Genomic DNA, 72089 nt, shown 5'->3' with positions numbered 1-72089 from the left:
GCATAGCTTCGCTGTGCAGGTTTCTTTCAGCCGATAATATTTCTTTGTCGCGGCTCGTGCCGCTTAAATTCTTCTTATCGGCTTAAGAAACCTGCACAGATTTAGGGTCCCTCCCTCCTCCCACAGGCGAAGCCTTCATTTCTCATTGAAGTGACGCGACGTCCGGCTCGAGCTAGCCGGGTAAGAAGGGAGGGAATAGGGAGGGGGAGGTGGGGTCGACAATGCGCATGCCTGCACAGAGCCGGGAATTTTAAATTTCCGATGATTTTGGCGGAAAATTCAAACCACACTCAACCTTCGGGAAATGGCCATATGACCAGGAGTGTGGTATGGGATTATCGCTATAGCTTCGCTGTGCAGGTTTCTTAAGCCGATAAGAAGAATTTAAGCGGCACGAGCCGCGACAATATTTCTTTGTCGCGGCTCGTGCCGCTTAAATTCTTCTAATCGGCTTAAGAAACCTGCACAGCGAAGCTATAGCGATAATCCCATACCACACTCCTGGTCATATGGCCATTTCCCGAAGGTTGAGTGTGGTTTGAATTTTCCGCCAAAATCATCGGAAATTTAAAATTCCCGGCTCTGTGCAGGCATGCGCATTGTCGACCCCACCTCCCCCTCCCTATTCCCTCCCTTCTTACCCGGCTAGCTCGAGCCGGACGTCGCGTCACTTCAATGAGAAATGAAGGCTTCGCCTGTGGGAGGAGGGAGGGACCCTAAATCTGTGCAGGTTTCTTAAGCCGATAAGAAGAATTTAAGCGGCACGAGCCGCGACAAAGAAATATTATCGGCTGAAAGAAACCTGCACAGCGAAGCTATGCATGAGACGAGGACAGGTGGGAGGAGAGGTGAAGCCTGAATCAAACCGTTATTACGTGTGTCTTTCCTATGGGAGACTTATTCATTTTATCACTCAGTAGAGGGGAGACAGAAACGTCAAGTACCCACGCCGAAGAATGTGACATGCACAACATTGCACTGTTCACACAATGCGTAAATTATACGAAATTTGTATCCTGTTCAACGGTTCCTGGCCCCTCCCCACTCCTCGGTCGCCCTTTGCCCCCTCCACTTTTTTGAGATGAGAGGGGTGGAGCCGTTTCCATGGCGACACATGGGACAGGGGCGACTGAGTGGTAGAGACACCGTGTCCCCAAGGGAGTCGTCGATGTCCAGTCCCTAGGTCCCGCACCCGCTCCACAGAGTGGGTGCGGAGAAACTCCAGCGACCGGCGTAGGGCCCCCGACCGAAGCCAGGGACGCAACAACCTGTGGAGTGCTGAGGGTATCGGCCCGGGCAGGTCACGCGGGAGAAGCAGTATGCTCCTGTCGACCTCCCGTACCAGCCGTCGGCGCCCCAAGCGGCTCAGTGGAAGGGCCGGGGTCGCGAAGTTGAGGCCCCCCCCCCCCCCGCCACCGAAGGAGGGAGGACGTGTGAGAGAAGCACGCTCTTTTGGCGCAGGGGAGCACCCGAAGGACGCTGACTGTGTCCCACTCAATCCCGAGCCAATAAAGTCTGTGTGGGAGCAAGGGCAGACCCGTCCCAGTCCACCCCGAACTCCACGTCCGCCAACACACTCAGAGCCATTGAGATGTCGGCCGATGCACCCTCCCCGGTGGGCAAATGCATCCACTAGCCGTCTAGGAACATGAGTGTGGAGACGCTTGCTTCCGTCCAACGTACGCCTACCACTCTCACTAGTTTCGTGAAGATCCTCGGGGTAAGCGAGAAACCGAAAGGGAGTATGCGAGGCCAAGTTCGTTTCCGAGCGACCTCGTCCGTGGGCGTTAGTCAAGAGGCTTCGTCCTGGGTGAAGACGTTCCCTGAGCGTCTCCCACGAAGACGGGCCTGGACCCTCGGTATGTATCCAACTCACCCCAAGTCTTCCCGCGGGAAGTTCTCGAAGCCCGTGGCGAGCGTCTTCATCCAATAGTGTGCTATGGCAATTTGTGACGTCTCGTCACCCACAAGCGGACTTCTATATGTTTAATACCTAGTGACATCATGTGATTGTACTGTGACGTCACCGGATTGATCATGGCGCCATAGGATCGTCTCGTGACGTCACAGGGACACAAATTGACGTCATAGGACTACATGGTGACGTCAATTTATCACAATGACGTCATCATACCGTGACATCACTGAGTCACAGTGAGCGTTGAAATAAATTTTGACATGGTAAAATTCTGGACCATCATGACTGTAGATTAAATTAAGTTGAATAGGAAAAGTCATGTTCATTTCGACCTAAGTCACAGTGAGCGTCGAAATTAATTTTAACATGGTAAAATTCTCGACCATCATGACTGTAGATTAAATTAAGTTGAATAGGAAAAGTCATGTTCATGTTGACCTGAGTCACAGTGGGCGTTGAATTAGTTTAACATGGTAAAATTCTTGACCATCATGACTACAGATTAGCTTAAGTTGAATAGGAAAAGTCATGGTCATTTCGACCTAAGTCACAGTGAGCGTCGAAATTAATTTTAACATGGTAAAATTCTCGACCATCATGACTGTAGATTAAATTAAGTTGAATAGGAAAAGTCATGTTCATGTTGACCTGAGTCACAGTGGGCGTTGAATTAGTTTAACATGGTAAAATTCTTGACCATCATGACTACAGATTAGCTTAAGTTGAATAGGAAAAGTCATGGTCATTTCGACCTAAGTCACAGTGAGCGTCGAAATTAATTTTAACATGGTAAAATTCTCGACCATCATGACTGTAGATTAAATTAAGTTGAATAGAAAAAGTCATGTTCATGTCGACCTGAGTCACAGTGGGCGTTGAATTAGTTTAACATGGTAAAATTCTTGACCATCATGACTACAGATTAGCTTAAGTTGAATAGGAAAAGTCATGGTCATTTCGACCTAAGTCACAGTGAGCGTCGAAATTAATTTTAACATGGTAAAATTCTCGACCATCATGACTGTAGATTAAATTAAGTTGAATAGGAAAAGTCATGTTCATGTCGACCTGAGTCACAGTGGGCGTTGAATTAGTTTAACATGGTAAAATTCTTGACCATCATGACTACAGATTAGCTTAAGTTGAATAGGAAAAGTCATGGTCATTTCGACCTAAGTCACAGTGAGCGTCGAAATTAATTTTAACATGGTAAAATTCTCGACCATCATGACTGTAGATTAAATTAAGTTGAATAGGAAAAGTCATGTTCATGTCGACCTGAGTCACAGTGGGCGTTGAATTAGTTTAACATGGTAAAATTCTTGACCATCATGACTACAGATTAGCTTAAGTTGAATAGGAAAAGTCATGGTCATTTCGACCTAAGTCACAGTGAGCGTCGAAATCAATTTTAACATGGTAAAATTCTCGACCATCATGACTGTAGATTAGCTCAAGTTGAATAGGAAAAGTCATGTCCATTTCCACCTGAGTCACGGTGAGCGTCGAAATTAATTTCAACATGGTAAAATTCTCGACCATCATGACTGTAGATTAGCTCAAGTTGAATAGGAAAAGTCATGGTCATTTCGACCTGAGTCACAGTGAGCGTTGAAATTAATTTCAACATGGTAAAGTTCTTGACCATCATGACTATAGATTAGCTTAAGTTGAATAGGAGAAGTCATGTCCATTTCGACCTGTTTTTTTTTTTTTTTTTTTTACTTATATCGATATCAATATCAATATATATATATATTCATTTATTTATTTATTTTTTATAAAAATAATATTGTACAATTCACATAGTGCATAAATTCTATGTAGAATATTGTATCTTGCTCAGCGGTTCCTGGGCCTTCCCCTACCCCTCGGTCGCCCTTTGCCCCCCCTTCTTTTGCGAAGAGGGGTGGAGCCGTTCCCATGGCGACACATGGGACAGGGGTGATCGAGTGGTAGAGATACCGTGTCCTGAAGGAAGTTGCTGATGCCCAGCCCCCGAGGTCCTGCACCCGTTCCACAGAGTGGGTGCGGAGAAACGCCAGCGATGCCGCGAGGCCTCTGATGTTGTGGGCGTGGGGGGCATGGCCCGGGTCGGCCTTCCGGTGCCCTGTTGGTGGTGTCAGCTAGCCAAGACAGGAAGTCCAGAACTGTGCTAGCGGAGATGGTCACTATCGCGTGTCTCCGAAGGAAGTCCTGGAATCTCCGGTTGGGAGGGTTGTTGGATCTGGATGACGGTCGGGACCGTAGCGAAGACGCGGTCTGTCGCTTCCTGGTCGAACAGACCACGGGAAAGGGGAGCTGCTCTCACCACGCCCCGGCGAGCTATCTCCGGGGCCGACCGCGCTGCAGACTGACGAGCTGCCAGACGAGCCGCGGTGAAGGCCCTCGCTGCTGGGGGTAGGGCTGATGACGCCATGTTGGCTGTACCCTCTGCCACGGTAGAGAGTGCCGCCAGGGTGTCTCTGCATACAGAAAACACGCGAATCAAATTAGTAGGGCGAGAAGGATCCCGATCCCCGGAGGGTGTAATAAAGTCACATCGCTCAATTGTAGAACGTATAACATATGCGAAGCCGAGGTCGTTTCCGAACGACCTCGTCCTCGGGCGCTAGTCAAGAGGCTCCGTCCTGGGTGAAGACGCTACCCGAGCGTCTCTCGCCAGGACAGGTCTGGACCCTCTATAGATTGAAATATCCCACTCACCTCAATTCTTCCCGCGGGAAGTCCTCAAAGCTCGTGGCGAGCGTCGTCAGCCAGTTCCTCATCATCGCCATTGCCGTGACGGTCGAGATGGTAGAGGCAAGGTCTTGTCTGGTCGAGGCCTCCGTCGTCAGCAACTTAGCCTCCGGTTCACTAAGTTGCTGGGGGAGGGCGGGGTCCCTGCCCGAGTGCCACAAGCAATCGCGCAGGCCCTCCGGCGCGAAGGGTGGTGGCAGGACGACGGGGAATGATGAAGGGATATGCCGTCGAGGAGGAACCGTCTTGGGTTGGTCTTGGGCCCGCTCGAGAGCAGGGATGTCTAAGGCTTTCTCCCCTTTCTCCTGCGGGAACCAGGCGTTTGGGGAGAGTGCTACCGCCGGTGAGTCCCCCGACCTGTCGACAAACATATGCCCATCAGGGTTTAAACGAGGGTTCTCCAGGAGAGCACCTAATGCGTCCAGAGTGTTAGAGGTGGAAATCCTGGAGGGCGTGGAGGCCGGGGCGGAGAGGGGTCGAATCTTATATAGAACCTTAGCCCCCTCCGCGTCGTTGGCCCACTTTAGGATAACGTCATCTCTCCTCCTCCAGCCCTCCAGTAGCGAGTAGTCGGGAGACCAGGCCACTAGCTTGTGATCTTCTCCAAACGAGTACTCCCAGGACCGGGGAAGGTCACACCATGAGAAGGGGTGAACTCAAGAGTCCGTCATGGTAGGAGGATAAGGTAAAGAAGAACTGGGGTGGTCCTCCACCCCGTCCAACCCGACGGACGTCTGATTGGGGGGTTCCTCCTGAGAGGGGCCTTCTAGTCCTATACCTGTCGCCGGCACGGAGGGGCGGAGGGAAGGACCAGGAGGGAGAGTGGGAGGGGGGGCTAGAGCCGTAGGTTCAATAGGAGGTTGCTCTGGAGAGGGGTGCGTTATGATTTGCGCGGTCTGAAAGGCCGGATAATGTGATAGGGCCGATTCAAGGACGGGGCCTATCAGGGACGGAAGGAGGGCAGCCACTTGGGCAGCCAGAGTTCCCTCTCCCCTCGTTTCGTCCCCCGGCTCCCTGCCCTTGTGGGATTTACGGCGAGGAAAAGGAGAGCGAGGAAGGGAGGGTGAGTTGGGGGGAGAGGCTGTGGAGGGTGGGGACAAGCTGAGCGTCCTGGACCTCGGTGAGGCAGACCTCTTTTTCGAGCGAGATTTCCTGCCGGGTTCACGTGAGTGAACTAGGGAGGAAGACGAGTTCGTGGGGGTGCTTGACAAAGCAAGCCGTAAGGGTTTTAAGGACCCTTGATGGTCGGATGTATGGGGCTGCCGAGAGGCCTGAGGACGCTCGGGGACACCATACTCCGTAACATCAGACTCGTCCCCTTGTACTCCGAGAGGCCCAGGTTGTCCACCAACGGAAGTCTCGGAGACATAGGGAGACGGATGGCGAGGGCGAACGAGGCCCAATTCCACGCCTAACGCCGGATCCGCCCACACCAGGGGGGGGGGGTCGTCAGCGGATTTCAATTTCCGAGCTCTGCGCCATGCCTCCCGAAGAAGTTCGAGGGCGGCTAGCTTGGAACGGGTTTTGGGAGGAGCAGCACGAATCTCCTCAACCCGCGCTTTGCACACAACGCAGGCTAGGGGGTTAAAGCCAGCTTGTGAGAAACAAGGGGCATGGCGGGAGCAGAGGTCGTGGTGGCCGTCTGACGAGATCCTGGCTGTGCAGCCGGATTCCACACACAAGCGTTTGGTCTGAAAATAGAATAATGATAATCATAGAAGGGGTGTCCCAAAGGTGTCTGGACACAACACCGAAGGGGAAAAACTGCAGGAGAACAGGTAGGGCTCCCTACGAGAACACACGAGCACGAGCAGGAACCAGACTTACCGGCATGAAAAGAAGGTGGGTTGTGGAGTGACCGACTCGTCTGGTTCCGCGATGCTAAGTAACGCGACGTCCGGCTCGAGCTAGCCGGGTAAGAAGGGAGGGAATAGGGAGGGGGAGGTGGGGTCGACAATGCGCATGCCTGCACAGAGCCGGGAATTTTAAATTTCCGATGATTTTGGCGGAAAATTCAAACCACACTCAACCTTCGGGAAATGGCCATATGACCAGGAGTGTGGTATGGGATTATCGCTATAGCTTCGCTGTGCAGGTTTCTTTCAGCCGATAATATACAGTTTAAAAATCGCTACTAACGTTACTATTGATTCGCGGTAGTTATATATATAGGGTTCAAAATACTCAGCATGATAGGAGCCATCCAATAATTTAGATAACAGATGCATCTGTGAGACGGGAAAACAATTTTATATTCACCGATTTTTCCTTGAAAATTGGGCCATGACCAAAAATTGTAGGCACCTACTGACAACAGATGTTTATGCTTACCTTGCTCCCAGCACTGTCAACACTTGTGCAAGAGTTTTCAGGTTAGGTTACATGAAATGGTACAATTCTCCACTGCAGCCGCCCCCCTAAATCTATATATATAAAATAGATAATTAATAAATAGATAAAAATCTCTACTGACGTAATATTAATTTCCGGTACTTATTTATAGGGTTCAAAATACTCAGAACGATAGGAGCTATCCAATGATATAAATAACAATTGCATCTGTGAGATCATTCTTTCCTCATGCCCACTCAGTGTAGACATCAGTGTGGACAATTAGCTCAGTTTTCAACACTGTAAAATGCTGATGATTCTGCTGATGAATTTGCTGATCTCAAACACTATTTTCAGAACGGTATCCCTTATTTGAACAATAGTGAAGTTTCTCTTATTCAAACGATAGTGCACCCTTCTTATTCCACGGTTCACTGTTTGCGTTTGTGTAGTGACGAAAATAGGGCAACCTGCTTCGTCCGCTTCCATCGGACTTCCAGCACGCTCAGGAGTTCGGCGTCCTTTTTGAGCGTCGTGCATCGAAAACATCCGGTGGCCTGGAATTTCTTGAGTGCCCTCTTCCTATCCCGCTTCATTTCCTTAACCGCCACCGAGTATCCTACTGTAAGTATGGAATCTGGTTCTAGTGTTGTTGTTCGAGATAGGTTGTGTGCCTTCGCCGAAGGAAAATATCCCTGCCTTAATCCGCTCCCTCCTGCACACGCGGATCCACACATTTGGTACATCAAGTGTAGGAATATAGAGTGTTCCCCTTCATCCCCGTGTGAAACGTACACTCAATGGGATGATAAGCAGTGGTCCGCGTATTTTCATGCTCACAAGAAAGTGCATACAAGGACCAATGTACACAAGCACGGAAAATGGCTTCCTCCGTCACCCCCCGAAACAAAGAGAAGGCATACTACGCATGCGGAGGAGACGAGCAGTTCTCTCCCTCCTCCAAAGCGTAGTAGACGGAAAGGTTGTACAACATCCACCTCGAGTCAATCTCAGGCCAAGTTGTCTCCTATTCCTTCACCCAGGGCGGTTAGCATAGACGGACATGCGCCTCCGGCCACTAACTATCGCACCTGTATGAGTTTTTTTTTTTTCCCGGATGCGGCTGTTTGCGGCTCGCCCTCGGCCCTTCCCGGAAACTCAACCCCCAAACGGACAAAGAACCCGAGTTCGAAGACAAAGAGCGCCTCAGCCTCTTCTTCTAATCGGGAGTCACGCAGTCCACCTTCAACCCATCGTAAGACGAGCCGGGTGATCAACGGAGACCTTTCCATGCTTAGAAACTATTGATAGAGAGGACCTAATAAAATGGGATAATAGAACTACAAGAGGACATGGAAAGAAAATCAAGGACAGTTATGGAAGAGATCTGAAAATAAACAGCTTTCCCCACAGAGTAATAGACATTTAGAACAAGTTAGATGAGACAGTGGTGTGTGCAAAAACAATACATGAATTTAAAAACAGTTTAGATAAAATGAGATATGAAGACGGGACACTACGAGCATAGCTCCCCTTCCCGTAAAATACAACTAGGTAAATACACACACGATGGCGCAGTTATAGCGTTCGCAGCCGCCACTACTGCGGTCCGGGTTCGAATCCCGCCCAGCGCTGAAATAAATCCAGTATCGATGCGCTGTGAGTTGTTACTCCAACTCTCGTGGGCGGGGAGTTAGGTGTGTGTGTGCGTGTAAGGTCACAGCATTACCCGCAGATCGGTCATATATGAGCTTTGAACTCTCTTCCAGGAGAGAAATAGTTATCGATCACGAGTCCAACACGTGATCCAAGACCATGATGAATCACACACACACACACGCACACACACACACACACACACACACACACACACACACACACACACACACACACACACACACACACACACACACACACACACACACATATATATATATATATATATATATATATATATAAATATATGTATATATATATATATATATATATAAATATATGTATATATATATATAAATCACAAAACACACGTGATAAACTATTTTTGCAGAAACCACCGGGAAATTGAAAAAACAGATACCGAACGTTTTCGTCTATTTAGACATTTTCAAAGGTACAAAAAAGCAATACAGAAAGAAACAATAAATACATAAGAAGACAAGGATACTCGGAGAGGTCCCATGTTACATTTTATCACACACAATTTTGTCAATAATAAAATTGTCCAATTTAAATAAACCCAAACTCAAGTTCATGTTATTTCCAAAATTCCTTTTTATAAAACAAGATTCAATAATATTTATTTCTATAATATTATTACAAGAAGTAATTATTTTAGAATTTCCCCAGTCAATATTATGACCATAATCCCTTTGGTGGACAAATAATCCACTGGACACTTGCCCCGTTCTAATACTATATTTATGTTGGCCTTTATCGGCTGAAAGAAACCTGCACAGCGAAGCTATAGCGATAATCCCATACCACACTCCTGGTCATATGGCCATTTCCCGAAGGTTGAGTGTGGTTTGAATTTTCCGCCAAAATCATCGGAAATTTAAAATTCCCGGCTCTGTGCAGGCATGCGCATTGTCGACCCCACCTCCCCCTCCCTATCCCCTCCCTTCTTACCCGGCTAGCTCGAGCCGGACGTCGCGTCACTTAGATCGCGGAAACGGGACCGAGTGGTTAACTCGCTGCCCACATGGGAGCAGGCGGTCCCGTTTCCTGCTGGTTAATCGTCTGTTAGTTTTATCGCTTTCCGCTTGGCTGCTGGTTTGTCTCATTCTTCGACTTTGATTTTATACGAGCACAATCCGTCCCCGTCTTCGAGCCGTCCCTGGTAAACAACCCGGGTCCTCTCGGAGGACAGGGGACGTGTCTTATGGTACGGAGTGTGGCGCCCCCCAGGGTCATCAGGCCTCTCGGCAGCGCCATACCTCTGACCATCATCGGTCCTCTATTGCCTCACGGTTTGTATCAGGCCCTAGGCGTAGACTTTGACCATATACGATCGCAATCCGTCCCCGTCTTCAGGCCGTCCGTGGTAAGAACCCGGGCCTCTCGGAAGACAGGGGGACGTGTCTTATGGTACGGAGGGTGGCGCCCCCCAGGGTCATCAGGCCTCTCGGCAGCGCCATACCTCCGACCATCATCGGTCCTCTATTGCCTCACGGTTTGTTTCAGGCCCTAGGCGTAGACTTTGACCATATACGATCGCAATACGTCCCCGTCTCCAGGCCGTCCGTGGTAAGAACCCGGGCCTCTTTGAAGACGGGGGGGACGTGTCTTATGGTACGGAGTGTGGCGCCCCCCAGGGTCATCAGGCCTCTCGGCAGCGCCATACCTCTGACCATCATCGGTCCTCTATTGCCTCACGGTTTGTATCAGGCCCTAGGCGTAGACTTTGACCATATACGATCGCAATACGTCCCCGTCTCCAGGCCGTCCGTGGTAAGAACCCGGGCCTCTTTGAAGACAGGGGGACGTGTCTTATGGTACGGAGTGTGGCGCCCCCCAGGGTCATCAGGCCTCTCGGCAGCCCCAAACCTCCGGTCATCAATGGTCCTCTAACAGCCTCATAGCTTGCTTCGTCAGGCCCTAGGCGTAGACTTTGACCTTATACGATCGTAATCCGTTCCCCATACGTCTTCGGGTCGTCCGCGGTAAGAACCCGGGCCTCTCGGAAGAGAGGGGGACGTGTCCTATGGTACGGAGGGGGTGCCCCCGAGGGTCATCAGGCCTCTCGGCAGCCCCATACATCCGACCAATAATGGTCCTCTAACGCCTTAATGGCTCCCTTTGTGAGGCCCTAGGCGTAGACTTTGACCTTTTCCACTCGTAATCCGTTCCCCATACGTCTTCGAGTCGTACGTGGTAAGAATCCGGGCCTCTCGGAGGACAAGGGGACGTGTCCTATGATACGGAGGGTGACGCCCCGAGGGTCATCAGGCCTCGGCAGCCCCATACCTTCGACCAATAATGGTCCTTTAACGCCTTATAACTTTCTTTGTCAGGCCCTAGGCGTAGACTTTGACCTTTTCCACTCGTACTCCGTTCCCCATACGTCCTCAAGTCGTCCGTGGTAAGAACCCGGGCCTCTTGGAGGACAAGGGGACGTGTCTTATGATACGGAGGGTGGCTCCCCGAGGATCATCAGGCCTCGGCAGCCCCATACCTCCGAGCTTCAATGGTCTTCTAACGCCTCACGGCACCACCCTCCTTCCAGGTTTCTTAAAAAAAAAAAAAAAAAAAAAAAAACACCACCCAGCCCTTCTCATGAGCCACAGCCAACCTCTTATCAACTTCACTTGGCTTGAGTTTAAAGATGACTTACCTGATGTTCCACCCCCAAGTAAAACACAAAAGAACTTTAGACTTAGGGAGTCTAGTGTTAGTTAAAATGAGTATAAATTAGTTCAAAGAAACTACAATCATTTAGTGTAATGAGAAGAGGAAAATCAGTTTTAAATAGTACAGTTTAAGTTGGCGCAAAGTGCTAGGTATTACATAAATAAAATGCCTTGACCTTGGAGAAAAAAAAAAAAACAGGTCGAAATAGACATGACTTCTCCTATTCAACTTAAGCTAATCTATGGTCATGATGGTCAAGAACTTTACCATGTTGAAATTAATTTCAACGCTCACTGTGACTCAGGTCGAAATGACCATGACTTTTCCTATTCAACTTGAGCTAATCTACAGTCATGATGGTCGAGAATTTTACCATGTTAAAATTAATTTCGACGCTCACCGTGACTCAGGTGGAAATGGACATGACTTTTCCTATTCAACTTGAGCTAATCTACAGTCATGATGGTCGAGAATTTTACCATGTTAAAATTGATTTCGACGCTCACTGTGACTTAGGTCGAAATGAACATGACTTTTCCTATTCAACTTAAGCTAATCTGTAGTCATGATGGTCAAGAATTTTACCATGTTAAACTAATTCAACGCCCACTGTGACTCAGGTCGACATGAACATGACTTTTCCTATTCAACTTAATTTAATCTACAGTCATGATGGTCGAGAATTTTACCATGTTAAAATTAATTTCGACGCTCACTGTGACTTAGGTCGAAATGACCATGACTTTTCCTATTCAACTTAAGCTAATCTGTAGTCATGATGGTCAAGAATTTTACCATGTTAAACTAATTCAACGCCCACTGTGACTCAGGTCAACATGAACATGACTTTTCCTATTCAACTTAATTTAATCTACAGTCATGATGGTCCAGAATTTTACCATGTCAAAATTTATTTCAACGCTCACTGTGACTCAGTGATGTCACGGTATGATAAGATGACGTCATTGTGATAAATTGACGTCACCATGTAGTCCTATGACGTCAATTTGTGTCCCTGTGACGTCACGAGACGATCCTATGGCGCCATGATCAATCCGGTGACGTCACAGTATAATCACATGATGTCACTAGGTATTAAACATATAGAAGTCCGCTTGTGGGTGATGAGACGTCACAAATTGCCATAGCACACTATTGGATGAAGACGCTCGCCACGGGCTTCGAGAACTTCCCGCGGGAAGACTTGGGGTGAGTTGGATACATACCGAGGGTCCAGGCCCGTCTTCGTGGGAGACGCTCAGGGAACGTCTTCACCCAGGACGAAGCCTCTTGACTAACGCCCACGGACGAGGTCGCTCGGAAACGAACTTGGCCTCGCATACTCCCTTTCGGTTTCTCGCTTACCCCGAGGATCTTCACGAAACTAGTGAGAGTGGTAGGCGTACGTTGGACGGAAGCAAGCGTCTCCACACTCATGTTCCTAGACGGCTAGTTGATGCATTTGCCCACCGGGGAGGGTGCATCGGCCGACATCTCAGTGGCTCTGAGTGTGTTGGCGGACGTGGAGTTCGGGGTGGACTGGGACGGGTCTGCCCTTGCTCCCACACAGAGACTTTATTGGCTCGGGATTGAGTGGGACACAGTCAGCGTCCTTCGGGTGCTCCCCTGCGCCAAAAGAGCGTGCTTCTCTCACACGTCCTCCCTCCTTCGGTGGCGGGGGGGGGGGGGGGGCGCCCCCCCCAACTTCGCGACCCCGGCCCTTCCACTGAGCCGCTTGGGGCGCCGACGGCTGGTACGGGAGGTCGACAGGAGCATACTGCTTCTCCCGCGTGACCTGCCCGGGCCGATACCCTCAGCACTCCACAGGTTGTTGCGTCCCTGGCTTCGGTCGGGGGCCCTACGCCGGTCGCTGGAGTTTCTCCGCACCCACTCTGTGGAGCGGGTGCGGGACCTAGGGACTGGACATCGACGACTCCCTTGGGGACACGGTGTCTCTACCACTCGGTCGCCCCTGTCCCATGTGTCGCCATGGAAACGGCTCCACCCCTCTCATCTCAAAAAAGTGGAGGGGGCAAAGGGCGACCGAGGAGTGGGGAGGGGCCAGGAACCGTTGAACAGGATACAAATTTCGTATAATTTACGCATTGTGTGAACAGTGCAATGTTGTGCATGTCACATTCTTCGGCGTGGGTACTTGACGTTTCTGTCTCCCCTCTACTGAGTGATAAAATGAATAAGTCTCCCATAGGAAAGACACACGTAATAACGGTTTGATTCAGGCTTCACCTCTCCTCCCACCTGTCCTCGTCTCATGCATAGCTTCGCTGTGCAGGTTTCTTTCAGCCGATAATATTTCTTTGTCGCGGCTCGTGCCGCTTAAATTCTTCTTATCGGCTTAAGAAACCTGCACAGATTTAGGGTCCCTCCCTCCTCCCACAGGCGAAGCCTTCATTTCTCATTGAAGTGACGCGACGTCCGGCTCGAGCTAGCCGGGTAAGAAGGGAGGGAATAGGGAGGGGGAGGTGGGGTCGACAATGCGCATGCCTGCACAGAGCCGGGAATTTTAAATTTCCGATGATTTTGGCGGAAAATTCAAACCACACTCAACCTTCGGGAAATGGCCATATGACCAGGAGTGTGGTATGGGATTATCGCTATAGCTTCGCTGTGCAGGTTTCTTAAGCCGATAAGAAGAATTTAAGCGGCACGAGCCGCGACAAAGAAATATTTTTTCTAAGCCTTTGCCTGTTTGGCCTATATAAATAAAATCACAGTTTTTACATGGTATATTATAAATACATCCTTCTTTACTTCTTGGAGAATTTTTAATTAACAGACTCTTAATGTTATTATTATTTTTGAATACTATCTGGATACCAAATTTTTAAAAAATGCTAGGAAGATGGATTAAATTTTCGTGGTACGGAATTGTTAACATATTTTTATAATTAAATGGTTTGACCTGCGAAGTATTAAGAAAATATTTCCTAGCTTTGATTATTGTTTTATCAATAAGATGTTTTGGATATTTTAAATTTTCTCCAACGTCATAGATGAATTGTATTTCTTGATCCAAGAACTCAGGGGAACAAATTTTATATGCTCTCAGGAACATTGAAGAAAAAACTGACAACTTGGATTTTTGACTGTGATACGAGTAAAAATGAATGTACGAGAGGACATTGGTCGGCTTCCTGTAAACGTCAAATTTACCGATGTGGAAGATACTTTAAATTTGTATTTATTGTTTCTTTCTGTATAGCTTTTTTGTACCTTTGAAAATGTCTAAATAGACGAAAACGTTCGGTATCTGTTTTTTCAATTTCCCGGTGGGTTCTGCAAAAAAAAAAAAAAAAAAAAAAATATATATATATATATATATATATATATACTGTATATATATATATATATATATATATATATATATATACATATGTGTGTGTGTGTGTAAACTTCAAAGAACAGTACAATACATTTGACACGTACAACAATGAGTCAAGGTGTGTTGGCGGCGTACAAGTGTGATTACACCTGGTCTTGCAACCGAGTATAAGCATCACTTCCCTAAAACGCGTACTACACCGACAGATGTTCCTAACAACAGGACGTGGCAAAGTCATTGTGTCCTTTGATGTTGGCGCACACATCATCTTCGCCCGTCGACTGCAATACAAGTGACTACAGTATACCGACTGCACACTTCATCCCGTCCACCCGCGCTCTCGGAAATGGAGGTCGCGACTCTCCGTATAGGAGGAAAAACTTGGCAACGGATATATGGAATATTACTGATACAATTTCTCATGGCACATCTAACTGCGGGTGAGTTACCAGACCATTCAATTTGTGTGTAATAATACAGATGACAGAGATTATTGGAAGACAAAAGGGAAATGCAGGAGACTATAGAATTAAAGAGCGGAGAAGAGAGAGGAAGAGATCGGGGGGAAAATAGAAGGAATTTTTTCATTTGTGACTACTTGTCCGCTTTAAAAAGGGGGAGAAGCTTTTTAGTATATAGGCAGATGGGTAGATAGATAGATTAGTATCATTAGTATTGATATTATTATTATTGTTATTATAATTATTATCGTTGCTATAATTATCATTATTGATATTATTATTAGTAGTATCATTATTGTTATTATCACTGCTGTTATTATTATTATTATTATTGTATTATTGTTGTTGTTGTTGCTGTTGTCGTTCCCTAGACTGTCTAGCCGAACAGTTCCGTGTCCCTGAGGAACGTCACGGCTGGAACGGGATATCCCCACAATTCATTTATAGAGTGTATATTGTGTTGTTGGAGTGCGTGATTGTGTACAATGTAGTCTTCCATGATATGTTGTATAGTATGGGGTGAAGTGGACAGTTGTCTGCAATGCTGTCATCCAGCCACTTCCAGTGTGGTAGAAGGGCTGGATGGTGGGCACATCGCAGTCTGGAAAAGAGAGTACTCAGAGGGATGGATATCAGGGGGTCTGGCATGCAGCAATGTATTGTCTTTCAGTCTGTTGATGGAGCAGTGAGTGATATGATTATGGATATACTTCTGGGGGTTGGTGTCTAGTGGTTGTGGAGGAAGAGAAGAGAGCATTTGTGTAAAGTAGATATTTGGGTGCTGTTTTGATGTTTCTTGGCGTGCGTGGGTGTTCTGCTGTGTAGTGTAGCGTGTGCGTTTTGTTTGTGGAGGCTGTGGCAAGTGTTTGTGTGCTTCCTCTCATGTCAAGGTGATCCTTGACATTGAGTAATTTCATTTCATGGTGTTGTATTTGTGCAGCCTGTAATTGTTTTTATGGTTTTGTTTTGTATACGGGGCTCGTACAATTTATCACTGAATGTACGCATTGTTTGTATACTGTTTTATTAGTTTGTTTTTTCCAAGTGTTGTTCCTGCAATTGATTTAAGCGCGAGCCTAGGTGTGCGTTAGTCTTTATGTTTGTAATGTGTTGTTTGAATGACATGGATGTATCGTATGTTACGCTAAGAATCTTAGGTGTATGTGTGTGTGTGTGTGGTATGAGAGTGTTGTCAATATAAAGGCGTGGTATGTATTTGTGTTCCGCTGTCCAACTGGTGAGAATTGGGTCTATTTTGAGTCTATTTGTATGGACCAGGTATTGAGTGTATCGAGGTATGGTTGTAGTATTTCTGTAGCTTTGTCCGCGTCACGGTGTGCGCACGTAATTGTTATGTTGTCTGAGTAAGAAGAGATTTGTGTTTCTAAGGTATTGGGTGTGGGTATATCGTGCATGTATAGATTAAAGGGTGCAGGGAATAGAACTGAACCCAGTGGTACTCCATTCTTAAAGTTTCCAGTGTGCGATGATTGGTTATTATATGACACATAGGAATTTCTACCTACCAGATAATTGGTCAGTCATCTTTTGATATTATTGCGCATATCTGTTATATATTTTCAGCGGCGGCGCCAAGGGGGGACTTGGGGGGGCTTTAGCTTCCCCAAAAAAGTGGTCAGCCCCCCCAGTAGCCCCCCCCCCAGCTGAAATGAGCAAATTGAAAATTTAAAACACATTGATTTAATTTTATTAAGTGGAATTTTTAATAGCCAGGGCTAAACATTTGTCGGCCATCAGCGCTAGCCCTACCATTAACCCCCTCCCCATCTGAAATGAGGACAATATATGTGTATTATTGCGGCGTTATGCAAGTTCAACCGCTTTCATTGTATATGACCCACGCCTCAAATCACCTGTAACCCGTTGTATAAATGTCACACATTACAGATCTGTAATGTGTGACATATATATGCATAGCCTATCTGAGATAGACTATGCAAAGAATCAGGGCGTGGCCAGGCGACAATAGTATTCCCAAAGTATATAGACCAGGGGTTCTCAAAGTGGACGATATCGACCCCGCAGGGGTCGATCGGAACATCCAAGGGGTCGATGAATAGCCAGGGAGTCGAAAGGGGGTCGATGAATAATCAGGGGGTCGGTGAATGTTTACTGCTGGAGTAGAAGAAACCATTTATAAATAATTTCAAACTACAAAATTACACTGTGTTAATGATTATGCTAATAGACAATTTTTAGTTAATACCAATCATTGCTTTCATACCGATAATATAAAAATACTTTATAATAGGTTAAAATACATTATTGTAGTGGAATTTATTCATACATACATACATACATACACATACATATATATATATATATATATATATATATATATATATATATATGTATATATATATATATATATATATATATAAATTCGACGCACCCAAGTTATATTACATTTGACCTCTGTCACACTCCAAACTTCATCATAGTTCTTAACTCTTCTTAAACTTTTCTTCGCATTCATTCTTATCCTCTACCCACGTTGATTTTTTCTCTGTCATATTTGAGATGGTGCCAATATGAATGGAAAACCAGATATAACTGATATTAAAAGGGTGATTAGATGCCAGGGCCCACAAAACTATATAAGAAGCTTTTGAATTTCCACATTGGCCCTGAATTTCCTTTGCATGTACTGCATGATGAATTGGTCACGGTAAAATTAAACACTTGGTTTCCTTCCTTGCCCAATTACACAATTTGATGATTGACAGACAATAATAACCCATTCATAGACATTTAATCCAGCTCAAGAAACCACAGCATGCAGAGCATGTAGGAGGGGTTTTGATTATAATCCTGCCCAAAGTACCGTGCAATTTTTTGCAACCTAAGTGGAATAGCAGCTCGGTGAAGTGATAATAATAGACCTCCAGCAGTGGGTTTGGAAACTCGATATACCTCACTCGAACAATAGATAAGTGAGGTTAGAAAATCAACTTTTTTACCGGGATCAAAACAGCATGGTATGCCTCCCATGTTCAGATGTTCGTGAATGATCATCATCTGAGTTTATTTTCTGAGACCACCCCTTCGTCAACATGTCGAGTCTCTCCTCAGCCCCCAACAAAAAATCCTAGCAGAGCTCCCGTCAGGGCGGTGCCCCTGGACCCCACCAAGGACCCTAGGCCGGCCCCTTTGACCCCATGCCGGACCTTGGACTACGCCTTTCGGATTGCCGCTAACGCGGAAATTATAGTACTATAAGCCACCCCAAAAATTTGCTCATGTATATTTTGTTTGTGAGATTGTGGCGGGGGATGACGTCGAAAGCTTTACTGATATCTAGTGTTATGACAAGTGTTCTGTGTGAGGTCTTATCTGAATATATGACACCAAAAATTCTTTGTGAGGTTAATCAGAGATGTTTGTAGAGTTTATTGTTTTAAAACCGTGTTGTTATTCAGCAAGGGGGTATGTTGGTGGTGGTGATGGTGTTGGTATCATGTCCCTATGGTAAAGTACGCCTTTCTCATGTACCTGTTAGGAAATCCTTACCATGCACCAAAAGGAAATGACAGAAATTTATGCCTTGTATTCTTTTCAAACCCAGAGGGAGGATGAAAAACAGGAATTATCAGCAGACTACCTCTACTTTAAATATATATAACAGAGCTTAAATCATTCAAATGTAATATAATAAGACCATGGTTATTATCATGATCATTAATGGATACAAAGTCATATGAATACCATTCAAATACCGTTACAAAGAAATTCGGCGGAGAGAGGCGAAGAACATACACAGGTGTCGTGTAATTATGAGAGAGTCCTAACGACTCCACTCGGCCGGATAGTGATAAAGAACATACACGGGTTTCGTGTAGTTACGAGAAAGTCCTGACGACTCTAGTCGGCCGGGAGTGGCGAAGAACATACACAGGTGTCAATTAGGATGGTCTTCAATCACCTCCTGTGATGGATGGAACCCTTCCAATGCAATATGTGTGGTTTTATGAAAAGATGGCAGAAACTGACTATGAGGCAACTCTTCTTGGACTGGTCGGTAGTCAGCCTGCTATTGTGGTGTTTCCGGATTTGGAAAAAGCATTCGAGCTAGCAAGTGCTTCAACAATTATTGCATCCTTGAGTGCTAAGGAGGTCCAAGGTGGACTTCTGACCTGGATTGCAGACCACCTCACGGACAGGATAGCGAGAGTGCGCTTCCAGGGACACCTATCCCCATGCCAAATGATGGAAAATGGGATCCCGCAGGTAAATGTTCTTAGTCCTAGCCTCTTCAACGTGCTCATGGGGAACCTGGTTCTCCTTGATCTAGGAGAGCATGCTCGCCTCCTCTGTTATGCGGACGATCTCGTGTTGGTGGTTAGCGGAGGTGGCTGTCTTCTTCGTAGGGCTCAGAGGGCACTCAATCGCCTCTCCCAGTAATGTGAACTGTTGGAACTGAAGATCTCGACGACCAAGATCAGAACAATGAGTTTGAGGACGGGGAAACAACGCCCTCATCATACTCTTCAGGGTGGCATCTTCCCCTGGGTGCCACCTATCAACAATTGGGCATTTGGATCGACGCCAGGCTCTCCTTCGCTCCAGAGACCGTGAAAACGAGATTCAGTCTCCTCAGAGACGTACTATGTTCAAGCGGTACGTTCGGTGGTGGACTATGCTGCTGTGGTTTTCATCTCCCTCCGGCTCAGCTCGTGGGACAAGCTTGAGGTTCTGCAAAACCAGGATCACTGCATTATCACTGCGGACCCTCCATGAACTAGAGTGGTGAATCTTACAAAGGAGGCAGGAGTTACCTCCATTCACCTAAGGGGCGGAGAGGCGTTCTTCCTCTCTTTTCGTCCGACTTTTGACCGCGCCAAGGGAGAGTGAAGTGAAAACCTCCATCCTGAGTGTCCAAGACATCGAAGGGGACCTCACTGGTCACTCCTGGGAGTCGTACGCGCTGAATGCGATCCGCGCCTTTGAACTCCGGGAATCAGTTCGTCGACGTGCTCTAGACAGACCTCATCCAGATTATACTCCACCTCCCCCGTAGCGATCGCTCTGGGTCAGCTTCCAACTTGTCCACCTCAACGGAAAGAAGGCTGACTGCAACCTGGTACGGTTACGACCCATGGTTCTTGAAGCCATAAGGTACATCACCCCCCTACACACACGCACACACCCCTGCGAGCTTGTCATACTACACGGACGGCTCTGTGTACCCCATCACGGGAACGTGTGGCGCGGCTTTCACTACCACCGATGGGGTGACCGCGCTATGGAGAATGAATGCCGGAAGCTCCACTCTTCAGACGGAGCTAGCTGTCATCTCTAAGGCCTTGACCACAACCTCTCTCTGCTGGGCAGGGGGCAGTCACGATCCACAAAGACTCAAGGGGAGCTATTGACATAATTCGGTCTGGGAAGAGAATGGATGACGTCTATCTAATAACATCAATACAACACTCGCTGCACCTTTTGGACCACCATGAAAGGTCAAAAGCATTTCACTGAATCACCAGTCACATCCGGATTCCAAGGAACACTATTGCGGATGATTTCTGCCAAGACAGCGATAAGGTTCACCAAATCACATTGCCCCTGGCACCAACCCAGCAGAAAAAAAAGTCCTGACAACTCTAGTCTGCCGGGGAGTGGCGAAGAACATACACACATACGAGCATATGTATATGTTGGGTATATGTAATACCCAACATATGCATTTATATCTATATATATATATATATATATATATATATATATATGTATATATATATATATGTGTGTGTGTGTGTGTGTGTGTGTATTTACCTAGTTGTATTTACCTAGTTGTATTTTACGGGAAGGGGAGCTATGCTCGTGAGGTCCCGTCTTCATATCTCATTTTATCTAAACTATTTTTAAATTCATGTATTGTTTTTGCACACACCACTTTCTCATCTAACTTGTTCCAACTGTCTATTGCTCTGTGAGGAAAGCTGTTCTTTTTCAAATCTCTTCTATAGTTGTCTTTTTTTATTTTCTTTCCGTGTCCTCTTGTATTTCTGTCATCCCATTTTATCAGATTCTCTCTATCAGTAATTTCTATGCCTTTCATGATTCTGTAAATAGCTATCAAATCTCCTCTCTCTCTTCTTTGCTCTAGTGTCTGTAGTTTAAGTTTTTGTAGTCTCTCTTCATATGATAGTTTTGAGAGTGTTGGTGCCAGTTTAGTAATTGCTCTTTGTATTCTTTCAAGTTTTTTTTATACATTTTTTTGTACTTGGTGACCATATCGTTGCTGCATATTCCAATCTTGGTCTTATCAGGGTGACTAGGATTTTCCTCACCATTTCTTCATCCAGGTATGTAAATGCCACTTTGATTGTTCTTATTAAATTATAAGTTTCTCCAAAAATCTTATTTATATGTTTCTCAGGTGACATATTATTCATAACAATGACTCCCAGGTCCCTCTCATTTTCTACTCTTTTTATTCCTTCTTCTCCCAAATTATATGATCCTGTTATTCTGTTTTTGCTTTTTCCAAATTCCATTATACTACACTTTTTTGTATTGAACTCCATCTCCCACTTCCTACTCCATTCTTGTACTTTATTTAGATCTCTCTGTAGTGATTCACAATCTTCTTCAGTTTTCACTCTTTTCAGTAATTTTGCATCATCTGCAAAGAAGCTCATATAGCTTTCAATTCCTTCATCCATATCATTAATATATATAGCAAACATTATTGGGGCCAGAACTGTTCCCTGCGGGACACCGCTTATTACTTCATTCCATTTTGAGTGCTGATCTCTTATCACTACTCGCATTTTTCTTTCTTGCAAAAAGTCTTCCATCCAATTTAGCAATTTACCTTGTATTCCTCCTTCATATTCTAATTTCTTAAGCAACTTCTTATGTGGTACTTTGTCAAAAGCTTTTTTTAGGTCTAGAAATGCACAATCAGCCCATCCATCTCTTTCTTGTATTATATCTATTAGCCTTGAATAGAAACATATTAAATTGGTGACGCATGATCGTCCTTGTCTGAATCCAAATTGCCTTGGATTTAGTACGTTGTTTTTTTCCAAGTATTTTACCCATCTACTTTTGATAATTCTTTCACATATTTTTGCTATTGTACTTGTTAGAGAGACTGGTCTATAGTTGGTAGGTTCTTCTTTATTTCCTCCTTTATATATAGGTACTATATTTGCTTTTTTCCAATCTTCTGGAACTTTTCCTTCTTTTAAGGAACTGCTTATTATGCTATGTATTTTGTCTGCCAGTTCATTCCTACATTCTTTCAGAATCCAGTTTGCTATTTCATCTGGCCCATGCGATTTTCTGACATCAAAATTACCCAAGTGTGTCAATATTTCATTCTTCGTTACTTCTATTTCTTCCATAGGGGGGACTTTTTCCTTCCACTCAATCTCTTCAGGTTGTATATTTTCCCTTGTAAACACTGATTTAAAATGTTTGTTCATAATTTCTGCCATTTCCATTTCCTCAGTGTATTCAACTCCCCCTTGTCTTAATTTCTCCAAGTCTTGTTTGTTTTTCAGTTTATTGTTTACAAATCTGTAGAATAGTTTTGGTTGATCTTTACACTTTTCTATAACATCTTTTTCATATTTTCTTTTTTCCTCTCTGCACTTTTGTACATATTCATTTCTATAACCAGTATATATTTTCCATTTTTCAGGTCTTCTGTCTTTTTTCCATCCGGTCCAGGCTTTGTCTCTTTTGTCTTTTAACTCCCTACAACTTTTGTTGTACCAGCATTTTACATATTCTTTTTCTTGTTTTTGCCTTGGGACATACTTTTCCACTCCTTCTTTGTAAATTTTTGTCAAAATATTCCATTTCTCTTCCACTGATGTTTCTTCTTTGTATATTTCTTCCCAGTTTTCTTGTTGGAAGAATTCTCTTATTTTATCAAAGTTTGTTTTTTCATACATCATTCTTCCTTTTCTATATTGTTCATTTCTTTTCATATATTTTTCTTCATTAAGTTCCAGTTCAATCAATATGTGGTCACTTTTACCTATTGGTGTTTTATATTCAATCTTGTCCACTATTCTAGGTTCAGATGTAATTATTAAGTCTAGCCTCGATGGTTCTTCTTCATTTCTATACCTAGTGTTCTCTTGTATCCATTGTGTCATTGAATGGTCAGTAATCATCTCAAGTAGAGCATTTCCCCATGAGTCATCACCACTCTTTACTGTCATTTCTTCCCAGCAGATTTCTTTGCAATTAAAGTCGCCCATCATAACTATTCTTCCTCCGTCTTCCATTATTTTAGTTAATGCTATCTTTGTGTCCTCTAACATACTTTTATGTTCATTCTCCTCCCATGAGGCTGTTTTCGGAGGCACATAGTTGATCACAAATTTTCTGCTCTTCTTATCTCGGTCTTCCACTTCTATCATAATCATCTCTACTGTATTCTTTCCATATATGACACCTTTCACGTTTATATCCTTCTTTGTCAGGAACATAACTCCACCCCCTTGTTTTTTCTCTCTGTTTCTAATCCAATAATTGTATGTATCATGTCCTACACTGTTGGGTGGTAGTGGGCCTTTTAATTTTGTTTCTACAATTCCCATTATGTCCGGTTCTTTTTCTTTCAAATAATCATTCAGTTCATTCAATCCTGTTATCAATCCATCTATATTTGTGTAAGACACTCTTAGTTTTCTGCCACTTCCATTGTGTTCTCTGTTTCCCTTATGTTTTTCTTTAGTATGTCGAACTGCTTTATTTTCATGTTCACTACTCTCCAATAGAATCTCTCTTTCTCTGACTCCGTTCTTTCCTCGTTTTTTGCCTTAGCTTCAATTCTTTTCTGCTTTTCTGCCTCTCTTTCCTCCTTATTCATTTCTCTTTTTATCCATACCTTTTTATATTGATCATTTGTTGCTAGTTTCCCTGTCTTGGATAGAATTTTCTCTGCCGTTGTTTGTGACCTGAATTTAATCTTAATTGGTCTGGTCTTATCTGTACTATATTTTCCGAGTCTGAATTTTTCCTCAATTTCCTTTATAATTTCTGGTTCATCTTCCTGGACTAATTTTAATAAACTGCTTACCCTTTCATTTTCCTCCTTGATTCTTGCGGTTCTATCTGGGTTATGTTTCTCTTCCATTCCTAATATAATTATACATTTCTTTTTGTCAGCTAATTCTCTTACTATATTCTCCTTCTGTCTCATCACTTTAATAACTGAGTCTTCATTATGTTCTTTCAATTGCTGTTTGACTATGTCAGTGAATGAAACCTTATTCCCTTCTTGAGTTATTCTCCAATTTTTAGCTTCTGTAGCTATTTTCTCACTGTTTTCATTACTATTCTTCTTCAATTTCTCATTCTCCTCCTTTACATTTCCTAACTGTCTTTTTAGGTCCTCTACTTCTTCAGTTAAGTTTCTGTTAGCCTTCTCTAGTTGTTCCAATCTTTCAATTCTTTGGAGAATGGAGCCTACATTACCTAACTTACGTTCCAAGTCCTCGATCACCTTATCAACTCTCTCCTCTAGTCTTATCAGTCTGGGGGGGGGTTGTGTCCCCCCCACCCTCTTTAAATCCCTGGAACATATTCTCGTCACTTTCTACTGTATTTCTCCTCTCTATACTTCTAATCTTTACATTTTTATTTGCCATTTCGTCATCCGGTGGTCGTTTCATGTTGACCTTCCGCCCGTCTGCCTGGGCCAAGTCCTCCACATCCTCATTACCTTCCATTTCCCCAGTAATCCCTCCCCCTCTCCTCTTTCCTTACTTTCCCACTACCTCACGAGCAATTCCCCCCCCCCTGCAAATACAAAAAGGCACTTCTCTTTGCGTTGGTATCCTCAATCTGCACTTTTCTTCAGAGCGTTCGTCAAGCCGTCCGTTCGTTGAAAGTGTGTGTGTGTGTGTGTGTGTGTGTGTGTGTGTGTGTGTGTGTGTGTGTAAGATATAATATATACATATGATATTCACGTAAGGGCATGATGACAGGCACGAACATATTTTATCATATTCACGCTAGAGTGTGGCAGTTGGTAGTGTTGGTATTGTTCGTGTTCGTGTTAGTGTTGCTGGTGTTCGTGTTGTTGTTGTTGTTGTTGTTAGTGTTCATATTGGTGTTGTTGTTGGTGGTGGTTGTGGTGATGTCGTTGTTATTGTTGTTGGTGGTGATGGTGTTTGTGGTGTTGTTCTTGATGGTATACTATAGATGTTGTGGTGGTGATGGTGTTGGATTTTTTTTTCAACCACTTACCTCTTTTGCTATGGACTCTTTATTCTCTTTATTATTCCTCTTTAATTCCTCATTCTCATACTTTACTTCTCTTAACTGTCTTTTTAATTTATCTAATTCTTTTAGGTTTTGATTCTCCTTCTTTAGTTCTTCCAGTTTATCAACTCTTTGTGTAACTAGTGTTGGTTAAACCTAACCTCCCATGTTTGTTTGTTTTTTTCCCCTCTAGACTTACTAGTCGGAGGAGGCTGTCATCTCCTCCCTCATTAAATCCACAAAAGTAATTACCTCCTCTTTCCATTGAGCCGCTATTATCTATATTTCTACTTTTAATACCTCTGCTCACCTGTTCGACATCGTCTGTGTCATCTGCACACCTTTTGTTGACACCCTTTCTGACGTCTTGGGCCCGTTCGTCCCCTTCCTCATTTTCTTCCATTTTCATTAATAATATTTCTCCTTCTCCTTTTTCTTCACCTGCCCACTATACCACGAGCTTCCCCTTCTCTACTAATACAACACAGGTACTCCCTCATTGTTGTAATCCACGAAAATTGCGTTTTTTCCGGAGTTCCAATCTTCGCTGTCAATCCGATGTGTGTATGTGTATTTACCTAGTTGTATTTTACGGGAAGGGGAGCTATGCTCGTGATGTCCCGTCTTCATATCTCGTTTTATCTAGACTATTTTTAAATTCGTGTATTGTTTTTGCACACACCACTTTCTCAACTAACTTGTTCCAAACGTCTATTACCCTTTGGAGAAACCTGTTATTTTTCAGGTCTCTTCTATAACTGTCTTTCTTGATTTTCTTTCCGTGTCCTCTTGTATTTCTACCATTCCATTTTATCAGATCCTCTCTATCAATAGTTTCTATGCCTTTCATGATTCTATAAATAGTTATCAAGTCTCCTCTCTCTCCTCTTTGCTCTAATGTCTGTAGCTCAAGTTTTGCTAGTCTCTCTTCATATGATAGTTTTGAGAGTGTTGGTGCCAATTTCGTAATTGCTCTTTGTATTCTTTCAAGTTTTGTTATACATTCTTTTTTGTACTTGGTGACCACGTCGTCGCTGCATATTCCAATCTTGGTCTTATCAAAGTGATTAGTATTTTCTTCACCATTTCTTTATCCAGGTATGTAAATGCCACTTTGATTGTTCTTATTAAATTATAAGTTTCTCCACAAAATTTGTTTATACGTTTCTCAGGGGACATATTATTCATAATAATGACTCCCAGGTCCTTCTCATTTTCTACTTTTTTTAATTTCTTCCTCTCCCAATTTATATGATCCCACTATTCTTTTTTTGCTTCTTCCAAATTCCATTATACTACACTTCTTAATATTGAATTCCATCTCCCACTTCCTACTTTATTGAGATCACTCTGTAGCGACTCACGATCTTCTTGAGTGTTCACTTTTTTCAATAATTTTGCATCGTCCGCAAAGAAGCTCATATAACTTTCAATTCCTTTATCCATATCACTAATATATATAGCAAACATTATTGGGGCCAGAACTGTTCCTTCTGGAACTCCACTTATCACTTCATCCCAATTAGAGTGTTTGTCTCTTATCACCATTCTCATTTTTCTTTCATACAACAAGTCTTCCATCCATTTCAGCAGTTTGCCCTGTATTCCTCCTGCAGTTTCTAATTTCTTAAGCAACTTCTTATGTGGCACCATATCAAAAGCTTTTTTCAGGTCTAGAAATGCACAATCAGCCCATCCATCTCTTTCTTGCATTACATCTATTAGCCCTGAATAGAAACACATTAAGTTTGTGACGCATGGTCGTCCTTGTCTAAATCCAAATTGCCTTGGATTTATTACGTTTTTTCCCCAAATGCCTTACCCATCTAATTTTGTAAGAGAGACCGGTCTATGGTCAGTAGGGTCTTCCTTGTCTCCCCCTTTATATATTGGTAATATATTTGCTCTTTTCCAATCTTCTGGAACTTTTCCTTCTTTTAATGTATTTTGTCTGTTAGTTCATTCCTGCAATCTCTCAAAATCCAGTTTGCTATTTCATCTGGTCCATGCGATTTTCTGACATCAAGATTACTCAAGTGATTCATTATTTAATTCCCTGTTACTTCTACCTCTTTCATAGGGGGGGACTTTCTCCTCCCACTCGATATCTCTAGGTTGTATGTCCACCGATTTAAAATGCTTGTTCATAATTTCTGCCATTTCTATTTCCTCTGTATATTCAACTCCTCCTTGTCGTAGTTTTTCTAATTCTTGTTTGTTTTTCAGTTTGTTGTTTACAAATCTGTAAAATAGTTTTGGTTGATCTTTAGATTTTTCTATGACATCTTTTTCGAATTTTCTCTTTTCTTCTCTGCACACTTGTACATATTAATTTCCAGTTCAACCAATATGTGGTCACTTTTACTTATTGGTGTCTTATATTCAATCTTGACCACAATTTCGGGTTCTGATGTGATTATTAGGTCTAGTCTCGATGGTTCTTCCTCATTTCTATACCTAGTATTCTCTTGTATCCATTGCGTCATTGTATGTTCTATAATCATATCAAGTAGTACATTTCCCCATAGGTCGTCTCTACCCTTTACTGTCATCTCTCCCCAGCAGATTCCTTTACAATTAAGTCACCCAATATAACTATTCTTCCTCTATCTTCCATTATTTTATTTAGTGTTATCCTTGTGTCTTCTAACATATTTTTGTGTTCTTTCTCTTCCCACGAAGCCGTTTTAGGAGGCACATAATTTACTACAAACTTCCTGCTCTTCCCATCCTTGTCCTCCACTTCCATCATAATCATGGCTACTCTATTCTTTCCATATGTGACATTCCTCACATTTATATCCTTCTTAGTCAGGAACATATCTCCACCCCCTTTCCATTTCTAGTCCAATAATTATATGCACCATGTTCTCTTTCCTTCAGGTAATCATTCAGTTCGTTCAAGCCTGTTATTAAGCCATCTATATTTGTGTAAGACGCTTTTAATTTTCTGTTAGTTCCATCGTGTTTTCTGTTTCCCTTCTGTTTTTCTCTGCTATGAACCATTTCCTCACTTTCATATTCACTACTTTCCAATAGAAATTCTCTTTTTCTGACTGTTCTGTTCTCGTTTTTCCTTAGCTTCTATTCTTTTTGTTTTCTCATCCTCTTTCCTCTTTATTCGTTTCTCTTTTTATATATACCTGTTTATATTGACCACTGTCTGCTAGTTTCCCTGTTTTTGCTAAGATATTCTCTGCTGTCGTTTGTGACCTGAATTTAACCTTAATTGGTCTGGTCTCATCTGTATTGTATTTCCCTAGTCTATATATTTCTTCTATTTGTTTCCCTGTTTCTGTTTCATCTTCTAGAACTACTTCTAATATCTTGTTTACTTTTTCCTTTTCCTCCTTTATTCTTGTAGTCCTATTTTGATCATACTTCTCTTCCATCCCTATTATAATTATACATTTCTTTTTATCCGCTAAGTCTCTTATTATATTCTTCTTCTCCCTATCACTTTAATAACTGTGTCATTAGTTTGTTCTTTCATCTGCTGTTTCACTATATTTCTAAATTCAATTTTATTGTTCTCGTGTACTTTTTTCCAACCACTTACCTCTTTTGCTATGAACACTTTATTCTCTTTATTATTCCTCTTTAATTCCTCATTCTCATCCTTTACTTCTCTTAACTGTCTTATTAATTCTTCTATTTCTTTAGTTAGGTTTTGATTCTCCTTCTTTAGTTCTTCCAGTCTATCAACTCTTTGTGTAACTAGTGTTAATTGGTTAAACCTAACCTCCCATGCTTCGGTCATTTTTTTTTTCTTTCTTTCTCCTCTAGATTTACTAGTCGGGGGAGGTTGTCACCTTTTCCCTCATTAAATCCATAAAAGCAGTTACCTTCTATTTCTATTGATCTGCTATTATCTATATTTCTGCTTTTGACACTTCTGCTTCCTTGTTCTTCCTCGTCTGTGTGTTCTGCACCTCTTTTGTTTACACCCCTTCTAACATCCGGGGCCCGTTCGTCCCCTTCCTCATTTCCTTCCATATTCCTCAGTAATCCCTCTCTTTCACCATTTTATTCACCTTCCCACAACACCACGAGCTTTCCCCTTCCCTAATAATACAACAAAGGTACTCCCTCGTTGTTGATATCGATGATACTTGAATTTTCCTGGAGTACCAAACTTCGTTGTCACTTCGACCGACGTGTGTATGTGTGTGTGTATGCGACCAAAACTTACATATAAACTGTATGCACAAAAATATTGACATGCCAGACTTGCTTATGTTTTGGTAACTAATTTTTATCCTATATTTCAGGAATACCGCCAGATCACCAGTTTTTCCAGGTATGGCGTTTTAACTCGGTATTTGTGATTTTATACAATCATACCTGAATTGGAATTAACACACATATACATATATATAGATATATAGATATATATACATATATAAATAAATATATATATATGCACATATATATATTGTATATTTAGGGCACAGATTCTCACTAATACACACTGAGTTAAACACGACAGCATTTTGGCACTGGTTAATCTTCTTGCTGAGATTTTCAATTTTTCTCACAGTAGGTCTCATTTCAGGAACGCTGGAAGGGTCGTGACCCTCAGCGTTCCCAAGCGGCCTATATTTAAACCCACGTTGTCTGTACATTATTGTCAATTGTGTATCATGTAGCTTTGAAAAATTGTGACTTAAATTCTTGTAACTATTCTGAAGATGACTCCCTGAAGTCGAAACGTCAAATTAAATATGGAAGACTATGGAAGGCTTGTATTTGCCCACCCTCCTGAAATGAGACCTACTGTGAGAAAAATTGAAAATCTCAGTAAGAAGATTAATCAGTGCCAAAATGCTGTCGTGTTTAACTCAGTGTATATATATATATATATATATATATATATATATGTATATATATATATATATATATTCATTAACTACACGGTTGGCGAAGTTGATTCTACCCACTTCCAAATTAAATCTATTTCCGGACAGAAACAGTGGTCTGACTCATTCAGTGTGAAAATTTTGTCACTTTTGATGATGTCAGTTCCCTTTAGAATCTTAAGACCTGTATCAACTCACCTCTAAGTCTACACTTATTTAGGGAAAACAGAATCATATGTTTTAGTAGATTTTCGTATGATTTATTAGTGCACGTTAAAGTTATCATTAATAGTACCTGGATCTGGAAAAGGCTCACGACAGGGTAGACAGGAAGGCACTGTGGGAGGTTTTGCGGATATACGGGATAGGAGAAAAGCTTCTGGGAGCTGTCAAGAGTTTTTATGAGCATGTGTCAGGATTAGAAATGGAGAGAGTGAGTGGTTCGAGGTAAAGGTGGGACTTCGTCAAGGATGCGTTATGTCGCCCTGGCTGTTCAATCTTTACATGGATGGGGTAGTGCGAGGGGTAAATGCAAGGGTAGTGGGTCAGGGATTGGAGATGGTTAAAGAAAATGGAGAAAAGTGGGAGGTGAGCCAGCTGTTGTTTGCTGACGACACTGCGTTTGTGGCTGGATCGGAGGAGGGATTGAGGAAGTTGGTGGCAGAGTTTGGGAGAGTGTGTGATAGAAGAAAGCTGAAGATAAATGTGGGTAAAATAAGGTGATGAGATGTACAAGGGGTGAAAGTGGCAGCAGACTGGAAGTGAGCATTGAGGGAGAGTGACTGGAGGAAGTGGATAGTTTTAGATACTTGGGTGCAAATGTGGCAGGAAAAGGTGGAGGTAGAATGTAGATTGAGAGAAGCGAGTAAATGCCTTGGTGGATTAAAAAGTGTAATGAGAAACAGGCATTTGGGAATGGATGCTAAGAGGAGACTGTATGAAGGAGTGATTGTGCCAACAGCACTGTATGGAGCAGAAACATGGAACGTAAGAGAGGAAGAGAGTAGTAGTTTGAATGTGTTTGAGATGAGGTTTCTGAGAAGTATGATGGGGGTTACTAGGCTAGATAGAGTGAGAAATGAGGAGGTGAGGAGGAGAACAGGGGTGGAAAGGAAGTTGGGAGATAGGGTTGATGAAAGAATATTAGGATGGTTTGGACACATGGAAAGAATGAGTGAAGAAAGACTAGTAAAAGAGGTATGGAAGGCAGATGTGGAGGGAGTGAACATGAGGGGACGTCCTAGGATGAGATGGATGGATGGGGTGAAGGGGGCTTTGGGGAAGAGGGGAATGTCTGTTGAGGAAGGACGGGAGAGGACAGAAGACAGGGGTGAATGGAGAATGGTTGTATATGGATGATGTTGTGATGCATGAGGTGAAATGGGTGGGGGGATGGGGGTTGAGGTAGTATGTGTGAGCAAAATTTGACGCAGCCCGAGGGGATTTCTCCCTGTCTTCTCCTTTTATGCATGGGGGGACGGAGAGGAGGGGTCGCCGATTTAATGAAGCGGCCTTGCTGTGGATGTGCTGTGTCTTGTGACACTGCTTCTGACCCAGGGCAGTGGACAAGGTGCAGGGATGACCCGTCATCCAGGAGGTGGTAAGAATGAGGGTGGAGGGGAGTGGAGTGTATTCAAGGATGGAATGGGTGGGAATGATTTTATGCCTTTTTCTTTTTTGGCTACCTCCCTTGTAAGGGGGAAGCCTTGGTATATGTATGTATATATACACACATACATATACATTATATATATATATATATATATATATATATATATATATATATATATACATATATATATATACATATCACAACAAAGTTATGTCGTAGTACATTTGTAAAATAATACTGATGACCCACTTTCGGAGAAGAATAAGCGAAGATATAGAGATCTGTATATTTCGATCACTTACTGTGATCCTCTTCAGCAGATATGAATTACAGAGTAGAGAACAATGTGTATTTATACTAAAACAGTGAGGTAAGCTAGAAGGGATGGGGGCTCAGGTCACTTGTCCGGCGTACATTGTGTGGATCTTGGTGGCTCAGGTCACGTGTCCGGCGTTGCATGGACCTTGGTGTCTTTTGTCCACCGCTAATGTAGATGATAACATTTTATTTATAGCAAAAGAAGAAATACAATCTGGTGACCATTGACCATAGGAAATGTTATAATTTGGAAAAGTGTTTATTAGGGGATGATTCTACCATTTTTCTTCTGAAACTACATTTGGATTTGTAAATTATTTCAGCATCGTCCCAATTTATCCGGTGGTTTTTGTTGACGACGTGCTGAAATACCGCGAAATTTTCTTGCCCGTATTTTACAGAGTTCTTGTGCTCCTTGACCCTGGTAGTGAGGTCTCGACCCGTCTGTCCCCAATATACATCCTTGAAATCTAAACAAGGTAATTTGTAAACTCCAGGATTTGTATTACTCTTGGATCTATGATGTATATTGACGTGGTTTTTACAAAAAGCTCTCAGTAAGGCCAAAATTAGTTTTCATAAAACAGATTCCCATTCCGCCTTGAATCATAATTGGGATAATTGAAGATAAAATTTACCTTTTCCTTTGGTATCAAATGAGACAAGTCATTAATTGATTTATTAAAAGGTAATTTTATGCATCTATTATCCCAATTATGATTCAAGGCGGAATGGGAATCTGTTTTATGAAAACTAATTTTGGCCTTACTGAGAGCTTTTTGTAAAAACCACGGCGGGTATCCTAATTTAGTTAGTTGGTTTCTTACTGAATTTAGTTCCAATTCTAAATATTGGGAGCTACCAATTTTCAAAGCCCGTAAGAATAGGCCTGAAGCTACACTATATTTTATTTTGTCAGGATGGTGGCTAAAGAAATGTAGGTAGCTCCATGTGCGTTTCACATAGCCGGTACACATTGTCCATATACCTCTCCAGTTTAGGTGTCCCGTATTCCAGTTTTCAAAATCTGGTGACCCTATATACGGTACATTTTTGGTCTCTGCCATATAGAATAGATATGAATTCACTAGAATCAGTACAGAAGAGAATTACCAAAATTATACTTGGGCTCAGAAATATACCTTACGAGGACAGGTTTGGGCACCATAATTTACACTCTGTAGAAAGACAGAGTGGATGGTGGTCAAATAGAGCTGCTCAAGTGAATCAAGGGCTACAACAAGTGGGATCCAGACAAGGTCATTATATTAAGACAACAGGGCAGGACTTGTAGTTATGAATTTAAATTGACCAAATTTAGATTTAAGAAGGAAATAAGGAAGAATTGGTTTACCAATAGAATGGTCAATGAATGGAATTGACTTAGTAACCATGTATTGAGTGGTGAAACTATTGGTTGTTTCAAGAGGTTAGATAACTTTATGAATTGGGATGATGGGTGGTAATGGACCTAGTGTAGGCCTCATGATCTCTTGCACTCTCCTTCTTATGTTCAAAGCACCAAATACCACCACTGTTCCTCGGTGACAACAATCACCCCTTATTCAGATGCTATTGTAACTCCTTTATTTCTTATTTGTTAATTATTTTTTAGAATATGGAGCCTCTTCCCTGTGGGAGTACGAGCGATCTAGCCTTTGGCAGCCTACAGTTTACCGAGACACTAAAGAGCGGATCCTCCATGAGCAAGACTTCGTGCACCTATGAAATCAAACCACCCCTCCCCATTATGTATGTCCACCATTCTGTAGATTTTGAATATATTCTAAGCTTTTACCTGTAATGCTAAAATAATCTATTTGCTTTTATTGTTAATTGATCAGTCATTACAAGCTATATATGGACCAATGCAGTGTAGTGGATGCATGTAGTGGTCCTAAAAAACAACCAGCAAAACTGCCTATTTCCAAACCCGTCAACTCCCACACATCTACCAGAATGTGCAGCCCTGAGAGACTGACAGTTGGTCTCTGGACTGGGCTCAAAATTTCTCTCAATTAACTTCAACTGTATTTATTTCACTTTCGTTCATCTCCGTGGCACTCAAGTCTGTGAATGCACAATCAGTGGCCTTTTCATTTACGCATGTCTGTATGATCTAACTACTGCTGCCTAAATTTATCTACTCCTGCTTACCCTTTTGGTTCATGATCAAAACGTGTAGTCAACTTCACTAGTACATTTTTGTACTGGATGCTTAGGATAAAAAAAAAATCCATTTTGGAAGTAAAACTTTTTGGAAGTCCCCACCCTACATCTTTTTTTTAGTAGATGCTTTATGAGAAATTTTCAACATTTTGGTAATAAACATTTTTGGGGATCCCCACCCTACATCTTTTTACAGTAGGTGCTTAGGGGGGTTATGATATCGACATTTTGGGAGTAAGTTATTTAGGAAACCCCTTGCAATCCTATAAAATTTTGTTCTCCTGTCTTAGGTTTCTCTTGGTTTTCCAGGATTACATGTGCTGAGTTCAACCTCCCAGCCACAGATGGCGGTGCTTGCCTGGCTACTATGACATTTGAAGCAAAAGGAAAGTGGCACCAGGTGTGTGGCAACCGGGACCCCGGTGGTATATTCTACGAAGGTGTAACCATCACCTACAGCAGCAATGGGGAGACGGAAGTCGATATCTCCAATCTGCGAACCAGTGTGAATTTGAGCGCTGCAACCAAGCAGAGAAGGGATTCTAATGCCAGAAGCAAACAACACCGCAACCAAAGGATTTTGCAGAAAATAAATCCAGAGTACAGACCTACCCCCAAGAAAGATGCTGAATTTAGGAAAAGAAAGAAACTCAACAGAGAGCGCAAAAATCTCTCCAAGGAAATGAAAAAAGGAGACAAACACAAAAAAAAATTACACCGAGGGAAAAGAGCTATAGACACTCTACGACAGAAAATATTGGAGGAAGGTGGAGACAAGAAACCTCGACATAGGCGAAGCAATGCAGACAATAACAGTAAAAAAGAGAATTGGAAAAATGACAAACCTGGCAAAAATGTTGATGGTGGTAGAGATGACCGTGGCAACAAAAACATAGAATTTGGGTTTTCCTGTATCTGGCGGCCTTTGTATTTGTGGGATTATTTCTATAACTATGACTACTATGATTACTATGAATACTACGACTACGATGACAAATAATTTTGGCAGCTTCAGGACCAAATGGACAAAGTACACACTATTTCGACCCATCTATAATTGTACAGCACCTGCCACCCATCTTATATATATAATACATGTAGAGATGGAGTTGTGAAGGGTTGGCATTAATTTTCCCAAGAGTGAGAAAAAAAAAAAAATACATATGGAGATGGAACCATGGAGTTGGCACTTGTTTTTTTAGAGGAAGGACCAAGAGTGAGAAACATCAGATATCCTCCAACACAGGGAGAGAAGACAGTTAGTGACTGCTCCCATCTTTTTCCTATTAAACAAAGACAGATATGGCTTTGTACTAATGCAACACAGACAAGATTTCAAATAATTATTTGTTTATCACATTTGAGGTTTTTGTGCACATTACATTAAGTCAGACCAGGTGAAGGGAGAATCCTGTGTTCATTTGTGTATCATTTTAAACAATATTTCAAAATTGTGAATGTTGTAAGATATCAGACCTGCATTATAAGCTGTTTCGTGTATTAGTGTTTTAAGGGAAAGAAACCTTTTGGTATACAGATAGACAACAGATAAGGCCTATTAAGACAAGAATTCATTGGTTATCCTTGTATAATTATTAACATTTTGTTCCATAAAGAGATTACCTTTTCTTTAATGTTCTATATAATGGCACTTAATATACCAATTTCATGCAGAATGAACAATTGTTTCTACTTCTCCTTTGGAAATTATTCTCTAGAATTCCAAGTATTATTTTGTAAACCTTGTATCCCATAGTCTACACAATAATTCTTGAGTAAGACATCCCATATTAGGTATTATATAGATTTAATGTCAAAACTTTGGAGACTTTGATGACACCTCTACAGGCCAATTATATAGAATAATTGGAAAATAACTTCATAAAAAATCACCAAGTTATTTGTGACTTCTACTATCCATTGTTTCTGCCAATCAATTTTTTACCAGCCCTAAAACAACTTTGCCTCTGCAAGGCATGTCATAGGGGCAAGCTATGGAAAGCAGGTTGTAGGGACCAACTACATGAGACAGGTCACAGGAGGTAACTAGGTGAGGTAGTGGAGAAAGTACCCCCCCCCCCGCTGGGGGTACTTCACGAGCATGCTTGTGCATGTATTTTCGTGGGTGGGGGGAGTGGAAGGGGTGATTTCTTCTGGTTGTGTGGTGCTTTTGTCACCAAAGGGCTCCACTAGCAAGATGATGAACTGAGCTGCCAGAACTAATTGTCATGTCAGAAATACTGCTGGTTCTCAGGCAGTCCAATTCTGTGGTAGGGTCACCGAGGCCTCATGGTAGATGAGAGAGACATTACAACACTGGAAAAGAAGCACTGTAGGAGACCAGTTCCATGCCACAGGTACAGACAAGGTTTACTTACTGGGTATGCCTGTATCCTTGATATCATAGATAAGATGTGTAGAGACAAGGTGAAAGTGGAGGCAGTGGCCCTAAGGGAGGTTGTATTAAACAGGGACAGTAATTGCACCATAATCACACTTCTAGTGTCTCAGGCAGCTTGGTCTATTCTATGGAAGGTGTTGCTAGCTGGAAGGGAATCCAATCTTCAGGTGCCAAATCCATAAATGCCCAGATATCCTTACCTTTCACCAAATCATTTCTTGCACATCTTACTATAAAAACTTGATCTATGCACCTTATCACTCTCCAAAGGTCATACTATTCTTCTCAACCATTTCCTGTTCCCATTCTAATCCTCTCAATCAATACACTACCATGCACCTTTTTAACTTTACTGAACAGATTGCTCTCTCTAAATAACTATTCATACTTGTCCCCTTTCCCCTTGTAATCATACACTCTTCCAATCCATTGTTACACTTCCTTTCCTTAGACACACATTAAACAATCTTGCCAGCCATTCCACATAATCATCTTGCCTAGGTCCCTTACCAGCTCTCACCTTTCTCACTGCACTATGTATCTCCTTAGATATGGCTTAATCATTCTCCTCACCCATCCTAGTCATTCTTTTGTCATCTCCTCCTGTTACAATGCCTCCCTATCCTCCCCTACATTAAACATGCTTTGCATACTCTACACATCTTCCACTCACTGTATTCACTTACATTAATATGCTTATCTGCATTCTTCACCCTCTCTCTATGGACTCCCCTCACTTAACACTTTTCACTTCTATCTATATACCAAGGATTTCTTCCCCATTATAAGGGAGGTAACCACATCAAGGCACCCACCCACTACTCTTTCCTCTTAGCTCCTTGTGGATGAAGGGTTCTCCCTGTCTCCTGCCCACTGTCCTGACCAGAATCAATGCAGCAGGGCACGGTACATCCACAGCAAGGTGACCTCCCCTCTCCATACAGAAAATAGAGAAGACGGGTAGAAATCCCTTCAGCTAGCATCAAACTATCATTTATACACAGCCATTCTCCACACATCCCTATCCCCTGCCTTTTCCCTTCCATGTCCAACAGTCATTCTCCTCTTGCTTGAAAAAGCCCTTTCCACCCCATCCATCCATCTTGTCCTTGGTTGTCCCATCAAGTTCACTCCATCCACCTCTACCTTCCACATCTCTTTTGCTAATCTTTCTTCACTCATTCTTTCCATATGTCCGAATCATCCCAATACTTTCACCAACCCTATCTGCAATCTCCTTTTCTAGCCCCACTCTCCTCCTTACTCACTCTATCCAATCTTGTAACCCATATCATATGTCTACCCTTCATCTCACGCACACTTAAACTTCTTTCTGCCTCTCTCAAACTCCAAGTCTCTACCCCATACTGTCATTGCCACAATCATCCCTTCATATAATCTTTTCTTTGCATCCATTTCCAGATACACATTTCTCATGACACTTTTTAATCCCCCCAAAGACATTTCATCACCTTACTTTTACCCACATTTAACTTCAACTTTCTATCACATATCTTCCATCACTAACTGCATTAATTGCCCCTCTGACCTTGCCACAAGCAGTGTCATCTGCAAATAACAACTGGCTCACCTCCTACTTCTCTCCATTATCTTTAACCATCTCCTGTCCCCTGCTCATCCTCACATTTACCTTCCATACCACCTATGTACATATTGAACAGCCATGGTGACACAACAGCCCCACCTTTACCTTAAATCACTTACTCTCTCCATTTCCAATTCTAACAGAAGTTCTACTACTCTCATAAAAACTTTCGACTACCCTTAACAGCTTTCCCTAATCCCATATCTGTAGTACCTCCCACAGTGCCTTCCTGTCTTTTCTAAATCCATAAGGCCCAAAATACATCATTACCTTTTGCCAAAGCACTCACAAATCTGCCTTACCACAAAATCTAATCCACGGGTCTTCTACCTTTCCTAAAACCATGCTTCTCCTCACCGATTACTCTGTTTCTCTCCTAATCCTCTAAACTACTCGTAAGACCCTCCCAAAAGCCTTTCCACCTATACTCAACAAACTGATCCCTCTAAAACTACTACAATCACATGTCCTCTTTTCCTTTGTATAGCAGAATTATATAGACACTCCTCCAATTCTCTGGCACTCTTCTCCCCTCCCTTAGACATACATTAAATGACCTCACTAGCCAGTCCATTATTAGTGTACCTCCCTTCTTCAGACATTCCATATGACACCCATCCAATCCATGTGCCTTACCTGCTCCCATAATTTTTCAAAACTACTTGTACATCTTTTCTTACATTTTCCTCTCCCATCACTTAGTGCCTCCCATTGCCATCATCAATCCCTATCCTCCTTCACATTCAACAGCTCTCTAAAATACTCTACCCATCCTACTCTTTCTGCCTCCACTCCCACAAACATCTGCCTACTGCACCTTTAACCTTTTCTTCTCTGCCTTACTCACCTCCCCTTCCTGTTAACTTCTTTCCAAACAACATAAATGGACATAGAATAAGAAAAAATATCTATATACATCAAGCATCAACATATAGATGTTACGTGAATTATGAGTGTTAAATCCATTACCAGGTTGTGGTAGGCAGTCTTGATTTAAGTGGTAGAAGACGCATCCAACATCAATCCTCTGTAACAGTCTTGATGTCTCGGAATAAATAAGTAACTTGCAGAGAGACCGATGTGTGATAACCTATGGTGGTAAAGGGAGACACTTCTGGATGTTGGGGAACACATAGATCATAGGTTGGCATCTTGAAGTGGAGAAATAATAGCAAAAGAGAGAGCATGTGTAGAATTGTACTTAGCTTTAGTCTAGTAATAGTTTGGAAATGTCCGAAGTAATTTGGAAAAGCGAAGGTTGCACTTCGCATGGAGATTGCAATTCATGAGCTATGTACTTGAAAATTATGTAGTGCAATTGTAGAGGTCCAAAGAACTTGCTTAATTGAGTTGTTGAAATTGACGAATGTAGAAAAATTTCTACATAGTTTTTAGATGAACTGGGGGTCTGCTTCTTATATTCTCTCCACCCTAAGTTTTCACTTCTATCTCTGCTTAGGTCTCTGTTCTGGTTCTCTGCCCAGCCTTATATAGCCCAGGAATGGGTGATCATGTTTCCTGGATGTTGATACATACTTAAACTAGGTAGTTCAGCTACCAATGGGAAAGAACATGTTTTTGTGCCAAATTATGTAACATTTTCTGAGCTTGGCATCATCTGACAGAATGTATTCAAAGTGTGCCCCAACAGATGGGTACTGCGCACTGGTTTACTTTATAACACATTTTAATATACACATGTACATATGAAATATATACAAAATTTCTTTCCACAAGTGACGATAACAACCTATCATATTCATGCAAGTTGTCTTAAAAATATAAACAGGAAACTTTATTCATGTAAGGGTGTGACACATATATTCATGCTAAAGATGCGACATCTCCCATTCCTCGTCCACTTTTACCTCTACTCTATCCTTTACTACCTCCCACACTTCTCTCATCTTTTGGTACTCATTTTCCTTCTCAAACACTCTACGCACTTTCCATCCTTTTCCTCTTTCTCCACTCTCAATTTACCTTCCACCAAAGAATGATCTGATATTCCTCCCACTCTCTCCCCTAAGAACATTGACATCCAAAATTTTTCCTATCCTGCCTTTGGATACCACTACATAGTCCATTAATGCCTTATCAACCACCCTTTCCCACGTGTACTTGTGCTCAATTTTTTTTTTCTAAAATAGCTATCAACTTTCTAAACACATCTCCACTAAGATTTCTACCTGGCACTCCATACTTCCCTTCCACTCAAGCTATAGGTTCATCCCCTACTCTAGCATTGAGATCTCACAGTACTACTAGGCACTTGTTTAAATCTTCCTTCCTCTACTGTTCTAACTACCAGGCCCATATGCACCTTCAAAAACCCACATCTCCCATCCCAGTTTCATCCACATTAACTTTTAAGATACTTCTTTCCACTCCACACTTTCCTTTCTCATCACTTCCTACCAGAGCTACCCTTCTCTCTCATCTTCACTCCCAGACTCAAAATCTTCCCTCCCTTTCAACTTAGTTTCACTTAATACCAACACATCCATCTTTAATCTACATATCTTTTTCCTTTTAATCTCATCTGTACCACACCCATGCACATTTAGGCTTGATTCACACTATCGGTCCGGTCGCGCTCCGCTCTCGGTCCGGTCCAATATTGTCTCATTAATTTCAGTGGAAGCATTCACACTGGCGCTCTCGCTCCAGTCACGGTTCCGTCAAAAGATATTTTTACTGGACCGTAAGCGGACCGTGAGCACCAGTGTGAACTCAGTTGCCACAGTCCTGCTCCACTCCAGTCGAGATTCAGCCTTCATATAAGCAAGTAGTGTTACCTTCTCTCCTACCAAACCATGGATAATCCAAAGAAAACACCACAATGGGATCATGATTAAGTTAGAAAAATGATAAAAATACGTTTTCTTTTTATTTATCACTGATACAATGACAATGCATACAGCGAGGATATACATAAGCACCAACTGAATAAAATATAACCTACAAAACTTACTTTAATTTTGTGGATTCAGATGAAATGCTAATAGAATTAGTCATAAGGTAAACCAGAGATGTATGACCTGACTTCGCTACACTACAGTGATAACGTGGCGAAAAGAAGAAGCTGTGTTGAAATAAGCAGGCAGCTGGGTTGTGAAGGTAAGAAATTCCATACAATAGCCTAATGTCCACTGTGGAAATGCAGAGTATGAAATTCTCCTTCAGTCTTCCTATCTTGCAACATAGGATGAACCCACAATCTCTTTCTTTTTCTATTTTGTTTTCCTTCTTCTTCATCAAGTGCAATAGCGATTATTGCCAACTCAGCGTCAGAAAAGTCACACATCCTTCATAACGGATGGTAAGACTTCTACTGGTGTCGAGGGAGGGGCGATGACGGGAGCGAGAGCAGACCGTACGTGTGAATACCTCAGAACCGAGAGCGGACCGCGACCGGACCGATAGTGTGAATCAACCCTTAATGACCCAAATCTTAGGGTTCTGGTTGGAAATCTCCCGGACCCTCTTATGCCTTGACCTCTCATAGTATAGGGTTAAAGAGAGCAGGATATTTAGTCCCATCACTCCTATATAGTCTTACAATTCTCCATCAAATACTCACACTACTTATTTTGAAGCCATGATAAATTGGAGAGTAGGAAACAGGACCCTGTGAGCAATACTCCTTTCCTGTTAAGGTAAATACATCCACTCTCCTCTTAGCCCCCCTCACCTTACATTTTGCTTCCATCCTCTTTACTTTCATATGCTCACCCATATTTTTTTTTAACCATTCCTCTATGCTTGAGCTGTCCCCACCTCTTCATTCCACCATTCAGTTTCTCCTGTTCTCTTCCACCCTCATCCCACAGTTTTTGTGCACTTCATTCTTTAAACATACTGATTTTTCTTACTTGCCTTTCCTGATTTCATTTCATTCAGTGGTAATACATCCACCTTTCTTCTCATAAATATGTTACCAATCTCTTCCCTTTTGTTCTTATCTGTACCACATCCATGTACATTCAAAGACCCTATAACTAGGAAAAGAGTCCTCCTAGGCCCTCTTTCCCTTGATTATTTGTATGAGAAAAATTTAGGAGGGGATTCCTAGTCCAATCCCTTCATCCCATTAAGTCACCTTCCAAGGTATGCATGGGGACACCATTGTGGGATTTCCCCTGCCTCCTCAACCGCACAAGGATCAGATGTGATATGAAACGATAACTCCGTTAGCATTCGGAATTTTATTATAAACATTATATTTTCCTACAAAGTTAACACTAGTTCCATAAATCTTAATTACCATTCATCATACTATGTAATATACATATATATAAACATATATATATATATTGATTTTTGGGATGGTTGACCTCATAAATTAAAATCTGTCCTACATGGACTAGTTTCAATCAATCAAACCATTACTCTGGCTCCCTCCCTTGCTTGAAAATCTATGGCCACCAATTGCATTTCTTTTCACTAAAATAAAATAAGGATTTTGAGAAGTATCATGGAGGTGGAAGGTTCAAGAGTGTGGAAGGAAGAGGTGGATGGAGTTAACTTGAGGGGAAGACCAAGAATGAGATTAATGGATGGGGTGAAGGGAGCCTTTAGTAAAAGGGGAATGTCTGTTGAGCAGGAAAGGAAGAAGGCTTGAGATAGGTGCAAGTGGAGAATGGTTATCAATGGACTATGAACTGAGACAGCCTGAAGGAATTTCTTCTTGTCCTCTCTATTTTTTGTAAGAGGGGACAGGGATGACCCTTCATCCACAAGAAAGGATATGACAGGATTGATGGAGGCACTGTAGTGTTGCAGATGTATGATGGAGGGGATAGTTTGTTGAAAGCAGTCAAGTTTTTACAAGAGTACTTACGGCATGCATGAGGTTTGGCAGTGGAGAGAATGGTCTGAGATAAAGTAGGGCTGTATCAGGGTTGTATGATGTTGCTCAGGTTGTTCAACATGCATTCAGATGGTGTGGAGAGGGAGGTGACTGCAAGTGTGTTTGGAATTGGTGAGTGAAAATGGTGGGAAATGGGTGACACTGAATTTGTAACTTATTCTAAGGAGACTGAAGCAGTTGGTGATTGAATTTGGAAAGATGTGTGATGTTGGCAGGTTGAAAATTAATTTGGAGGGTAAGAGGCTGGAGCAGAATGAAAAGTGTTATAAGAAGTATGTTCCTAGAAAAGGTTATATGGAACAGACTGAGTTTCAGAGGGACAGAATGGAAAAGCATGAACATGTTTGAGAAGTATGGTGAGTGTTATGAAGATGGACAGAGATATGTACATGGGAGGCTGAAAACAGGTGAAAGGAGGGTAGTTAGTTAGGGTAGATTAAATCGTGTTGAGGTGGTCTGAGCAAATGGAAAAGATGAATGAGGAAATACAGACAGACATACAGACACACAAATGAACGACAGAAAATTGAGTCAATCTGAGAACAAGTTTAAAAATGAAGTGAATGGCTGTGAAGCAGTAAAGATAAAGCAAAAGTTATGAGAGATTAGAGGATAGGATAATGCAGCATAAAGTAATGTTCTTTCCTCTGTGAATAATTTTGTGTGGACAAGGGGGGTCAACCAGCTCCAACTGTAAGGCCCAGCCATAAAAGCACAGTCTCGCTACATTGCCTTTGATATGAGCAGTGTGGTTGGGGAGAGTAATGACCTTTCATCCAAGAGATACCAAGATGGGAGGGGCATCAAATAGGTTTAATGTGTATAAAAAAGGTCTGCTTTGGCTCAGCCACACTCTTCTTTTGGTATGTCTAGGCGACCCTTATAATTGTGGGTTCCACATTTGCAGATTCACATATTCATATTTTTTCAAAGGTGGGGTAGTTCCACATCAAGTGTGTGTGTGTGTGTGTTTTTTTTTAATATTTCAGCTATTTTGACAGTGCAAGTTAATTTAGGCATGTTCTAGTTAATTCTTAGTTAAAGTTTGGAAATTATTCATAGAACTTCCAAATTCATGGTGGTCTGTCACCTAACTCCCACACATGTCAGGGCTAATGTGTAAGTAGAAAATCTAAAAACTTACTTTGTTTATACAAAAAAAAGCAGGTACATGGACAAATAAAACACTTGTACTTTGTATAAAAAAAGTAGCTAAAAAAAAAAAATAAAAAAAATAAAATAAAATAAAAAATAAATAAATAATACTGGAGGGACAGAGATGCCTTATGTAGATAGTTAGAAACCACAAGGTTAAAAAAGTAACAATAACTTAATTCCATAAGTTCCAAAGTTATCATCACTATATGTAATCCCCTCTAATTTTGCGAACCAAACGAATGTCATTTGGGTACAGTGTGACCCTGCGGGCATGAATAGCACACAAGTTTGCAGATTCCAGTAGTCCTATCAGGTATGCCTCCGCTGCCTCCTGAAGACACTCAAGGGCAAGTTTCTGAATTCTGAAAAAATAAGACTTGAGATGTATCTTTTTACAAAAAAAAAAAAAAAAAAAAAAAAAATAATAATAATATATATATATTAGGGCTGGGCGGGATCCGAGTACTGGACCCGAATCCACCGGATCCGACAAGGCAGGAGGGACCCGAGTACCAGATGTTGGTACTCGGATCCGCTGAGACGAGTACAAACGATTACTCAAAGATCTATTTTCCCTGTGGAGCCAAAATTCGTTATGACCACTATCTATACGAAGCATTACATTTATACCATACTTGATATTATCATTAATTAGTTACAAAGTCATATGTTGCAAATGAAATTACAATAGAAATAAACTATTATTTTCGGCTAGCGATGCATGGCATACAATTTCAGTATTGCCATCGGCATCTCAAATTCTTCGGAGACTGATTGGCTGATGCGCTGTGACGTCACAGCAGAGGGTATAAATAGTGCCGCGCACTCCACTGAACCGTAATATAACTAATGCAAACTTTTTTGTACAGCAGTAAATATGTAACAAATATAAATCTGTGTGCATAACTGACGTATTATAGTGGACAAAATACTTCAGCAGTCAGAGATAATTCAGCAGTCAGATAGAGATTCCTTGGTGTTCCTCTTGAGTGGGATTCGCCTAGTTGGTGTGGACTCGAGTAGATGTAGCTGTGGCGATTACCAATGCCAGGCGAATACCGCGCGACTGGGATCCGACAGAGGATGTCAGTCGGATCCCGCTCCCAAACGAATCCGTGGACTCGCGCTGCCAGTTCTCCGTGCTGAAGGAAGTACTCGGATCCGGATCCGAATCCCGCGGATCCGCCTGGCCAAGTACTCGGATCCGCGAATACTTAAGAACTCGGATCCTGCCCAGCCCTAATATATATATATATATATATATATATATATATATATCAAGGGCTTCATCATCCTTACAGATCCTTGTGTGATGGCATCTACATCATGGGACCACACTCCAACCCCAGAAAAGCCTGGGGACTAAATTGTCACAAAAAACCCTTACTATCCTGGAGGATGGCACACATCCCTTGGAGCAGCTTTGGGTGTCTTGGGCAAGTATCAAAACCCTTACCCAAAAGTACACTTACACAATTTTTCCACCTCGAAGGATAATTCTCTGGCAATCATCCCTCTTCTCCTATCAGCTGTAGATGTAGAGAGCAACCCTGGACCCACCACAAATTATAATGTCCGTCATGCTCTAAACCCATCACCTCATGCCATCAGACAAAGGGCTCAATTCAATGTAATTTCTGCAAAAACTGGGCCAACCTCACTTGTACAACAATTACATACATACATATACCAAAGGCTTTTTCCTCCTTACAAGGAGACGTTCCTCATGCCCACCCCTGAGCTCACACTGGCCTCTCCACCTCCAGCCTGCATCCTCATCCACATCCCAAACCTTGCCCTCCCTTCTCCCCTCAACCTCCCCCTCCTCCTAATCCTCTTCCAACTGTCCCCCAACCCGTGCAGCAGCCTCCAACACACACACATCAACATATTACAATTGTATTATTACAAAATATATGGCATCATCATGAAAAAAATACAAACACAAACACTCAAACAACACAAGATAAACAATGCCATCATACAAGGAACAAAACTCTGACACACAAAATTTTATATATATACATATTGAGACATTCTGACAGGTTGACGTAAGCACAGTAGGAAACACAGGAGTCTTAGTCTTGAGTTTATTCCTGACTAGTTTTGCAGATGTGCTTTTTCAAAGCACACCTGCAAAACTAGTCAGGATAAACTCAAGACTAAGACTCCTGTGTTTCCTACTCCGCTTACGTCATATATATATATATATATATATATATATATATATATAAAATGGAAAACATATGTGGGATACAAAGTAAATTACTAAGTTGGATGGAGGATTTCTTGCATGAAAGAAAAATATGAATAGTGCTCAGAGAAGAGTTCAGCTTGGGAGGAGGTGATTATTGGAGTTCCACAGGGATCAGTATTGGCTCTAATAATGTTTACTATTTATGTGAATGACATGGATGAAGATGTGGATTGTTAAATGAGCTTCTTTGCAGATGATGTTAAATTGTTGAGGATAGTGAATATTGAAATGGTTTGTGAATCACAACAGAGGCCTAAACAAGGTTTGGAAATGGAGCCAGAAGTGGGATGTGGACTTCATCATTAAGAAATGCAGCATAATGGAGTTCAGGAGGAAGAAAAAAGAAAAAGACCATATAAAATGGGAACAAAGGAAATAAAGAAAGTGGGATCTAAAAAAGACCTGGAAGTAATTATCTCAAATGACATGTCCCCTGGTAAACAGATATACAAAAGTGTTGGAGAATATTACAACTTGCTAAGATCAATAAAGATGGCTTTTATCTATCTAGACAAGAAATAGTTAAAAAAAAACAAAAAAGTACTAGTCACACTAATAAGGCTGAGACTTATGCTGCAACACTTGGCACCCAGTACAAAAAAAAAATATATAAAGAAAATTGAATGAATCCAGAGTGCAGCCATGAAAATGGCCTCAACACTTTCAAATCTGTCATATGAGAAGAGACTGGCTAAATTGAAATTGCCACACTTTGGAACAAAGAAGAGAAAGAGGCAATCTGCTGACCATCTACAGAATAATGAAAGACACAGAAGTCCTTGCTAGAGTTATAGAAAAGACCTGGAGAGAAAGAGAGAGAGAAAAGGATAAAACAATAGGGTATGCAAAAACTATACACAAATTTAAGAGCAAACTAGATATTGCAAGATACAAAGACAAGACACCACGAGCATATCTCCCCTTCCCATAAGATACAACTAGGTAAATTACAAACACATACCAGGTAAGTGGCAAATATATATCAAACTAAGAAATATGTAAAAATACACAGGGAAGAAAAAAAGAAACTACGAAAAAGACAATAGACACGTGTAAGGAACAACCTAAACAATTCAACAGGTATGTAAATGGTAAATTAAAAAATAAACAAGAAATAGTGAAACTGCATCTAGGGAATGAGGAATATATAGATGTAGAAATGGCTGAAATGACAAATATTTCAAATCTGTATTCGCACTTGAAAATACATAAAATTGGGATGAAGGACAGAAAGATCCCTCCCAATGAAAGAAATAATTGTGACACAAGGAAATACGGGACCAAATAGTAAACCTTGATGTCAGAAAATCTCACAGTCCAGATGGAATTGCAAATTGGATACTAAAAGAATGTATAGATGAACTAACGGACAAAATATATAAGATAGAGTGCTCACTCAAAGAAGGAAAGGTACCACAAGTTTGGAAAAATGAAAACATTGTACCAATATATAAAGGGGGAGATAAGGAAGACCTAACAAACTATAGACGGTCTCCCTTACAAGCACAATAGCTAACATATGTGAAAAAATTATTAAAAGTAGATGGATTAAACATCTGGAAGAAAATAATATACTGAATCTAAAACAACTTGGCTTTAGACAAAGATCATGTGCCACTAATTTTTTTTTTTTTTTTTTTTTTTTTACTTGAGGCTAATAGACATAATGCAAGAAAGGGATGGATGGGCTGATTGTGCTTTCCTAGATTTACAAAAGGCATTTGATAAAGTACCACACAAAAAGCTACTAAGAAAACTCAAAATAACAGGTGTACAAGGAAAGTTATTGAAATGGATGGAAGATTTCTTGTACGGGAGAAAAATGAGGATGGCAGAGACAAAAAGTCAACCTGGGAAGAAACAAGTGGAGTCCCACAAGGTTCTGTATTAGCTCCAATAATGTTTGCCATATATATAAATGACATGGATGAAGGTGTAGAATGTTATATGAACTTCTTTGCAGATGACACAAAACTACTAAAGAAAATAGGTACAGAAAAAGACTGAATCACTACAGAAAGACCTGGACAAAGTCTGGGAATGGAGCCAAAAGTGGGAAGTGAACTTCAACATCAAGAAATGTAGTGTAATGGAGTTTGGAAAAATTAAAAATAGAATATCAGGGCAACATAAAATTGATACAAAGAAAGTAAAAAAAGTTAGCTCGGAAAGGGACTTAGGAGTAATTATCAGCAAAGACATGTCACCAGACAAGCATATTAACAAAATAGTCGGAGAAACCTACAATTCACTAAAGTCAATAAAGGTGACCTTTAACTACTTGGACAAGATTATGGTAAGGAAAATATTAGTCACACTGATAAGAACAAGATTGAAGTATGCTGCAACACTATGGACACCCACCACAAAAAAGAATATAAAGAAATTAGAATCCTAAAAGCAACAACAGAGATGGCACCAACACTTTCAAAACTGACATACAAAGACTGTCTCAACTGGAACTACCAACCCTGGAACAAAGAGAAAGAGATCTACTGGCCATTTACAGAATCATGAAAGGCATGAAAGTCCTTGACAGAGAAGATTGACAGAGAAGATGTGGGATAAAGTCCTTGACACAGAAGATTGACAGATGTGGGATAAAAGAAAAACAAGAGGAAATGAAAAGAAACTAAAAAAGTATAGTTATAGAAGATACCTGGAGAGAGAGTAAAAAAAAAAAAAAATTAAGAACTAGATGCTGAAAGATACAAAGATGGGTCACCATGAGCATAGCTCCCTTCCCATAAAATATAACTAGGGTAGGAAATGGTCCAATTGATGGAGTGGTTGGGAAATGTGGAGTTCCAGGAAAGAATCGTAGTGGAGAGTTGATGGTGGAAATGTGTCTAGAAAGAGAGTTGATGATAGCAAATACAGTGTTTCGGAAGAAAGTCAAGCATAAGTACACATGGGAGAGGGTGGTGGATGGAAGGGTGGTAGATAGAGTGTTAACCCCTTCCATACGGTGCCGCACACGTAGGCGTCATGGACTTAGATCTCGGTGGCAGCAGCCAATGCCAGCCGTACGACGTGTCGTAATAATACTCGCATTATAAAATATAGTCACCGCTTATATCGATAGTTCTCTCTTCACCCGTGAATTTTGATAACCATAGAAAATGCGATTACAAAAGAATTAGAAAGAATGTCATTATGGAGGGGCGACTACAATAAATATAATCAAGACGCCGATATGGCAGCCTCGCGAATACACTCGCTCCCCATGACGCCTACGTGTGCGGCACCGTATGGAAGGGGTTAATGGATTATGTAGTGGTAAATAGGATTATGATAGGAAGAGTTAAGGATGTACATGTGCTAAGGGGAGAGGGTGGGGGAATATTAGATCATTTTTTGGTGGAAGGTAAGTTGAGAGTGGAGGATAAATGGAGAAAGAGGAAAGGGACAAAAGGTAGGGAGGTGCTTAGAGTGAACTCTTTAAATGAAAAGGAAAAGGAGTACAAGAAGAAGCTGAACGAGTGGGAGGGAGTGAAGGATAGAGTAGAGCTAGGTGTGGAGGAGGAATGGGGATGGTTCAAGGAGGGAGTCATAAAATGTGCAAGGATGGTGTGTGAGCCAGCTGTTGTTTGCGGACGACACTGCATTTGTGGCAGGTTCGGAGGAGGGCAGACTGTGCCTATCTAGACCTACAAAAGGCATTTGACAAAATACCACACAAGATATAAGAAAATTAGAATCAATAGGTGGCATCACAGGTAAACTATTAGAATGGATGGAAGACTTCCTGACTGGGAAAAAAATGAGGGTAGTAATTAGAGACAAATACTCAAAAAGGGAAGAAAGGATAAGTGGTGTTCCACAAGGGTCAGTGTTGGCTCCAGTCATGTTTGCCATATACATAAATGACATGGATGACGGAATTGAATGTTATATGAATTTCTTCGCAGATGACGCAAAAATATTGAAGAAAGTAAGAACAGAAGAGGACTGTGATTCATTACAATCAGACCTGGACATAATCTGGAAATGGACTCAAAAGTGGGAAGTGAACTTCAATATCAAGAAGTGTAGCATAATGGAGTTTAGAAAAAGTAAAAACACAATTTCAAAAAATTATAAAATTAGTGAAGAAGAAATTAAAAAAGTGCACTCAGAAAGGGACCTTGGAGTAATAATCAGCAAAGACATGACACCGGATAAACATATAAACACAATAGTCGCAGAAACCTTCAACCTATTAAGGTCAATGAAAGTGGCATTTGATTACTTGGATGAAGAAATGATTAAAAAAATATTAGTTACATTGATTAGACCAAAACTGGAATACACAGCAACACTATGGTCACCCAGTATTAAAAAGAATATAAGGAAACTAGAAAGAATACAGAGAGCAATGACAAAGTTGGCACCAGCTCTTTCCAAATTAACATACAAAGATTATCGAAATTGGAACTAACAACACTGGAGCAGAGAAGAGAAAGAGGTGATCTACTGACTATATTTAGAATCATGAAAGGAATGGAAATCCTTGATAGGAATGATTTACTAAAAAATGACAATGGAAAAACAAGAGGTCATGAAAAGAAACTAAAAAAGGATAACTATAGAAGAGATCGGAAAAAGAATAGCTTCCCACACAGAGTGCTGGATACCTGGAATAACTTAGATAAAGGAACAGTGTGTGCAAACACTATTCAAGACGTTAAGAAAAAACTTGATGCTGAAAGATACAAAGACGGGTCACCATGAGCATAGCTCCCATCCCATATAATACAACTAGGTAAATACATCCAGGAATAGCAACATCTGTTAGACAAGATTTAGCATAGTGCTGGAGAGGATTCCTTACCTTAAGCTTTTATCTTTGTCACAAAACTGTTGTACAACTTCCCTTACAAGCCTACTAAAAGAAAGTTTTCTGATGAGAAGGTTTGTGGACTTTTGGTAATGTCGAATCTCACGAAGAGCTCTGGTACCTGGACGCCATCGGTGACTTCTTTTGCTTAAAGTAGTTTCATTTGAGGTCTTTCCACTCTTCAATTATATGTAAAAAAACAAACAAACAAATAAATATATATATATATATATTAATAATAAAAAATAATAATAATACATACACATACCAAGGGCTTTTTCCCCTTTACAAGGGAGACAGCCAAAGTAAAAAAGCATAAATCCACTCCCACCCATTTCATCCACACATATTCCACTTCATTCACCACCCCTCCCTCTTTTCTTGGCTCCTCCTGGATGATGGGTCATCCTTGCATCTCGCCCACTGCCCTGGGTCAGAAGCAATGCAATAAGACACAGCACATCCATAGCAAGGGAGCTTCATTTAATCCGCAACCCCCCCCTCCCTGTCTCCTCATGCAGAAAAAGAGACAACGGGAAATCCCTTTGGGCTGCATCAAAATATCATTCATTTGTACTCCCTAACCCCCCTCCCCATCACCCAGTATCACAGAGTCATCCATACAAAACCATTCTCTCATGTCAAGGAAATCCTTAACTTTAAGGACTTTCCTTTTATGGTGTAAATGGTCTGTTGATCTTGTATTTGTGCAGTGTGTGTCTTTGGGGTTTTGTTTTGTATGGTCTGTAGGGTGTTGTGGTGTGTCTTAGTGAGATTAGGGGTCCATCCAGAGCATGAATAATTCATCACTGAACATATATACATTGTAATTTCTTTGTTTTGTCTGTTGTTCCTGCAGTGGACAAGGTGCAGGGATGACCTGTCATCCAGGAGGTGCTAAGATAAGAGGGAGGGTGGAGGGGTGTGGAGTGTATTCAGGGATGAAATGGGTGGGAATGATTTTATGCCTTTTCCTTTTTGGCTACCTCCCTTGTAAGGGGGAGAAAGCCTTGGTATATGTATGTATTTACATACATATACCAAGGCTTTTTCCCCCTTACAAGGGAGGTAGCCAAAAAGGAAAAGGCATAAAATCATTCCCACCCATTCCATCCCTGAATACACTTCACACCCCTCCACCCTCCCTCTTATCTTAGCACCTCCTGGATGACGGGTCATCCCTGCACCTTGTCCACTGCCCTGGGTCAGAAGCAGTGTCGCAAGACACAGCACATCCACAGCAAGGCCGCTTCATTAAATCGGCGACCCCCCCTTCTCCGTCCCCCCATGCATAAAAGGAGAAGACGGGGAGAAATTCCTTCGGGCTGCATCAATTTACCACTTTCATATACATATATACTAAAAGCCCTATACCCTTTACATGGAGAAGGCTGAGTCAAAGCACACACCCACATAAGAAATAAACCTTCTTTGTCAGCTTGGAAATGAAGGACTTTCCTCTCCTCCACCATACTGCTTGGGTCAAATGCACTGAATAAGGCAAGTCCATAGAAGGGCCCAAAATCTGAGGCTGGTTTATTCCCTACCAATTTACCATACGTCCACCCATCCCACCTGGAGAAATAGCGAATTTAAGAATAATATTTGGAACATGATCATAAGAAGTTTATGAATATAATCCTAATCTTGTTTTAGTAGTAACTACAAATGTTCTCCAAAACAGTAAATCAAAGATACAATACTTACAGATGATTTTGCAGGAAGAATGCTGCTTCTTTTCTTTTTCTTTGCTACTTTTGGATCAACATTGGGAACAGTCTCCTCCAGTGGAGGTGCCACTGTCCCTTTCAGAGGAGTTGAAGTAAAGTTTCTGTTAAAAAATAATAACAACAATAAATAAATAACAGATAAATCAATCAATTCCAGGTCTCTCTTGCAGGAGACTCACAGTTCCCAAGGTTTATGGGTCCACCTTTTACTTTACAATCATACATGTTCCAAAAAGCCTTGTTCCTCCTTATAATGAGGGTGGTCAAGTCAAAGCTAAATACCTATCCAAAACCAGTTTGGTATCTCTCCAAAACATAGCAATGATGTGTATATTTCCATCATTATTTGTCCCTGTCTATTCACAAATAATTTTTTTTTTATAAGGAAACATTCTCCACTATCAATACTTCCCCTGCCATGAGATATTTAAAACAACATGATTTTAGCTTAAAGAAACCTGTGTATGAAAACAATCGCTACACATATGGAAAACCCTTTCTTTTTATAATAAAAAAAAAGTATATACATAAACTTCATTTTCATCCAGCTTCTACTAGAACAGTGTTACCTAATAATATTTCTTATGAAACAATGTATGTAATAGTCACCAACATGTTCATCTCACAAAAATGAGATTAAAATGATTATTTTCCAACAAGACTAAAGCATCAATTCCAATATTTTTTTTCATTCAATACCACAGACTCACAGTACAGTAGATACTTACATTCTGTTGATAGTGTTGCTTGAAAGTAGAAAATCACATCATTTTACATAATGGACTTGGATAATGTAGTATTTAAAAAATTATATTTCAAACAAGGAAAATAATAAATAAATCTAAGAAACATTGTATCTTTTAGTCTAGACTATAAAATATATTCTTAATAAAACATCAAAACATAATAACAATTTCATTGGTTCCCATAAAAAAAAAAGTTCTTTTATAGTAAAGCACTTGTTACTCAACATTTTTAGGGTATGTGTCATTACTAATATAGTATTTTCAGACCTTGTAAATCTAAAGATTTTATGGAATACAACAATAACTACCTGCCAATAAATGATAATGCTGAAAATATATTCATGCATAATACCTTTTCCTTTTCTTGATATGCAAATTACGGTTTCTCTACAATCCACTGCCCCCAGGACACCAACCTCAGCCCACAGGTCAATGAAAAGTTTTTGTGTTGTCTTAGGGAAATGAAGGGCAGTGTAGCATGCTTTGCATCTTCCATGTAGTGGTTATATTTTAGTTAACTGATGCACTCCCAAGTCAATTATGTTTTGGTACACCTAGGTCTCTTAACCTTTGGAATATGATGACACCTATGTATGTGCCATGAGCTGCAAGTAGGGTATATAAGGATGCTGGTGTTGGGTTCCTGATTATATTTATTTTGTAGCTGTAGCTCAGTGCCCTCCTTATTCTGTGAACAGGCTTGATCCCATTTTCTGTAATGTTATATTTATTCAGGGTGAAAGGGAACAAGTATAACAGCAGTAATTTAGTATTTTGTACTGCACATATTATGATGCATTATCGTACATCAGGCAACCTTATGTGCAAGCGAATATTTGACTCGTATGGAAGAGATTAATCCAACACTCGCCAACTGCCACTCGTGCAGACATTTGGGGCCAGGACAACCCACTTCAGAAATTGGCCCAGGACATAAAACACCACCAATTCCCAAAGTGAGTTTATGTCCTTGGCCCTAACATCCACACAAGTAGTGGTTGGTGTTGGATTGAGACTTAGATGTATTGTTCTAATGCAGGGTTATGACCTAAATGTAGGCATGCCAGTGCAACTGGTTTCAGGAACGACTTCGCAGAGTTGTTATCTGGGGGAGTTGGGTGGAGTATAGAATTTGACAAATTATTAAGAACAGCAGTTTTGTGATCTGTGTATTTACCTAACTGTAGTATACAGGAGAAGAGCAGTGCTCCTTTGGTCCTGTCTGCTGTTCTCCAATTTTTTCATACCTAGCCTTAAACTAATATACAATTCCAACTCTATACCCTGATTTCCAATTATCATATTTAGATTTTAATTCATGTATCATTCTAGCTTGGAGAACTGTATTTCTTCACATATTTTAGACAAGTGGTCTTTCTCAATTTGTTCCCGTGATCTCTTCTTTAATCAAAAGATTTTTTGTCAATGGAATCTATCCCCTTTAGTGACCTGAATCCTCTTTCTCTTCAATCTTTCAAGGTTGGCAAACCCAGTGCTTTTAGTCTATCCTCATACTTGTATTTGGGTGCTTTTGTATGGATGTATTGTGATGTTGAGATGGGTTATTGTGGATGTTTGAAAAGAATACTCCTAAAGTAGTTTTCATGTTGTGCATGCTAATTTTAACCAACTAATCATTGCCTTGATTTTCATAAGTGAAAAACCCACAGCCTCACAGTGGCTGGTAATTGTCATTGGGACCTCTCTCATTCCTCTCTGGGAAGACACTGGACTGCTGAGTGTTATATCAGTGTGGGACTGTTTCTATGTTACCAGCTCAAAATTGTAGGAAGAGAACAGTCTCCAACTGTCAGCTCTCCAATGTCAAACTGGCATCCTTTTTCTATCTTATTACAAATATTCATCTTATCTCTACAAGAACAATTCTTTTAGTCACTCTTTTGGTGGTACAGCTAAAATGCTTGGGTACCAGGACAGGCAACACGGTTGAAGTCATGGAAAGACAGATTATAATACAATCATATGCAGGGATCAGTTCAGTTGCACAAAACAGACATTTTGGACACTGCAACTTAGATTAAAACAATGCTTGGCACACAGGACAAACTTACAAAGTGCTCTCCAATATTCTCAAGACTGCTGCTACTATCTATATACCAAGGGCTCTTTTCCCCTTGCAAGGGAGGTATCCAAGTCAAAAGGCAAATATCTACTCCCATCCACCACCCTTTGCTCCCTCTCATATTAGCTCCTCATGGGTGATGGGTCATCCCTGTATCCCACCGACTGCCCTGGGTCAGAAGCAATGCAGCAAGACAAAGCACATCCACAGCAAGGCTGCTTCACTTAATCAGTGATCCCCCTCTCCATCCCCTCATGCAGAGTAAGAGATGGGGAAAAATCCTGTTGGGCTATTTCAAAATATCATTCACACATAACCACTCCCTATATCCTCTTTTCCTTGCATCACAGTATACACAGACATTCTCCTCTCACCCCCTACCTCTTGCCTTCTCCCTTCCTTGCTCAACACCCCTTCACCTTCCAGATCTGAAATCAAATTGACTGTAGAAGTGCGTGTGTGTATTCCCATAAGGAGCATTGTTGCTTGGTTTTAGGGCCATAACAGTAAAACCAGTTTTCATCACCTCTGATAACCATGGAGAAGGTTGTATCAGCAAAGACAGTCTATAGAACCTGGCAAACACCCAACACACTGCGGCATCTTATAAGTTGTCAGGATCCTTAGCACAAATCTGCCAGTGACATGATGCACGCCCAATTCAGCAGTCAGAATTTGTTGGCATATCCCCTACCCAATTCACGTCAACAAGGCCATCAATGATTTGACATCCATCCTCACAAACAAGTTTTTAGAATTTGGCAACAATATCAGGTGTTGTAAACCTGATGGGCCTCTTTGTGTGTTCATCATTGTCAATGGTTGTCCATATGGCAATGAACAAAGCACTTTACTTTATTGAGACACCTGTGTAGAGCTCTGGCTTTTTTCCATCAATATTTGCACAACCTCAGTCACACTTTTCCTGAGATTTGCACAAAATTTCATACACATTTGCTGTCCCTTCTTCAGATCCACTGTAAAATTGCCACACAATGCATACAAAATTTCAAGTAAAAGATCATGAGAAGCCAGTATATCCACTCAATCATTTGGTTTGTGTACACGGACTCCCAAGATATGCAAGTACTACCATCTACCAGTGCATCCTGCACTACAATCATTGAGCAGTGCAGCAGCAGTCCCTAAAATCTTGGATAGCACCTCATATATTCTACAGGTAATCTTAATTTACTGTTACTTTAGTATTCAGTTCATAATCTTTTTTTAATAGCATGGCTGTGAGTTATATAGGTGCTTTATCATACTAAAAAAGTACTTCAAGATTGCGTACAAAACCATAAACATTCATAATTAACACTGTACAACAATTTATAAAGCAAACAAAATAAAATCAAGCCTGTCAAATCTACACATTACAATGCAGCATGCATTATCTGCAAATATGCCCACCATAAGCAGCTTCTTGAACTGGGAATCTCGAAAGAAATCAACTCAGCACACTAAAAGGAATTATAGTAAAACCTTGCCAAGTCAGCATTCTCCAACTCAGATTTTATAAGTTGACATCCTCCTGCTGACAAGTTGGCACTTCTGAGAAGGAATGGCTAGTCCATCATAGCAGTGAGTCATCCAAGTGCATGTAGTAACTCCAAACACCCACACAATGGAAGGTCCTGAAGTTACCTCATCAGAGAGAAAGGGAATGAAATTAAAGGCACTCCCTATAACTTTAAAGTTAAATGTGGTATAGGATATGGAGGCTGGCTAATCACATATACCAAAGTGAATAAACGAATTGTGTTTGTTTCTTGGTGGTGAGATGGTCACCTAGTTGTTTTGAACAAGTGATTAAAATAAAATATGTATAATTACAATCATGTCCACTGAATGTTGATGTTGAAATATAAAAAAGACCCTCTGCAATATATGAAGAACTGGAGGTGACAAGGGTACCTATAAAGGATATACCGTACACATTCAAAAGGCCAATGAACATTTGCCAATTAATTGAAACATTCTCTCCCAATTGAGCCAACTTAGCAAGGTTTACTAAAATCTAATTCTCTTTACATAATGTCATATCTTTTAAATGTTCTGGTAATGCCTCACAATTCTATTGTTTCGGGACAACTCAAAATGACAATGATCTCAATTCATAATATTTAGTCCAGGATCTCCCCATGACTCAAACCTACCATTAGCCAATACCAAATTTCATATCAAATATGCCACTCTTGAAGGCGTTACTAATGTATAAAATGAATAACTTTTCCCTAAACTGTCTTGACCCTGCACAGTTGAAACTCTTTAGGCATTAAAACAAAGAAAATGAAAAATCCAGTTTACATATTACATTACATGACAGCAGCATACAATTGTTCTTGTTTACTTCAACAAGCCTGATGATATATGTACCATGCAATGTGGTACAAAGTGGCTTTTAACAATTTTGTATACTACCCAATCCATGTAAGACCAACAATGGGTACTTGCATGAGGCAGTCCTGTAACAAGGACATCAGTCATATCTCCCTGCTGCCCATCTTCAAACCCAATCAACTCCTTGCTTCCATTTAGAGGTGTAGCCCAGGGGGGGGCTTACAGTTGATCTTTGAACTGGGCCCAAGATATCTCTTAGTTTGTAGTTCCACCTTTTAATACAAGGAGAGCTGACAACTAGAAACTGCTTACCTTGTACTTCTTTCAGCCACTGACACACAAACTGTCCCACACTAAGGCTGCGTATACACTAAGCGAAATTCATGAAGAATCAACAAATATTTATGAATCGTGTTGATTTGCCACACTAGTTTCAATGTAACTGTTTACACCAGGCAAGTCAGCATGATTTGAACTGTTTCAATTCTCCGGGTGTAAATGGTAACATTGGAACTAGTACAGTATGGCGAATCAACACGATTCATGAAGTGTTGATTCTTCATGAATTGAATAATTTTATTAACTTTGTGTAAACACAGCCTAATACACTCCAAAGTTTCTTCAGAGGGACATCTATTGAAAGGCCTTAGGTTCCTTGCAAATTGCTCTGGGGTTTCAGTCAGTGATACTCAAGGCAATGATTGACCAACCTAAAATGAAGGCATTTCACTAGATTCATTATACCTATTTCTCCTTGAAGGTTGATCTTCCCCTAACTGGAATATGCAGGAATGGTGTGGTCACCTCACAAAAAGATACAGGATAGAGCAGTAACCAGAATGGCCACAAGTCTGGCAGATAATACACACAAGGCAAGACTAGAATACCTAGGTTTAACCATATTAGAGCAGCTCAGATAAAGGTGATAAAGCAATTTTTATATCAACATTGGCAGGTTACAATCCTAAGACAGATTTTCATTATTGCATAGTTAGTGTGTGCCGTACCTACAGTTATCTGTATTTACTTGGTTGTATACAGGAAGGTAGCTATGCTCAAAAGATCCTGTATCTTAAATATTGAATTATTATTCCTCATTTTAAACTTATGTATGGTTCCAGACTGTTATACAATTGACACAAATACAATACATTAAATAGTTCAATGTTTCTTTACATAGACATAAGTGAAGGTCTGAGGACTGTAGGAGGGTATATTGTGAATTTTCAAAATTGCCTTCTAAAACTCAGAATTACCTTATAAATATTAAAATTTGCAAATTATGCAACAACTGTACAGTATGCATAAAACTTAAATCATGCTTAAGAAACAGGACAATGATATAACCTAGGACCCTACTGGCTATTACACTTCAGCTATCAAATGGGTAACATGCAGCTAAATCAAATTTGCCCAGTAGAAGCAATAATAAAAGTAGGTATCCCTTGGTATATGAGGGGTTTCATGAGTTTGGTTAGACATATTCATCAGTGAGCAGATACTCTGCAGTAAAACAGATATCTAAAACTAGAAGGACCATCTTGGTACAATAGAAACTAAGTTAGGTTTAACCTTTCCACTATCAAATGGTAACCATAACAATGAATATAATTGTTTAATAACATTCAGAGTGCAAGTGCCCAAAAGTAAGGAGAGTATCTCATTGGTTGTATGTCTATATCATATATATTTCAAGCATAGTGGTCCTGGACAAGAAGTGCTTACTGGTATCTTGCTAAATTATACTACTACAAAACATGCAATGTGAATGCCTACAAATCACACACTGGAATGACCTGTAGTTTCAAGGCTCATAATCAAGTTTACATATGAAGAAAGTAGTTGCAGTGTAAAATGTCCAATGATGCCAGTTCATAAAGAGCAAGACCAGTAATAAAATAAAGAAAATCTGGGCCGCAGTCATCAACCCCCATCTCCGATCAAATGTGACCTTTTAGTTGGTGAAATAACTTGCCGTAAGTTTCACTGAATGGAAAATTGCACTGCCACAGTAGCTGGTCACAGTCCCCCCCCCCAAACTCTCCCCATAGATCTTTATGTAAGCAAACTTTGGACTATTATGCTTTATTTGCACAAGTCTGCTTCTACATAAAGTAACCTGGCATAAGTTGACAGAGAGATCACATTGGGTTAGTCAAGGGTTTGAATCTTGCCTTTCTCTCTGATTTCCAGCAGTAACGGTTACCAACCCCCAAGAGTCTAAGTGCATAGAGCAAAGATGATGGCTTCAGTCGCAACTGGCACAAGCTCCTCAATGCCTACAAAGACCAAAGTACTTTGGACTGCATCTCCAGATGGAAGTGAGGGTGTTCAGTTCTAAAGATGGGTGGTGGGGAGATAATTATCTCTGATGTCCCTCTTGAATGACCACCACAAGTTATTTATCATTGGTCCTATGCTGATAGAAAACAATAAATACTTGTCAACAAAATATATATTTGGTTCACGACATGCAGCTGCATCACATACCACAAACTGGGCTTTCTATTGGGGCAGTAAGAGTAAGAATAAGAGAAAGTGAAAGAGAGAGAGGGGGAGACAGGAGAAATTCTAATCATGTACTGTAATGATAGAATATGCCATATTGGAACCTTAAAATTGCTGAAAAAGAGACTACAATTTCAAAATAGTATACCAGACTTATACTGCTGTAACTGAAGAAAAAGTAGTAGTAGTTTTGGTCCCCTTCAAGCCATACTATATTACTAAGACCAATCTACACAAGCTCAATTCACATACATCAAAATATATACAATCCAATGTAATCTCATTTTATCCTGGACAATATTGCATAAAAATAAAATTCAGGTGCAGAAAAAATATCCTAAATACAGCACTTAGGTAATCTTACAAGAATGCATCCAAAAATAAAAACACAATATTACAAACACACAAGAAAAGAAACAAGCATATAAGCACAATTTCAGAGTTATCGCTGAAAAATAGCTGCGCATACCTTGAAGACCAAAAAAATAGTTTGGTCAAGTAATCCATGTTGCTGACCTGATTTTATCAAACCCTGAAACAGGGATCAGATTAGGTAACAGCACTCCTGAAACCCACTGACAACCAAGAAATAGCAATATCATAATGACCAACTGATTTTTACATATAATCAAAAATTACCTGGTCTGACAAAAATTGCACAATTTTCATTGTAGTATTGAGTGGGAGTGATTTGAGAAATATTTTCCTTATTTGGTTCTGTACTCTAAACCATAATAGCTTTTTCCCCCCTTATACGGGAGGTAGCAAAAAAAAAAAAAAAAAAAAAAAAAAGGGCATAGAAACCACTCCCACCCATTCCATCCCCTACATACTCCACTCCTCTCCACCCTCTTCCCTCCCTCACATCTTGGCACCTCCCAATTCTTTCTGTTTTCTTTAACCATCTACAGTCCCCCTACCCATTACCCTCACCTATACCTCGTGCACCATCCCATCCCTGTATACAAAGAACAGCCACAGTGACATGACACATCCCTGACACAGTCCCACCTTGACCTCAAATCCCTCGCTCTCTCCACTTCCCATTCTAACAAAGTTACAAAGGTGGAGCATGCTGACAGGAGACCTTTTGGTCCATATCTAGGTCAGATGTAGGAAAAAAAACATAATAATGATGAATAAATGAATAAATAAAAATGTAAATAAATACACAAATAAATGCATATAGTTAAATAATAAACAAACAGGTAAATAGTAAATAATAATAAATTGACATAAATAATAATAAATGAGACTAAAGCAAATAATAATAAACAGACAAATAATAACAAAACAAATAAACAAATATAAAATAAATGATAGTCATTACAGCATCTTGCTTAGGTGTTTATCTAAATGATTCTTAAGGCTCAACTAGTCTCCTAAAAACTCTTGATTGTCCTCAACCCCATATCTACAAAAGCTCCCACAGTGCCTTCCAATCTACCCTGGCATAAGCCTCTCCTAATATAAAAAAAAAAAAAAAAAAAAAAAAAAAAAAAAAAAAAAAAAAAAACTTATCTTTCTCACATATCTGCATTACCACAAAAATCTGATCCATGCAACCCTTACCTTTCCTAAACCCATTGTTCCTCACCAGTTACCCCTTCTGTACCTCTCCTAATCTCTTTAATTAAAACCCTCCCCATAAGCCAACAAACCGATCCCTCTGAAACTACTACTCACAATTATCCCCTTTTCTCTTGTAAAGTGGAACTATACAAGCACTCCTCCTGTCCTCAGGCACTCTACCATCCCTTAGATACACATTAAACCTTTCATGCAAAAAATAATTAATCTAAAATCTCAACTACAGGAGAGTAAATTTACCAAAACTATTGGTTTTGTAACATGAAATTTCATGGGGGTAAGAAAGCTTGTTCAAGATGAACCAATAACATGCTTTTAACAACTTCCTACTGAAAAGTTGTAAATGCAAAGTTTGTAGTTATAGCCTAGGCATATCTAATAAGCAACACATGAATAGCATGTTGAATCAAATAACTTTGCAATACTGACTGTTTAAAAAAAATCAATACACCCCACTCAATACTACTGTAATTTTAGATATATCAGTACTTATAAGGCTAATTTTTTTTTGTTACAAAATAACTACCTTAGTTACAAAAAGTATTGATGGAATGATCCTTTATGTCATACTAACTGGGTAAAAGTAGTGATTTTTGAATTATCAAAACGTTCCTAGAAAGAATCAAGTCACAAAACCCAGAGAAGATACCTGCAAGTCATATAACAAAATTCTCTTACTTCTGCCCATCAAAACTCATGAATACCCTCACTTCTATCTAGAGATGTAACTGCATAAAGTTGTCACTCAGTCAATGGACCAGGCCCAGGACTCCATTACTTCTAAATTTTCAAAGGAGAGCTGAGAACCAGTGACTGGTCCTTTCCTCCTACACAGAAACACTCCCATACTACAAGAGACAACAATCAGATGTATCTTCCCTGAGAGATCTATACAGTGGCTTGAAGACCAGCTTCTGCAGTGGGGCTTTAGGTTTCTAGTCAATGATCTCAAAGCAACAACTATTATTACTATGCCACACATACCACTCTCACCCCAGCTAACATAACTTCAAAACTGATCCTTCCATCAATACTTCCCACATATCTAACATTAAATACTTGATAACTTTAACTTAAGAATGGTGGCAATTAATATACAGTCTGTGGTAGTCCCAAGACACATACTAGGACCAAATGATCCAGCATGTATAATGACAAAAAATAGAAAAGAAATTTGCTAGTAGTGCACAATTCCAGTAGGACAATAAAAGACACCTTTAAGAAGCCTGACAATAAAGCCAGTGTCTATCAGATTCTGTGCTCGGAATGTAACAAGTCCTGCATTTGGGAAATAGCACGTGTCCTGAAAATATGGATCCGCCATGTCACCACCAACACTTGTGTTACACACAGGAACAGTAATAAAAACCACCTGATGGACTGGGAAAAGGTGGAGCTACTTCTGGTACATGAGCCCAACGAAATTCAAAGAAAATGTCTAGAAGGAGTCATCATCCAAAGATACCCAATGATAGAAAAGAAAGAGAAAAAAATATATATATATATATATATATATATATATATATATATATATATATATATATATATATATAGAAAAAAAAAAAATATATATATATATATATATATATATATATTTTTTACCCCACCTGATTCCTTCATTTCCTATTGCAAACAAGATATTGGAAAGCTATCCCTAGTTGCCCTCCACACCTTTTTCCTTTCATGATTTTGTCTAAATCCCTCACCTTATTCCTTCCCCTTTCACATTTATTCAATGGTGAACAAATGACTTGCACACAGGACTCTCATATGGTTACTTGTAGTTCTTGTTTATTTGGTCCCCCTCCACCAATGGTATTCTGCAGGACCCTCACATCTATAAAGATATACTTCAATTTCATGACCTGTATTCCTTGCTGATGGTGAGCTCTTCTATATCGTAACTTTCAGAGAACAGGAACATCTTGAGTTTATCCTTGAAATCTCAGATGCTGACATTATGTCATAGATCAAGTGTAAGACTATTACACTTAGATGACTTCTGTCGGTGATCGATGCAGCTAGACTGGGGTCCCACTGTGCCCCCTCCTATCCGTGGTCCAATCGATTAGTCGATTGGCATTGGGGCTGGTGTATCCTGGTGTTGGCGGCTGGTCTGGTATTTTGGCCAACCATATATCCAGATGTTTTTTGAAGGTGTCTGGAGACACCCCTGTTATATTTCTCAGTTGAGGCGGGATGCAGTTGAACAATCTTGGCCCACTGAACGAGAAGCTATTGTGTATTTTGGACTTTATGCTCAATGTTGATCCGGGAGTGGTCCTCACATAACACAGCCTCCCTCTTCTTTGGTGAACTGTAACTTGGATTCCAGTGTTGGGCACCCTCTTTTCTAGCACCTTCCAGATGTAGATAATGATGTAGCGTTCCCTGCGCCGTTGAAGAGAAAACAGCTGCAACTCTTTCAGCCTCTCCCAGTAGTTCAGTTCCTGGAGCCCATGTATTTTACTGGTGAAGGTCCTTTGGGGTCCTTCAATCTCCGTGATCTCTGATATTTTCTGGGGAGACCAGAGTTGGCAGCAGTATTCCAGGTGTGGTAAGACTAGTGATTTCCACAGGGTCAGCATACATCTTGGACTTCTTGTCTGGAAGGTACGTAGGATCCACCCTGATAGGTGCCTTGCTTTTAATGTTGTTTTGTTTATGTGATGATAGAAGGAGGCATCGCTACTCATGCTCACTCCCAGATCTTTTACTACGTCCTTTGCAATGATCTCTTGTTGGCCACAATAGTAATTTGTTGAGGTCTTGAGATCCAATTGGTGGCCATAGCGTAAAAGTTCGAATTTGTCTCCGTTCAGTGCCATGTTGTTCTCCTCTGCCCACCTCAGGATTTCATTAAGGTCTTGCTGCAGGTCATCGGCATCATGTTGTGTACGTATCTTCAATTCGATTCGCATGTCATCTGCGAAGGATGTAGCTGTAGAGTGTTTAAGGTCTCTATCTATGTCCCCTATCATGATGAGGAACAGTAGGGGGCCCAGTACAGTACCTTGGGGAACACCGCTGATTACACTGCTTGCCTGTGAAGGATATCCCTGTATGATGACTTGTTGTTTCCTATCAGACAAGAAGCTGTGTAGCCATTTTCCTAGGACTCCGCATATTCCAAGCGCTCGTAGTTTGTGTCCACTTTATCAAACGCTTTAGCAAAGTCCAGGTATATGACATCGACGTTATCCCCATCTTTGGTGTCATCCAGTATTTTATCGTAATGGGTGAGTAGTTGCGAGAGGCATGAGCGTCCTTGTCTGAATCCATCTTGGGGAGGCTGACTTAAAAGAGGAAAAACCAACACAATACAACTCGGGGTTCAAATAGAGTCAGACCTGAGTTAGCTCAACAGGTGTTTATGCCTTCCTCAGCTGAATAGGGTGGACCACCTCCAAGATTCCTTAATTATAATGGTTTTCCAGTTTGTAGAACTTTACGAGTCATCACACATATTTCATACTTAATTCTAGCTTTTATGGGCAGCCAGTGCAAATCAATACAGGTGTTATAACAATGAGAAACACCCTTAATTAATCTTGCAGCTCTATTCAAAATATTTTGTAACTTCTTCAGTTGAACATTTGGTAGATTACAGTATATAGAATTACAATAATCAAGTCTAGTAACAACACGGTTAATTACAATCTTTTTCAGAGAACTTACATCAATGTAGTTCTTAATAAATGCAATTTCCTAAATTGTAACCAGCATTTTAACCAAATTATTCGATCATAGAAAGACAAATTGCTATTGTCAACTGAAATGCCATTAACTACCAGTAACCATGATTATGATATTCAATATATTCATGATAATAATTGTATCACCTAGAGGCTAGGTTACTATTATAACTATAGCTTGCCTTTACCCTTTATTTCCAATAATCATATGTTCAGTTTTCCTTACATTTAAGCACAATCCATTCCCCAACAGATAGCAAAATACAGCTGTATCATCAATATTATAAATATAATATATATATATTGAAAAATAAGTGTCATCAGCAGGACCTAACTCTTGATACCCCCATTATTATATTTATATAAACAAAATTGGCCCTAAAACACTGCCCTGGGGGTAAACTTTTGAATAAAGTCTCAAATGATGAATAGGAGTCACCAATTTGTACACAATATTTTCTATCCATTAAGTAGTTTTTTCAAATACAGTGTACCCATGGCCTGGCAGGTATCATCTACAACTCCAATAGATTTCGACTGAAGTTACTTTTGAGGGGAATATTTTCTATGATTATTTCGGCATGGATAAATATATGTATAACAATTAACCATGTAAAACAAATGTTAAATTTCACTTGCCCTCTTCCTTTCTTTTGAATCCCGCGCACCATGTTTGATGTTTTCAATCAAGCCAATCGCAACTACTGAGAAAGCGGGAACCGTTTGCAATCAGAAATGTGCCGTAAGCAGCCCCCCTACAAGGCGTCCCCCCACCTACGAAGCTTCAAAGAAAATAACTCTCCTTTTGACCTTTATTGTTAAGTACATACCTTATAAGATAGGCCATGTATCAATATCTGACTAATTATAGAGATAATACGATATTCAAATGAACTCTAGTGCATTATACTATTGAATTATACTTCTCTCGCTACCGTTCTACTTCATCATTCATGTCCTGAATTCTCTGTCATATCCGAATCTCTCTGTTCACCTTAAAATTATATCTAAAGGCATCACCCCAAACTTCATCGACTTCTTCAAAATCAAACCGATAACATATGACTGTAAACATGTATATGAACTTAATTACCCTTGTTAGGACAATTTTTCAGGGGTGCCTTCCGCAGTACAACTTTTGAAACAATTGAATCAATCTTGTGCGTGTGCGTTAAAGATGATTTACAAACAATTCATCCTGCAACTGAGCACCACATAACTATTAAAGTTTCATTTTATCTAATATTGTGTTTTCTTTATAAGGTACAAAATAGTGCTCATATTCCATGTCTAGTACTAGTATTCCACAATACGTATTTTGTTGTAATGCAGTTTTGTTATCACGCCTGACTGGGAACTAGCCGCCTAATGTAAGGTAAGAAGTGCGCTAATATATGATAAGCAATGCGTGTGAACTTTCCTTTGGTATGTTGTTGTGGCAAATTAATTTGTTATTGAATACCTCGACAGGGGAGGCTGGGAACTACCCCTTGATTAAATAAAATATTTGAGGCTGGGTACAAACTAATTTTCCTGTGCGATACGTTTGGTGCTAGCTGTCTCAAAAGTCAGTAATATGAGAATCTGGGGAGTATTCCGCCCACTCTTCACCAACAACAGATGTATTAGTTCTAATTGGGGAAGGTCTTAGTTCGTGTGCAGTTTTCTGAACAGGAAATAGGAACAATCATGTTTTCGATAATACCTGTCGGATTTTGAGTGAAGCATAAAGACTAAAGTACTAGTTTTCCGCACATTGATATTTACTCTTAGTTTATCATTAATTGTACTACACTGATCTGGTACTCTGCACTCATACTGTTATGGTACCTTTTAGCAATATGTTGTTGTTCCTGATGCATAATGATAATGCAATGTTCCTTATTGTGATGATGCTCAAGGTTTTGTCTCAATATCCTACGTGTTACGAACATTTTAGTAGTATTAGCACATCTAAAATAACGTTTATGTGTCGTATGTGTACGATTGGCATTACTCATGACTATCTCTGGTCCCCCCTCTCTATGTTGTCTGTGTAACATATTGTAGAAAAACAGTCTAATGAGGACCACAATGGAAATAAGCGTACATCCTTTTTGTGTTATCCTCGGCAAATGTAACTGATATTTTGAACTATCTGCACTTCGTGTATATTGATTCAATGCCAAATAAAATTATTATTATTATTATTATCATTATTTATTATTATTATCATTATTATCATTATCATTATTATTATTATTATTATTATTATTATTATTATTACTATAACAACAGTGAGGGCTAACAAATAAAAGCCAAGTCGATACCAATAGCCAGAAGATGGGGAAGGGTTACCTAGGGAAGGTCACCAATCACTATCCTGAACACACACAGGATCCTTTACAAAAAACAACATTCATAAATGTCTTGTCTTATGTATGTCCAGTAATAATTCCCAATATAGTATATGTAGATATTATTCCCTATATAGTATGCGAGTAGTTATTCCATTGCGTAATGACTACATAAAACAATTACCATATAATACATAGGGAATAATTATTACATATGCTATATCTGGAATAATTAGTACTATACATGTATTAACACATCCAGTCTACTGCACAGATAAAACAAAACACTCAGAACATAATAAACTACAAAATGCTGACATCTACTGCCATTTTAAAGTTTAAACTGCAGAAGATTAGAGTACCCTCCACAATATAATGAAAAAAGGAAACAAATACAATGACAAAATTAATCCATAGATGGATGAATGTAAAAACTTGCCAAGAGAGGTAGTAGTTGAAAAAACAGTGAATGGTCTCGAGAGTAAGACTGAATATTGATCAGGCAAGTTAGGGGGAGGGGCATCACATCCCACTTCTAAACCTCTAAACCACTGATGCTAAGGTGAATAGGGTAATAGTAACTAACTAAATAAGTATCAAGTACTGGAAAGAGATACAAAAAAAAAATCACTCCAAAAGAGAAGTGTGAATAAAGAATATTTAACGACGCATTACAGATTTCCATGAGCAAGACCAAGTAGAATTACCCTACGGGCAACGCCACGAATGTAAACTACAAAGGAAAATGGGTATAGAGGATGCCAAACCCATCTTTTTGAATAGTGATAGAGGACACATGGATGGAACTACCAGCAGAAGTATCTTTAACCCACCAATTATTTACTTTCAATTTCAGTTATAATTGAACTATGCTAAGTAAAGCACAATGTGTAATAATACTCACAGACGAAGGCTTAGCGTCTGAACATCGCGTTCTGTTCGGCCGACCAAGTGACAGTAGACTGTACTCGATTATTTTTATTATTATTCTCGTGTAAATGTTCTTAGTATTGAATGTAGCTTACTGTGTAATTGTAAAACACATATATCTAATGACGCAGTTTATATGAATATATTCGGAAATTCACGGTAATCTCTTATTTCATTGCAAACAGGGGAATCTTATTGTTTATTGTGTTGTAAAATTCCATCTCCTGTTAAGCATTTATCTCTCACTAACCCTGATATGGTCAAGTTCATCGTTTAAATGTCAGACATCACTGTAAACAGTAAACATAACATTTCACTGATGTTCAGTTGAATAAGTACTATTTACAAAATACTGGAATCAGACTCCTTCCACAATTGGTGATGTATGAGCATCAGCGTGCTTTACAGCGCCATCTGTTATTTGAATTCATAACTATTTATGCCTCCCATATCTCCCGCTCAAAGCGAACTTCATACCCATGAGCTTCCATCTTTTCACATATTCCTACTGATATTTTTTCCCATAGAGAGGCCTTCATTGTGAATGGGTAACTTCATCATCATTGGGACTATGGGGGAAAAGTGGGATAATTGATCTTTGTATGCAATTGATATTTTTGCTGATAGCGTGCAATATAAATATATTATAACTTCTCGAATTATCAGTTGGAGCAGTTACAGAATATTATTAACTAAACAGCGATATTGATTAAGAGGATATCATCTTACACACTGGGTGCACATAGGAACCGAAATACAGATGGAAAATATAGGATTCCCAGTCTGAACCAAAGACATCAAAACACAATATATATATATATATATAATTCTTAAGATGTCTGTCTATAAGAAAAATAAATATTTGGGGTCCAAAATCGGGTCTGAGGTCTGGAAATCGTGTCCGAGTGATTTTATGATCATTTCAGGTATTTCTCCTTCATGAAATGTCATCAAACTTGCAGATATCATTCTTCACAGCCTAATTTATATGCTCATCATTCTTTTAAGAACTCAAATAGCTGATACATTGGTATATTTCAGGCTTTAACAAGGGTGACACAAACAAGGTCATCTAATTAAGATAACAGGGCAGGACTCGAAGTAATGAATTTAAATTCGACAAATCTAGATTTAAGAAGGAAATAGGCAAGAATTGGTTTACTAATAGGTTGGTCAATGAATGGAATAGACTTAGTAACCATGTAGTGACTGCTGAAACTATTGGTTGTTTTAAGAGACAGACAAATTAATGGATGGGGATGACAGGTGGTCATGGACATGGAACTGCCTAGTTAGGCCTTGTGGTTTCTTGCAGTCCCCTTCATTCTTAGGTTCGGGGGTCTGAGGCCTGAATGGATGAAGCAGACGACGTTTTGGGATAGGATAAGTGATTTCAAGTTGCAATAAAAACAGAAATACTGAACAATTCATTTAGCTATTGTTGACTTTGGGAAGTACTAAAAAATAATTCAGGTAAAATACAACACCTTTAGATTTTAAAGTGGTTACACTTTAAATCACCATAGGACTTAATATCATCGTCTGAGCTCTGTGAAATTGATGCATAAACTTGAATATTTTTACTGTACATTTTACACTGCTTTATCACATCCCAAACTACCCTATCTGATAAACTACTGAACTTCACTACGTTACTAGCAACCCCTCGGTTTATCAAAAATCCTATTCCACTAGATCTTTCATTTACCTTATCTCCATTGTAGAACAGGTGGTGACTATCTTGTAACATTATCAGTTTTCCTTCCACTCCGAACTTTGCTCAGTCCCACGATGTCCCACTTGGTGTTGTCCAGGTCTTCGATTAAACTCTCCAGTCTTCTGAGAGGGTTTAACTTTATAAGTATAAATCTTCATTTTCTTCATGATTACCTTCGGTGGCACACTGCCCACAATACAGTTGGACCTTTAAGAGGCGATGATCCAACAGGAACGCCCGGTTTTCTTTTGGTTGTGATATGTTGCCAACTGGTTTCTGGTGAGACTTTTCTTTGGTGCTACCTTATTCAGTATATTTGGTGGAACCCTGTATATCTACAGGATACCCAATAGTCCACCCCGTCATTATGACGGTACCCCATATATCTATGAGGAATTTCCCTGATCGCCAACAGGGACGTGCCGGTTTGCAGTGGGTCCTGCGACTGTGTGCGAGCTCAAGGTCTAAATATACAGGTCAGACCGTTTACATTCTTCTGCGCAGCTTCTGACGTCATTTGGCTGAGTCCATTTTCTCTTTGTGGTACACTGAAGAAAACTGTGAAACGCCAAGGAAGACAGGAACTATAATATTTTTTTTATTATGTTTATATATATATATATATATATATATATATTATATATCATATATATTATATATTCATATAGACAGGAACTATAATATTTTATATATATATTTTATATAATATTTGTCAGAATATAACTAATTGCGTGGAGCAGTGCGAGCGAAGGCGACGTCATTTTCAAACGACGGACCAGCTTCAACTGACAGCTATAGGACCCGCTAACCCCACTTTGAACAGCCAGGTGACGTTCACGGCCCCGCTGCGCCAACTCCCTCGAAATTCGGTCGGAAGTGGTTAGACCTTATATTCTTAGATCTTGTGCGAGCTGTTCTTTGTCGCATCTTTCGTACAAAATCA

The 72089-nt window shown here is 40.5% G+C and overlaps 3 protein-coding genes across 6 annotated transcripts; 1 reads left to right on the top strand and 2 right to left on the bottom strand.

Annotated features, from left to right (window-relative positions):
• Window positions 1-5313: 5313 nt before the first annotated feature.
• LOC143037705 (uncharacterized) lies at window positions 5314-6519 on the bottom strand. Its single transcript, XM_076206245.1, has 2 exons — window positions 6485-6519; window positions 5314-6348 (listed from the first exon to the last, which is right to left on the bottom strand). Exons 1-2 carry the CDS (start codon window positions 6488-6490, stop codon window positions 5314-5316), a joined length of 1041 nt encoding a protein of 346 aa, XP_076062360.1. The 5' UTR covers window positions 6491-6519.
• Window positions 6520-19609: 13090 nt separating this feature from the next.
• Window positions 19610-36153, top strand: LOC143037704 (uncharacterized). Its single transcript, XM_076206244.1, has 4 exons — window positions 19610-19613; window positions 29668-29696; window positions 33801-33937; window positions 34664-36153. The coding sequence occupies exons 1-4, from the start codon at window positions 19610-19612 to the stop codon at window positions 35352-35354; spliced, it is 861 nt and encodes a 286-aa protein (XP_076062359.1). The 3' UTR covers window positions 35355-36153.
• A 5283-nt stretch (window positions 36154-41436) lies between these two features.
• On the bottom strand, window positions 41437-69771 carry LOC143037932 (histone H3.3C-like). Of its 4 annotated transcripts, none has more exons than XM_076206612.1 (6): window positions 69404-69771; window positions 61348-61410; window positions 53927-53944; window positions 53176-53299; window positions 51463-51647; window positions 41437-44754 (listed from the first exon to the last, which is right to left on the bottom strand). In XM_076206612.1, exons 2-6 carry the CDS (start codon window positions 61383-61385, stop codon window positions 44595-44597), a joined length of 525 nt encoding a protein of 174 aa, XP_076062727.1. In that variant the 5' UTR covers window positions 61386-61410; window positions 69404-69771; the 3' UTR covers window positions 41437-44594. The 4 variants fall into 4 exon arrangements, with proteins under 4 accessions (XP_076062727.1, XP_076062728.1, XP_076062729.1 ...); XM_076206613.1 differs by having other exon boundaries at window positions 41438-44754; window positions 61348-61394; window positions 69404-69770; XM_076206614.1 differs by lacking the exon at window positions 53927-53944 and having other exon boundaries at window positions 41438-44754; window positions 69404-69770.
• Between the last annotated feature and the right edge of the window lie 2318 nt (window positions 69772-72089).

Source organism: Oratosquilla oratoria, chromosome 23, assembly GCF_046742065.1.
Source record: "Oratosquilla oratoria isolate Oo_2021 chromosome 23, ASM4674206v1, whole genome shotgun sequence".
Classification (NCBI taxonomy): Eukaryota; Metazoa; Arthropoda; class Malacostraca; order Stomatopoda; family Squillidae; genus Oratosquilla; species Oratosquilla oratoria.
Note: the sequence above shows the minus strand (reverse complement) of the source record. Positions and strands in the feature narration are given on the sequence as shown.

Bases quoted from the DNA above. Each gene is read 5' to 3' on its own strand.
- LOC143037704 (XM_076206244.1), top strand. The intron at 29,697-33,800 runs GTATGGCGTTTT...ATTATTTTTTAG, and splicing joins CAGATCACCAGTTTTTCCAG to AATATGGAGCCTCTTCCCTG. The intron at 33,938-34,663 runs GTATGTCCACCA...TTGGTTTTCCAG, and splicing joins AAACCACCCCTCCCCATTAT to GATTACATGTGCTGAGTTCA.
- LOC143037932 (XM_076206612.1), bottom strand. From the start codon at position 61,385: ATGGATTACTTGACCAAACTATTTTTTTGGTCTTCAAG. The intron at 51,648-53,175 runs GTAAGTATTGTA...ATATAATTGAAG, and splicing joins TTCTTCCTGCAAAATCATCT to AGTGGAAAGACCTCAAATGA. The intron at 44,755-51,462 runs GTAAGGAATCCT...TTATTTTTTCAG, and splicing joins GACAAAGATAAAAGCTTAAG to AATTCAGAAACTTGCCCTTG.